Genomic DNA, 67,180 nt, shown 5'->3' on the forward strand with positions numbered 1-67,180 from the left:
TTGAGACACAGGCTGCAGTAAACTACCCTGAAGCTTGAGAACTATTCATTCTGCCACCCTGAGTACCTCCCCGTATTTTAACTTGGATAATAAAAAATCCTCAGAACCCTGGTTTCAGATCTCATGCAGCCAGAATGAAGCCATACAGACAGGGTTTGGTACAAAGATAAGAAAGGCAAGGGAAGGAGACTGAGGGCACTGTAGTCAATTAATCTGCAGTTGATAAGGAAAGGGCCCCGCGCTTCCAGAACCATTTCGTTAATTCTCCTTCAGGATTAGGACAAGTATGACTACCCACAACTGTGTTCCAATAACCTGCCTTAGCTGTAGCCAGAATCCAGAGTGTTCTCGAAAACCACTCACTCAGCAGCTCCCTTGGCTAGTCCAGACTGGCAATCTCGAGCCACTGCGGCGGCCCAGCGGTGCCAACAGCGCCCAAGCAGTTGCCTTCCTCTCTGCTGCTTAACTTAAGAATGAACAGTCCTGGGAAGAATGAGGATCTTACTCCGGAAGGACGGAAGGGCCGGAGTTTGACGTGTAGAGCATGAGACAAACCCCTCACTCTTCCTTCTTTCTCTCTCATCTCCGATTTCTGGGGTACGGGGAGGGGGCACCAGGTCAATAATGGAGACACGCTCGGACCTAGGCTCGTGGTCGCTGGGATACATTACTGAGGAGAGGGGGTGAGGACAACACGGGCTTCGGAGATGCAAAATGCTGACAGACAACAATGCACAGAAGTTAACAAGAGCAGGCGGGGGTCGGGGGCGATGTAAGGAAGTCGTCATCGTCGCCGCGCAGCCTCCCCCACCCCACAACAGACCTCTGAGGTCCCCTCCGAGACCCGGCCTCTACACTAAGGGCGACATTCCTCCCTGCTTGGAGAACCAGGCCGTGCCTCAGCTCTCCAGCCAGGCGGAAGCAGGAGGGGAGGGCCGACCTCCGGGAGCGCCCCTTCAGGGGGTCCATCCGGACTTATCTCAGATGGGGGGGGGGGGGTCGCGGAGGGCGGGGCGTCGCCTCAACACGGGCTGCATCACGGAAGGGACGGGTTTCCCGGGGCCACGGAGCTGAAGCTCGCCCCTTCCACTACCCTGCTACCCGGTTACCTCTTTGCTTCCTCGTCGTCGAGCAGCTCTGGCTCGGTCGCCGCCATTACCACATCGCACTCCGCGGCAGCCGCCATCTTACCGCCGGGACCAAAGAGGCGGGTGGGAGGCAGGCGGTGAAGAGCACTTCCGGCTGGAGCATCGAGCAGCTCGGCGGCGTTGCGCCCAGAGGGGCTCCCTCGGGCCCGTCTACCATCGAGAGGCTCTGCTTGGGGCCAGAGAGGCCTCCCGCCTCCGGAGGTCCACGGTGGTCTCCGTGCTGGGCCGGTGGCCCAGGGACGGTTCCTGTGCGTAGGAGGCGCCACTTTACCCGTGCGTCGGAAGTGAGGGCTACAAGAGGGTGATGCCTCTCTAGGCCTGAGCTCTTCTCAGTATTCTGAGAGCCTCGTTGCCATAGCAACTTCCAATCCTAGAGAGTCTCCAGTAAGGTTCAGGAGAGTCTGGGTTGGGTTGGGGACTCGGTGACCCAGGACTCTGGAGGGAAAGAGCCCCACTACTACCTTCCTGACCTTGGAGTGTGTTCACAGCTTCCTACCGGGAAAGGCAAGAAGAGACACTTTGAGCCCAGTTCCCCTAGCTTTCATCGGCCCTTGGAAGCCCTGCCCAACCAAGCCAGGGGAACGCAGGGCGTCTTCACCCCGCGCCTTTCATCCCCACTGGATCTCCAAGCAACAACTGGTTCATCACCCTAATGACGCTGACCCTTTAATGAGGCTGCTTTCATGTCAGCTGCCTGGGAGTGCCATCTCAGCATTAAGCCTAGGAAGGGTGGCACGGCGCCCCAGACCCTGCCCTGGAGTTTATAAGGCAGCTCTCAGGGTGAGGTCCCTGCTCCATAGTGTCCCCAGTACTCATCCTTTATGGAAACACCCTGCTCAGCACGCTTGTTTTGCCGAATGCAGTCTGGACTGGGAACTCGAACCAATAGTATTCGTGGGTTTGAATAAAACCGGGGTTTTCTGAGGTTAAATTAAATTGGAGGAGTTTGAGGTTAAAACTTTTTAATTGAGAACTAAAGAAGGGGACAAGTGAATTTGGAAAGGATCTACTCCTTTCCTCCAGTAAAATAGTGTCATCCTCAGTAGGCTTCTTGAAAGGCCTCTGCCTATGGCAGTGCTAAGGGAGCAGAAACCACACCCACCACTGGCTAGAGAAGGTTGGGAGAGGCTCAGTGGGTGGGAAGAGAAGTCATTCAGCCAGCCAATCATTCACTAGTCTCTCCAAATGGCCTACTTGGGGAGTGTGCTAGATTGGGCGGATACTCACAGACCACCTGCCCTGCCTGCCAATGGGTCACAATCTATGGTCTAATGCAGGAAGCCAACCTGTCTGTGGACCATCTTCCCACTGTGTGTTCTTTGCATCTAAGCCAATTCATTTGCTCCCATAGCTTTCATTTGAGCTGTAGATGACCCTCAACTTTGTCGGTATTTCCAACCTAGACCTCTCACTTGTGAGTTCTAGATCAATATATCCAATTATCTACTGGATGTCTTGTATGTTTCACAAATCCTGGAGACATTTATATTTAAGTCAAATTTGTCATTCTCTCATTCCTCAAAAACAACAACAAATGCTTTACTTATTTCTCTTTTCCTGAATTCCTTATCTTGTCAAGTGGGTTCACCAATTGGCCACCGAATTAGAAAGATAGGAGACATCATGAACGCCCCCTTTCTCACTCCTGACTCCCAATTTATCACCAAATCTTGTTGATTTTCCTACCAAATGTCTTCCAAATCTATCTGTCTCCATTCCATACCAAATCAGGCTCTCCTCATTTTTATTTTTAAAACTTGGAATACTACCATAGTCTCCTAACTGGCCCCTTGTCTCATCTCCATTCTTTACTCTTCTGCCAATGACCTTCCTAAAAGCAAAAATGATCATGTCACTTCACTGGCATAAAACCTATCAATGGCTTTCCACTGCTGTTAGGATACAGTTTGAACTCTTTGACCTAACACACAAGGTCTTCGATTATTTGCCTCCTTTCCACCAACAACATTGAACCAAAACACTTGTAGTTCCAGAAAAATGCCATGACTTTTGCCATGTTTCCTCCACTCTTTCCTCCCAGACCCTTAAAATCTCAAAACAGGCATAACCTCCTCCAGGAAGTTTTCTGTGATGCCCACTGTCCCTGAAGTCCAATGTTTTTTGCTATGCTCCCATAGCACCTCCAAAATAGTTTTTACCATGCTGCCCTGTAGATATCTAGCTCCTCTAGACGGTGACGTTCTCATGAGCAGCAGCTACCTTGTCTAATTACATTTTTTCTCAGCATGTGGTTTTATACCTGGCACAGAGTAGCTGCTCAGAAGACATCTGACTAATAAACGATTGAATAAATGAAGCGTTACTGCACTATGGTAGCCTTTAGAGAAAGAACATTTGGGCATTAGAGACACCAGCCCCCTGTGTCCAAGTTGCCTAGAACCTTGTGCTCGCGTGTGCGGCCAGCCCTGGTGCCGGCTTTCTCCCCGTCATTCTCCCCTCCTGCCTCTGGGGGCGCTGTGTGCCCGGCTCCTGCAAGCTGCAGCCGGAATTGGTCCTGAAGGACGGAAGCTGGGGGGCGGGGCCAGACGGAGCCTGGAACGACCCGGGAGGAAAAGCGGAGTGCTTGTGGCTGTGCTGCCCCTCCCCTAGTCCCGGCGCGCCTGGAGGGGCCCAGCCGGGGTGCTGCGAGGGCTCCGGGAGGTACGGAGGTGGCAGGCCAGGGTCGGTCACCGCATCCGGGCCGCTTTAGGTGGCGGGTCTCTGCCTCCGATTCCCTCTAGGGGCCCCCTCGGGGGTAAATCGGTGGCGGAAGCCCCTCTAGCAGTCTCACTTGGGGTATCCTTTCATTGTGGGGCCCACTATTTGGGCCCCGAGCGGGGAGGGGGTCTGTATCGGGAGTTTACTCGAGAGGTCTCTGTTTAAGACACCTCTTGGGAGTGCCCTCTGTATCTGCTCTCTGAGGCAATCCTTGTCTGGGGTTTCTTCTGGGAAGCTTGTGTTTGGAATGCCTTCGACGAGATCTCTGTCCGGGAGGTTTCTGTGTCTGAGCCTCATTTTGGCTTATGAGTTCAAGGGCATCACAGATTTTCTCCTTTTCCCCTTAGATTCTTTCACTCTTTCTTGTGTGATGTTCTTCATCTTAGCCATGGACTTGACTGGGAATTAGAGGGAATTAATTGTCCAGATAAATCATACAGGAAAGCAAAATCCCATTCTTATTAGCTCGCTCTACAGACGAAGAGCGGCTTAAGACCAATCCACACAATATAGCATTCTTGTTTATTTCTCCATGGAGGCATGGCTCAAGACAGGAAGCTGAGTGGAGCTCCCTCCAGCTACTGGTCTTCCACATCCTGTGCACAGAAAGGAACCCGGCCAGTGGTTCCTTTAAACCAAAGACTCTCTTCCCCCTTTATGGCAACAATTACTGAAAACCTGCTCTGAGCCAGTTACTGATCAGGTGCTTGGAATGACAAAGATGAGTAAAGTACAGCCCACTGTCCAGTAGCGGACAGAGACACATCACTCCAATACACCCTGACCACAGTAGGGGACAGACAGTGCTGAATCCCTGAAGTTCTGAGGTTCAGAACCTGGCTCTCAGTTATAGGAGATCTGCCCTCTGTTTTCATCCCACCTCACCCAGTGTGCTTCTGTTCTTCAAGGCAGAAGGCTAAGCATGGGGAAGAGCTGCAAGGTGGTCGTGTGTGGTCAAGCATCTGTGGGCAAAACTTCAATCCTGGAGCAGCTTCTATATGGGAACCATGTAGTAGGTGAGTGTTGTTGGGGGTAGGGACATGGTGGAAGAATAAGTAGGATGTGATCATAACATGAAAAGGCTAAAAGCTGCTGCTGCTGGTTATTGTACCCCCAAAGAGTGAAATCTACTTAACGACCTTAACCCCAGCATATTGAAATCTGGAAAGAGGAAACCCAATATTTGAGATAGCAAGGAAAAGCTCTCAGGTCACGCTTTTGCTTAGTATGGCGTTAGCATGAGATCCATGCTGTTCCCCAAGTCATCCAGTCTTGCCTGTCAGTCCCTGGCCCTCTGTCCCCAGCCCCACATTCCTTTCTTTCCCTGGCTGATTGGCCTGTTAGGATATACTCAGTCACCCACGTTTCCCATCTTCCTTCTTTCTACAAACAAGTTTTTTCCTCATTTTGCCCCAGGTTCTGAGATGATTGAGACACAGGAAGACATCTACGTGGGCTCCATTGAGACCGACCGGGGGGTGCGGGAGCAGGTGCGTTTCTACGACACCCGGGGGCTCCGGGATGGGGCCGAGCTACCCCGGCACTGCTTCTCCTGCACTGACGGCTATGTCCTGGTCTACAGCACGGATAGCCGAGAGTCCTTTCAGCGTGTAGAGCTGCTCAAGAAGGAGATCGACAAATCCAAGGACAAGAAGGAGGTGTGTGTGGGGATCCCTTCTCCACCTTTCCAGCCTCATTCCAGCTTCTGGGGCTCTGAAAGACATATCCACGGGTGGGGTTAGGAGAAAGAGTGGGCCCTGGGCTGGCTCTGGGGAGCCTGGCATGGCTATTTTTCATTCCTATCCCAGGAGGTAGGGTAGGAGCTAGAGGGGGGATAGAGGCCACTGGAGGGTGTCTTCACCCCTACAGGTGGCTGTATGTTGAGGCAGCTCAACCAAAGAGGCTTTCCTTTAGTTTTAGAGGTTTCTGACCTAACTTTGGGAGCCCCCACTGATCTTTCTTTATGATGGTTCTTTGCTCTTATCCTTCTGTTCCCAAATCCCCCTTTAAGCTGCAGGTGTTTGGGGAATGTTCCCTCACCAGTTGTTTAGCCAGAAACAGACTGATTGCTCGTAATGAGCAGGCACGGGTGACACAGGGCTCATAAGAGAACTCCTGGAGGGAGGGCCAGATGGAGAGTAGAACTTAAACAGAGGAAGGAGAATAAAAAGCAACCATCTCCCTCTCCCCAGTCATTGTTTCCTATATAAGAAGAGGCAAAACGTTAGCTATTGAGACTTTTTCTTCTGTTAGGACTTCTAGGTCATTGCCAACCCTCACACCCAACTCTGAGGCCCATGGTACATCCTCAGGCCTCTACTCTGTCCCTCTTCCCCAGGTCACCATCGTGGTCCTTGGCAACAAGTGTGACCTACAGGAGCAGCGGCGTGTAGACCCAGACGTGGCTCAGCACTGGGCCAAGTCCGAGAAGGTGAAGCTGTGGGAGGTATCTGTGGCTGACCGCCGCTCTCTGCTGGAGCCCTTCGTCTACCTGGCCAGCAAGATGACCCAGCCCCAGAGCAAGTCTGCTTTCCCCCTCAGCCGCAAGAACAAGGGCAGCGGCTCCTTGGATGGCTGAAGACCTGTCATCCTTCCTCCACTTTCCCAGCCTCCTTCCAGCTTCTGGGGCTCTGGGAGATATATCCAGGGGTGGGGTTAGACAAGCTGTCCTTCCCAGGCCAGGCAGCTGGGCTGTCCCAGGCTCAGGTTGCTTTTGCTCCCTCCCAGCCTTGGGAAGTGGAGATAATCTAGGTTAGTGCCCCCCAAAGCCTCCCTCCCCACCAGCTCTCATCATACCTGCCCTCCATGACCTGGGGCAGTTGTGGTCAATGTCCCCTTCCACCTGCCCTGGACGGGAAGCTGAGCTGCCATGCACAAGTGCCCAGTCTAGGCTCTGGTTCCTGTCACAGGGGTCCCCCACCTGTGAGCTTTCTGCCAGTGACAGACAGACAGACAGACACACACACACACACACACACACACACACTCATACTCATGGCACCAGACTGGACTCCAGAGGAAGGGCGTCCAGGTATTATGTACGTGCGTGTAGACGTGTGCACAAGTGCATGTGTGTGCATGCTGGTGTCCAACTCTGACCCCCTCACCTTTCTCCTGTCCTCTCCTTGGCTGGAAGAAGCCAGCCTCCTGGGAAGTGTAATTTTCTGCTTTAACTCCCCCCCCCCCACCCCCCAATTGTTTTGCTTCTTCTTCCTGCTCAGGGAGCACATGGCCCTTATTGGCTGAGGTGGAAAGGAAGGATGGCTGGGCTTCACCAGCTGGCTTTGGGACCCTGCAAGTCCTTTCCTCTCTCTGGGTTTCAGTTTTCTCATCTGTAAGGTGACGGGAGTTGCTTAGATGATCTTCTGGATCCTCTCCAGCCCTCTGATTTTATAATACCTGTGGCTTGGGGCTGGCTCTTACTGTACCCTTTGCTTCTCCCTCTTCAAGGTGCTATGCCCACTGGCCCTGGAGGCTGAGACACTGCTCTCCCCCAACCACCAGGGGGCAGGCGTGCACTGCCTCTAGCTGCCAGAGCGGCCGCCCGCCCAGTGCCCGATCAGCCCACCTCACACCCGGTGGGGCCTGGCCTTCACCCCTTCCTGTGGTTGTTTTCAGCTGATAGCTGGACTCCTATTTATAAATTACCTGTGTTTATATGCCTGCTGCCATGGTGAAGGCTGGACAAGGTGCTCCTCTAGCCCTTCCTTACCTCAGATGCCTGAATAGAACAAGGCAAACCAGTAGCAGCTTCTCAGGAGCTGACAGATCTGTCGGGGCTCAGAAGGGTGGTTACACTTTCAACATGCTATCAAGTGAGCTTGTAACCCACGACTTCCTGTGTCCACTTCATGCTTCTAATGTGCACACCCAGCAGAGATGAGACACCAGAGCCAGAGCCAGGTGACCTCTAGTCCACACCCCTTCTCCCCGGGATGGGAGAGGTGAATAGGGCAGGGCTGGGTGAGTGGAATTAGGGCATCTACAGGCTCGGGCTTGAATTCATTTATTGATGCATTGGACACAATAAAACCACAACTGTTATCAAAAGGTTCCCCTCCCCTCCCCCCTTCTTGTCCTCCCATTGGAAATATCTAAAAAAGGAAAAGATACAGGTGGATACTGGCAAAGTCCCATATTGTGGGGTGACAGAGCAGTGCTGGGGGGTGGGATGGAGGTTGTGACATTAACTTTGACAGCATGAAAATGGGTCTTGAGTGTGTCAGCCTGGATCCCAACACTCAGCTTCACAGTGAGGGGGCAGGATTCTGCTTGGGAGGAGGGGAAGCTGGATTTAGTGCTGGGGACCGGTTTGGGGTGAGGAGCCTGAGGGGAGAACTCTTTTGGGAGCCCTGGGGGAGGGGGGGTTGGTGTTAGCTGGGTCCATAGTCTAGAGAGATCCAATGCCCACCACCACCCTCCACCCCCAGCTGGGGTTCAGGAGAAATCAATGAAAGGCTGAGGAGAGAGCTTGTGTGGGATTGATGACCTCTGTTAAAACTGGGCCCAGCCAGAAAATCACCCTCCCCTACCCCTCTCCCAGCCCTGTCTGATCACAGCAGAGGAACCCCAAAATCTCTCAGCCCCAGCCCCACCCTGGCTTTGCTCCCTGCCCCCCCTTTCTCCTCCACAGTCTTCTTCCACTCCCCCAGGGTCACCTTGTCCAGATAGCCTTGAACCCTGTTCAGCTTGAGACCCCATCTGCCACCTCCAGTGATTCTCCAGAGAGTCCAGTGAATGGAGAGGGCCTCTTCTCTAGACTTCTTGCCAGGCTCAAAGTTAAGATTCCTAGGACCTCTGACCATGGGGTTCTAGGTCTCAGGTGGGGGAAATGAGAGCACCATGGGGCTGGGGCTAGGATTTTGCATAGATCTTGGGGATTTCTCAGTTTGCTCCCTGTAAATCAGGCTGGGCAATGCAGGGGAGCCCATTGCCAGCCTGAGGAGGCTGGGGAGAGGAGAGTTGGAAGGTCCTGGGCCAGGAGGGTTGTAGTTGAATCCGTAGTCCAGACTGGGCAAAGGGCAGCTGCCCTTAAAACTAGCCCAGCTCTTCCTAGATTGGGCAGGAAGCTTTGGCTGTAAATGGCAGTCTCCTAGGGGATGGAGGAAACTGAGGCATCTCGGGAAGAGGAGGCAAGGACAGCGACTGCTGGGTGCCAAGCACCGGCCTCCCCAGGAAGCCTAGTAGGGGGCAAAAACGATGGGCCCTGTGGCAGGGCGGACGGCTCCTGCTGGGGTGCGAAACAGAGCCGGGCCCAGGATGGGAGCTGGGAAGAGGGTGGTGGCTGCTGTGGGGGCAGGCCTGAGGGCCAAGGGCCCTGGCAGCGCACAGATGGCTGCGGCAGCGGCGGGGATCGGGCTGGGCAGGAAGCGGGCTGCAAGTGTCTTGGTGAGTTGCTTCTGCAAGGCTAGCTTCGACTGCAGAGGAGAGAGAGAATGGACACAGTCTGACCCAGGAAAATCCCAGCCTTCCCGGGGCCCCATCCTTGGGCGTTCTGTTGCAGGAAAGACGTGCCTTTTAGGGTTCCAAACCTAAACCCTTCCCACCCCCAAAACATCATTCCAAAGGGCTTTCTCCAGCACCTGTCTTCCTGCCCAGAGGAAGGAGGCTATGGGGGGTGGGGGCAGAGATGGTCTCTAGGAGATGCACGCCCACTCCTCGCTCTTGACCCAGAGATTACTATCCTCGGCCCACCTCCCCGGAAATTCCACTGGGCAGATCCCAAGATGGTCCAAAACCCCAGCCCGACTCTCTGCCCAGGCAGCCTTAAAGGGGGGGTGGCTTCCTTCCTGCCCCACCCCACCAGTCCCCCCCAGCTTGCCCTTCTGGCCCATCCTCTCCCCTCTTGACCCAGGGCCCAGCCCTGTCGCCGGGAGACAGATACCTTGAGGATACTCACAGCCAGCGCTGCATGTTTCTGCAGCTTGCTGTGCTGGCTGGAGGGCTTGGGGGGCTTCCCAGCCAGGCGGTCTTTGTGCCTCCTGCTGCTCAGGTGCTAATGGACAGACAGACAAACTGGCAACAGGATAAGGAAGCCCAAGGACCCCTAGATGACTATCATCCTCCACTAGCTAACCCTTCCTCACCCATGAGTCACACGTCGGATGCACACCTACTGGGTATCACCGTGGGAAGGGGAGGTGAGACCCAGCCTTGGCCCCTCCAGGAGCCCACTGCCCCTCCAGCCTCCCTCTTCTTCCTCCCTGGCTCCCTCCTGTCACCTGGGACCGGTCCCACCCCTCAGCCCTGCTCTGGTTTCTCCCACCTGCTTGAGTTGGGTCTCTGAATTGACCTGGAGCTGACACAGGGCACAGTGAAAGGGGGGGCTGGGCCCCTGTCGGCCGCCCTGGCCCCCTGCCACTCTCTTGGCCTTGTGTCCACCTCCCCGGGGCACAGGGCGGCCCCGGCCCCTTCGAGGAGCACCTCGCTGACCTTCCACCATCCACCGGTGCTTGGCTCCTGAGAGAGAAGGAACAACAGCCCCAGCCTGTCAGCACCCAAGAAGGGCTCCAGGGCAGGGGAGATGCCTCTGAACCAGGTCAGGCTGGCTGCCCCCTTAAGCCGCCTGCACACGCTCTCCCCTCCAGCCGCCCGAGCGTTCTCTTCCCCACCTCCGCCGCCGGGGCCTCCCAGCTTCTCTTGTCCCCCCTACCCCCAGCCTCCCCAGAACGCCTCCCTGCAGGGGAGCCTTGTGGCTTCCCTTTGCTCCCATCTCAGTGCTTTCCTTCTGGGTCTAAGATAGATGGAGGAGGAGCTTCCTGCCTTCTCCCACCGACCCTTCAGTTCCTGCTACCACAGACTTCTCTTCCCAATTCTCCCGCCTCAAGCATTAGTGGGAGGACCCCAAATGACCACCCAATCACAGCTGAACACAACACCTCTGTCATGAAGCCCTTGGGCAAAGCGCCCAGAAACTCCAGCCTGCCTGCAGCTGTGGAGGGGGTCTCCCTGCCCCACTCCTCCCTGGACTGGGGGGGGGGGGGCGGTGAGGGTGGTGGGGGAGGGAGAGGGGCACGGCACTGACCTGTGTTGTGAGCCTGAAGCTGGGAGGCGGAGTTCACTGTCACCTTGCACGTGGGGCAATAGAGGCGTCCCTTCTCGCTCCTGCCCTCCCCGTTCACACCGTTCACACCGTTTCCCACAGCAGCCACTGCAGGCTCAGGCCCTGGTGCCTCTCTCCCAGGCTCTGGAGAGCAGGGTGGGCAGGAGGAAGAAGAGGAAGAGGAGGCAGCATCCAAGAGATCTGAGTGAGCCGGCTCCCTCGGCGTGGGGTCCAGAGTCAGCGGTGGCTGGAGTTGGGGGCCAGGGGGTGGGGCTGCAGGAACGGCTGGGGAGATGGAACGCATCGGGTTAGAATCATCTGGAGGCCATGATTTTAAGCAGTGACATATTGGGGGTGGCATGGCAGAGTGGAAGCATCCCTGGTGTCGGGATGACCAGCAGTGGGTTCCAGACTCCACTCTCCCACCAACTCACTGGGCAGATTTGGGCCTCTTTAGGCCTCAGCTTCCCCATCTGAAAATGTAGAGTTGGACAGAGTGGTCTCAGATAGCCCTCACAGCCCCGATACTTTACAGTTCTTTGCTAACTGTTAAATAAGCAGAAGTTGCCGATAAGATGTGCTGTTATATTCATAGAGCACTATTCGTAATAGCATAAAACTGGAAACTGTCCAAAAATCCATCAACAGGAGAATAGATTTAAACAAAAAAAGAGAGGGGAACCTGGCTGGCTCAGTCAGTAGAGCAGGCGACTATTGATCTCGGGGTTGTGAGTTCAAGTCCCATGCTGGGTATGGAGATTACTTTAAAAACAAAAATATATAGTTTTAAAATTTCTTTAGGGACGCCTGGGTGGCTCAGTCGGTTAAGCGTCCGACTTCAGCTCAGGTCATGATCTCACGGTCCAGGAGTTCAAGCCCCGCGTCGGGCTCTGTGCTGACCGCTCGGAGCCTGGAGCCTGTTTCGGATTCTGTGTCTCCCTCTCTCTCTGACCTTCCCCCATTCATGCTCTGTCTCTCTCTGTCTCAAAAATAAATAAATGTTAAAAAAAATTAAAAAAATAAAATAAAATTTCTTTAATGTTTATTTTTGAAAAAGAGAGAGAGAGAGAGAGAGAGAGAGAGCGCATGAGTGGGGGGAGGGGTAGAGAGAGAGGGAGACACAGAGTCCGAAGCAGGCTCCAGGCTCTGAGCTGTCAGCACAAAGCCCAATGCAGGGCTCGAACCCATGAACCTTGAGATCGTGACCTGAGCCGAAGTCAGACGCTTAACTGACTGAGCCAGCCAGGCTCCCCTCAAAACAAAAAAAAATAAAAAAAAAAAAAAAAAAAAAAAAGACAGCGTTGTACGGTCATTAAATGGAGCACTACACAGCAATAAAAAGGACAAACCACAGCTGTATGCAACAACACGGAAGAGGCCAGGCACAAAAGTTCCATGCGATAGGATTCACCAAAACCAGGTGCAACGGATCGATGGCAAGAAAAGTCAGGATCACCTGGGGGAGGGTGGTTGAATTCAAGTGGTTGAATAGCATCACCCCAAAATTGACATCTGCATGAAACCCCAGAATGTGATCTTTGGAACCAGGGTCTGTGCAGATGTTAAGTAGTTAAGATGAGATCACAGTGGACTGGGGTGTGCCCCAATCCAATGACTGGTGTCCTTGTAAAGAAGACCACATGGAGACACAGAGACACAGGGAGAACGTGATGTGAAGACACAGGCAGAGACTGGAGGGATGCATCTACAAGCCAAGGAACGCCACGGCTTGGCAGCAAGTGCCAGAAGCTAGAAGACAGGCATGGGACAGACTCTCCATCTGAGCCCCCATGAAGGAATCAACTCCATCAACACTTGGATTTCAAACTTCTGACTTGAGCCACTGAGTTTGCAGTCATTGATTATGGTAGCCTAGGAAGCTACTACAACAAGGTGGTAACCCGGAGGGGACCAAGGAGGGTTTCTGGGTGCTTGTTTCTTGATCTTGGTATATTCAGACTGGGAAAATTCCTCGAGCTCAACACTTGTGATGTGTGCCTTTTTCTGTATGTATGGAATACCCCAACACACGCAAAAATAATAACAATATGCAGAGGCGCCTGGGTGGCTCAGTCAGTTAAGTGTTCGACTTTGGCTCAGGCCATGATCTCACAGTTCGTGACTTCGAGCCCCACATCGGGCTCTGTGCTGACAGCTCAGAGCCTGAAGCCTGCTTCAGGTTCTGTGTCTCCTTCTCTTTCTGCCCCTCCCCCACTCAACTCTGTGTGTGTGTGTGTGTGTGTGTGTGTGTGTGTGTGCGCGCGCGCGTGCGCTCACGCGCACGTGTGTCTCAAAAAAATGAATAAACGTTTAAAAAGTAATAATAATATGCAGAAATCTCCCAACCCCTCGCCAGAAACCAGATTTGATTGGGGAGAGGGGAGAAGAGTTCAGGACTGACCTTTGCTGTGCGGCTCTCCAGGGGATCCACTGGCTGGAGTCAGGGTGGGGGACACCAGCACCCCATCCCGGGCCAGGGTTTGTGGCCTCTGCTTGCTCTTGGCGGCTTCGACAGCCTTGAGTTTTCTGGCATGTTTGTGGCCTTTGTAATGTGCTTCAGCTTGGTTCTGGGGAGGGGAGGACTTGGGGTCACCATTTTTTGCTGAGTCCACATGCCCCATCCATGAGCTGGTGAGGGGCAGGGGGCAGGTCAGAGGGGACAGGGCTCTGGCCAGACAAGAGGTGAATCCTTGTCATCACAGCATTTGTGTGGCCTTGAGGTTTACAGAACTCATTCTCATACATGAGCCTCCAGGCAAGCAGCCTCTGGCTTCAAATTCTGTCTCAGCCACTTGATGAGCTGTGCATCCCTGGGCAAATCGCCTCACTTCTCTGAGCCTCATTTTGCTGACTTGTAAACTTTGTGATGACAATACTGACCTTGAAGGGTTGTGAGAATTAAAAAGAGAACATGAATGACAGGGGCCTAGTACATACGGCACGTGCTCAACGATGTTAGTTACCAGGTTCATAAATGCACAAATGGAAAAAATAGAGCAGTCCTCATGCTTCGGGTATGTGCACCCCAGAACATTCATCTCTTTGTTCAGTTTTTCAGCAAATAGTTGTTGAGCATTCGTTCTTTGCCAGGCTCTGTGCCAGGAGCCCAGCATAGAGAAGACATGGTCCTTCCCTCAGAGCGAGGTCTTTCTGTCCATCAATTTATAAGGTTCATATAACCTGAAAGCCTGGAGGAAACCCCTGAATCTGGCCTGTTCGTGTCCTGACCCCTTCACCTAGGGGTCCCTGCTTGTTGCTCCCAAGTATAGGAAAGACAGGCCCCCATGGCCCCTCCCTAGACCCTTTCACCAGAGCAGATCTCTCCAAGCCCCACAGTTGTCCAGATAGAAGGTAAATCTTCCCTGGGAGGCCAGAATGAGGCTTCTCTACTATCTAGGGGAGGCTGTGGTGGAAAGTATGTGGGCCTTGGGGTCAGCCAGGCCTGGGCTCAAATCTCAGCTCTGCTACTCACCAGCTGTGTGACCTCGGACAAGTCACTTAACGTCTCTGAGGCTCATTTTCCTCATCTGAAAAGTGGGGATGATAACAGGGCCTCTATCCATCTAACAAGGTGTCATGAGAACTAATTAAGATGATGGGCATGAAAACGTTCAACACGTTAACTGTCAGATGCTTTAAGAACTCAGCTCCAGACTAGGAGCTGATGGTGTCCCTTGGGACCCAGAGCAGGAAAGGTCAGTCTTCTCTCTTGCAGAAGGATCCAGGACACAGGAGAGAAGCGGGAGGGAAATGGAGTCCCAGGACCACTAGAGAGGGAGGGAAGAGGCCGAGGAATTTGGGGAGAGGAGAGGGTGGGATGGGTAAAGGACCAGGAGTGCCTTTTCTGCACCCAGGGACAGAAAATATGGACCCCAGTCCTTTTGCCGGCCTTATTCCTCCAGGAAAGACCCCGGAAGCCACTGTCCAGCCCCCTCCCTGCCCAGCCTCCTCCCCAATCTGTTTCCACTACTCCCTCTCACCGCTGAGTTGAACCTCAGGTGACAGATGTTACAGGAAATGAAGAGCTTCTTCTTCAGAGGGGAGGGGACCCCAAACGTGTGGCTGATGACAGCTTTCTGGATTGGGTCCATCTGTGAAGGGGGTGGGAGGGCACAATAACTCTGGGGTCGGATTGGTGGGGGGAGGGGGCAGTGCAAAATGCCAAAAACTAGAGACTATTGGGGAGGGCAGGAATCAGGCCGTAGGAAGAACTTTCCCATCCTTGTGGATAGGAGACACACAAACAATCTCTTCCCCGGGTTTCTGCTTGGAGGCAGTGGGATGGCCAGGGTGGCCTCCATGATCGGGAGAAACAGAACCATGTCCTGGTGATCACCTTGGCATCTCTTGCAGCCCCTCTGGTCTCTGGTTTGTTGTTGTTGTTGTTTTCCTCATTCACAAGAATCACAACTATTGGGACAGAGTTAGAGGCAGGGAGAAGCAGGGAAGGGACAAAGGGTCTTCTGTTGGAAATCCTGTCCCACAACCCAGCTTTGCGCTGGGCCCATGGGCTGGGACAGAGAAGGCTGATCTCATCAGCTCTGCCACTGTCACAGGGCCTGAGAAGGGGAGTGAGAGCAGGGCTGGGTCAGGTGGGGGGCCGGGAAAGGACAGGCGGCAGCACATGGAGGCCAGAAGTTTCCCCGAGCAGCAGGATCATTTCTTTGGAACATTAATTTATGTGGTTTCTTTTTCCCTTTTCCTTATTTTAACTATTTTTTTTTCTCTTCTATCAAACCAAGCCTTCCTGTTCCCTTTTCTCAGGGCCTGGCTTGTTGGACCAACAGCAGAAGTGGTCTCAGCTTGCTTATCAAGAGGAACTTTCTCAACCTTCCTAAGAGAAGAGAACAGAGGCTTTGAGAAAAAAGCATGCCTTCAGAAACTTTCCTGGGAACAGAAAGAGGTTCTAACCCTCACCTAACAGCACCGAGGGCTGGGGGCAGGCAGAGGACAGGAGAATGGCCAGCAGGGCCCCCAGCGAGAAGGGCGACAGAAGCTTTACCCACTCCCAAGGGACTGTGTGCATGAACAGTGAGTGTGTCAGCAAGTGACAGAGGGGACTGAAGAACAGGGGACCCTCCCCAAAGGACTCAGGCTCCTTCAGATCTCTGTGTGACCTTGGAGGTTGGAAAGGGGCTCCAAAGGGTGACTGAGACTGAATTTCCCGCCATCTTGTCAGGTAGGGTGGGCTCCTTGATGATTACATTTGATTTTCCAGAATTAAAGAAAGCAGGGAGTTACTCCTTATCACTCATGGAGTGAAGTAAAATTCATGCTCCCTACACTTTCATTCACACACATGCACACATGGAAATACACAGACTGGCATACACACACATAGCACATAAGCCTACAGGCAGTTACAAATCACAGAGCCATGCAGAAAGATACACACTCACATGCATACGAATGGCACACTTGCATAGACACACAATTACCCAAACCACACAAACACACACACACTCAGAGGTCACACATATCAAACACATACAGAGTTGACACAAAGACACAAAAATATCTCTCAGATACACAGGCATACACGTTAATTACATACAAGGACCCAGGCACAAAGAGATGTTTACAAACACACACACACACACACACACACACACACATTCACAACCACAAGGAACACACAAAGACCCACAGACACATAAACTAAAATAGAAGGGCATACCCCAAATGCACACAGACGTACACAGATCACCCATAGATGTCCCTATACAAAAATTCAAGTAAAACCTACAGACGACAGGCCCAGCAGGTGTTACTGGAACCATCCTCATTCCCTGGCCTAAGGAAAAGCTGGGCCGGGGGTCCCCGTTTGGGGGGCACCTAGTCACTCTTGGGGATGTCGTTTCTACTTATACCCAGCTTCTGAGAGCCAGCCCCTCTGAGCCCACCTTCCCTGCCCACCCCAAGCTTGGCCGCATGCCCCCACCCGCCAGCCGAGCCCGTACCGTGCTGAAGTTGGGGGTGAGACTGAGCGGGGTGGCGCCATTGAAGTGGAAGGCGAGCAAGTGCTTGAAGTCCAGCGGGGGCTGCAGAGGCCTGGCAGGCAGGGGCAGGGAGGCCAGCAGGGGGCTGGGGGCGCTGGAGGCCGGGCCTGCTGCAGGAGGAAGAAGGGCAGGGTCTGAAATGGGGAGCCATGGGGCTCACATCTACCTCCACAGCCAGAAAAAGAGGCTGATGGGCTTCTCGGGTGTGGAGCTGGGGCAGAAACTCCTGTCTCCCTCTTCACAAAGTAGCACTGGCTAACCCCAGGGCAATTACCGCCCATTTCTGTGCCTCTCCTCTCCACAACCGGGGGAGCAGAAGCCCACAGTTTGTGGTTCCCAGTCCAGGAGGATGCCCCTCCCATCCCCTATAGAGGTAGCAGAAGTACCCCAATGAATCCCAGGCCAGAGGAGTCCTGATACACACACAGCACCATGGAGACTGCGAGATGCACTGGGTTTCCAGTTTATTGCAAGTTAAACCCAAACCCCTCTCACTAATGCCCACACAGTCACAGCAAGGCTGACAGAGGGGATGGGAAACCCATTGGAATCTGAAGGGATGTGTCCTCCTCCCCCCCCCCCCCCCCCCCCCCCCCCAGCTCTGGTGAGGCCCCAACTCCTTCTCCCAGGAGGCAAAAAGCCCTCCAGCTCCTGGGTGTGGCCCGAGGCTGGTCCTCAGAGTTGGCCCTTCCAGCCCTGTGGTTTTACAGTCTTTGGTCTTAAAGGTCTGAGGCGAGGGCGGGGGAAGGCTCAGAACTTTGGGGAGCAACCAGACTTTGAGGAAGAAAAACATTAGAAATAAATGCAGTCCGTTGAAACTTTTCTGGACTCTGTCATTGCAAAGCCGGAAGAAGTCCTTTTCGATTTTTTGTGTGTTAACGATATGCAAGATAGGATAGATTTATTTTACATTTGTAGATGTGTATATCTATATACACAGCCACATACAGGCAGCCTACCGGTGGGTGGGGGAGGTAGGGCACCACCCCCACCTCCCTTGAACTGGTAGCTTGTGCACAGAGAGGGTGCTATGCTGTGTCGACACCAAGGAAGTCATCTGCCGTCTAGTCCTATCTGAAGAGAAGAGATGCTGCCAGGCGGGGAGCTAACAGCCAAGGACCCATTCCTCTTTCCCTCAATCCCTCAGACCCAGTCTTCCTTTCTCCCTCCAACCAAGACTCCTCAGCTTTTCTATGGCCCAAACCTGGGCTGGGTCCAGAGGGAAAATGGTGAGCTACTCCTCCCCAAACTCTGGCAAGGGCAGGAGTGATACTGAGGGTGTCCCCAAACCCAGCATCTCCGTGGGCTTGCCCAGGACCCCCTCCACACAGCCCTTCCTCCACAGCCCACGGGGCTGGGTTAGTACTCAGCATGGAGCGGAGGAAGCACGGGGCAGGTGGTTGGAAGGCCACAGTTAGGGGGTCAGCTTGGGTGCAGCCCCGTCACCTAGAGTCTGTCTTGGCCCCTAGAGTGCTCAGGGCCCCAGGCTGTCTGGGCGGAGGGAAGGGGGCCGCCCTCACGTGAGCTGTGACCCCAGGAGCCCCTCCGCCCACCCACTCTCCAAGAACTCCACGGCCAGTGCAAAGTCAAACTCGTGCAGCGGGGGCCCATCCACTGCGATCTTCACCGCCGGGCCGCCCCGGCCTTCCCCTGCCCCGCTCTGCCCCCACCACCGCAGCTCCCGGCTGCGGCCCACCTTGTCCAGGAGGCCGGCGCCCGCGGGCAGCGCCAAGGCCAGGGCGGCAAGGGCGGCGAAGTCCGGGAAGAGCTCGTGCAGCTCGGAGCGCGCGCAGGCCAGCCTGGCGCACAAGGCCCGCGGGCCCAGCCGCCCGAGGCTGCACACCACGCGCTTGAAGAGCGCGAAGTCGCCCAGCGCCCTCTGGCGCACCACGGCGGGGGCGAAGGCGCGCAGCAGCACCCGCAGTGCCCCCTCGCCGTGCGCGCCCAGCTCCTCGGGTGCCTGCGGGTAGCCGCGCGAGTCGAAGATCGCCGCGAAGGCGGCCACGGCGTCCAGCGAGGGCCCGGGGTAGGAGTCCCGCAGCCCCCGCCGCATGGAGTCTAGGAAGGCCCCCCGCAGCCGCTGCAAGCCCCGCACCGCAGCCTCGGAGTAGCCGACCAGCTCCACGCCGCGGTAGGTGCAGCGCCCACCGCCCAAGTCAGAGCTGGAGGACGCCAGTTCCTGCAGGAAGCCCTGGAGGCGCGCCCCACCCGAGCTGCGCAGGGCTTGGAGGGAGGCCGCGGCTGCCATCACCAGGGGTTGCAACAAGGCCAAGTCTGGCTCTTCAGGCTGCAGGACAAGGGTGAGCTTCTGCATGGATGGCAGAGTGTCCAGCAGCAGGTGGGTGAAGGCCACGAAGGTGAACTGGCGCAGGGCGAGGGCCAGTGCCCTGGCTGTAGGGGAGGCTGGAGCAGAGGCCTCCAGTGTGGGTACCAGGCAAGGCCAAGCCTCAGCCACTGCTTCCACGATAGGCAGCAAGGAGGCCCAGGGCACTGGCCGCGGTCCTGCCAAGTCAATAGCTGCAAGGTCCAGTGCTGCCCGCAGCTCAGGGACCATGTGAGAACTGGGGCCACCGTGGAGGCGGAATAGGGCATCCAGCACACTTTCATATTCGCTTAGGTAGGCAGGGGGCTCGGGATCTGTCCGGCCAGGGAGGCAGTGTAGTTCGGTGAGCAGCGGGCAGGCAGCCCGGAGTTGTGGGCCCACACGCCCAAGGCGGTCACTGGGGAGGCTCGAGCTGAGCCAGGCCAGCTTGGGTGCAGACACGCCGAAGGCCTGCAGGATGTCCAGGAGTTGGCCAGCGGTGGCCTCACCCTCCTGTAGCTCCACACTGCCCAGGAAGGTGGTAGCAGGCTGGCCATCACAGGGGGACACCGAAGTGGCAAACAAGGCCAGACTGTGGGACTCGGGCCAGTCCCTGGTCTCGTCCAACACCAGCCCCACATATGGGGATGCCTTCAGGCGCTGGCAGGCCTCTGTGTGCAAGACACTGGCAATGGCCACCTGGGACAGCCAGGGAGAGAAAGGAAGGGACAGAGTTAGGCTCCTCCTGCAAGGGGGAGGCAGCAGTACTGGGGAAAGAAAGGGCACAGACCTTGGGGGCAGACAGACCAATCCTAGCTTTGCATCTTACTGGCTGTGTGATCTTGGGCAAGTTATTTCACCTCTCTGAGCCTCAGTTTCCTCAGTTCTGAAATCAGGCCACTGCCTGCCTCTAAGCTCTTAAAAGGTTGCTATCAATTGGGGCACCTGGGTGGCTCAGTCAGTTAGGCGTCCGACTTTGGCTCAGGCCATGATCTCCTGGTTTGCCAGTTTGAACCCCGCATCAGGTTCTGTGCTGATAGCTCAGAGCCTGGAGCCTACTCCAGATTCTGTGTCTCCCACTCTCTCCGCCCCTCCCCTGCTCATGCTCTCTCTCTCCCTCAAAAATGAATAATTAAAAAAAAAGGGTTGTCGGCAATTACAAATGTTGCTGTGCTTGTAAGTGTAAAAATGCTTTAGGAACCATAAAGATTCCATAGCATTTTATGTGTGCTTTTATGGCATTGCCCTAGCCCACCTTATTCCTGGGAGTCTCCCTCCACTCTGCTGCTCAGGGATTAACTGATAGAGATGTTCCCTCCCAGTTACATAGAACCCCAACTGTGTGCTCCGTTTGTCTGTCTGTCATCGATCACTCTGTAGGATGAGATCGAACTCTCCCACCCTCACCCCAGCCCCTAGGACTCACACAACTGGTACCTAGGACAGAGCTGCAGCTTGCATGCCCCCTGGGGCCACATGGGCGGTACTGGGCTTGAAGTGGGCCAGGGATACACCAAAGGGAATGGAGAAGCCCCGGGTCTGCTCTTCATGCCCTGAGAGCATAGGGACCTAGCTTTTCAGAAGTCACAAATCCACATTTTTACGTGTAATCTCTCACTTTTTCTTTTTTTTTTTTTTAACTTGGAAATTAACTTAGGTTTTCCAAAAGCACTGTGAAAATCAACAAAATGTATCTGTTGGGGCCGATCGAGGCTCCAGGCTTGCAACCTCTGGCCTAGACAGTGAGGGAAAACCTCTGTGCCCCTGAGGACAGAGCCTGGTCTGGCCTCTTCCAAGCTGTGCCCCCAGCAGCTGGCCCAGGGCCTGGCACATGATACGCCTCAGTGAAAGGTTCTGCTGGGTGAAGGTATGAATGAAGCGTTCTGGCTGTTGCCAGGGGGCCTGGCATGCTGGCGCTGTGCCCAGACAGCTCCATGTCCTCCCTCCTCGAGCCCTCCCCCACACCTCTGGCTGCCACCCACCTGCATGTCCCTCACCCTCCTGGGGCTGTAGTAATCGCCATGCTCCGTGCCCAGCAGCGCCTGGCACAGGTTGAACCTCTGCAGCTCAAGCAGGGCAGAGCAGCGGTCATCGGGCACGTCCTCCTTGGCCATGCAGTACACCGTGGTCAGCACCGCCACTTTGGCCGGGTCCACCTCCACCTTGACGCCCGTGGAGGTGGGGGTGGTGGCCAGGTCTGGGTAGGCCCCTCCTCCCTCAGCTTGGCCCTCAAAAGTGGGCTGGCCCCGGTTGACAGCCAGAGCCTGGCGGTGGGCCCCCGAGGTCACGTGGCGCAGCAGGGCGTGGCGCTGGAAGTTGTCGGTGCCCACGGTGAAGGCGTTCTCGGCTTTGCCGTGCTTGTTCCGCACCAGGGCCTGGCGGCACTCGAGACAAAACATCAGCTTCCGCTCGTAGTCGAAGTCCAGCCAGGGGAACTCCTCTTTCCAGTGCTCATTAAAGTAACGCTTGCATTTTTTGTTGGAGTTGGAGGCCTCTCCGGCTGGTTTCTTCCCCGGGGGTACCATTCCTGCTCAAGGGGCAGGGCACCCCCGACCCCACCCAAATGCTCTGGTCCCCCAGGCTCCCCCCACACACGGCAGCACCTCCCTTGACAATGGAAATTGTGGGGGGAGGAGGGGAGCAGCGCGCCAGGCTAATGGGGACCATCCATCTACCTTAGCTGGGAATGGTTATTCCCGCTCTGCCGGTGGGAGACTGGAGATGAAAGAGACAAGGGAGAGGCGTTAGGGGGTCCGCGGTGGGTTCATGCTGCCCACAGAGCACTCCCCAGCTGACGGGTGGACTGCACCTAGTGGGGAAGGGCTATTGGGAATGGGTGGGGTCATGCAAAGGGCCATAGAATGTTATCCAAAGTGGGGGAGGTTTGGGGGTCCCCAGCCCACTCTGAGTGTCTCCCTCCATCCAGGACAAGGCACTAACTTTGACTGCTGGAACATGTCAGAACTCAGCTCTGAAAAGATTGGCATCATCTATGCAACCACATTTTATAGGTGAGGGCACTGAGTCCAGGTGACAGCGGTTCTCAGGGCCCATGAATAATTCGTGACTGAGCCAGGACTCAAACTCAGACCTTGACTCCTCTCACTCAAGAGGATGGCCAGTCTCTCCGGTCCACCATCGCTTATTTCATCAGAATGAAGTTAGCACAAAGCTGAGCTCCCGGAGTCACAGCACCAAGGAATGTCCTTTGTTTTCACTGGACCTCCCTTCCCTGAACGTTCACATGGGCGCACTCACACTTACACACACTCCCTGATAGTGGGGTTCTGGGAAGGGAAGCCCAGAAGTGGGGGCCAGACCCCAGACCAAAGGAGCTAGCTGCTTGCCTGTACCTCGCTCATGCTTCCACCGCCCCAGGCACGATGACAGGTGAGCCGTTTAGGACCAGAAGGCCATGTCCAGCCAGCAGCCAAAACCAGCCAACTTCCTAACTGTCCTTCGACCCTGTCCCCACCTCTCCATGCCTACTAATAACAACAGCAGTAACTACCATTTGTCAGATGTGAACTTCATCGGGCCTTGTGCTAAGGACTTTACAGTGACTCCATGAGAAAGCCAAGATTCCTCTTTCAAGTACTCTGAGGGTGGTATCATCCTCATTTTGAAGAGGAGGAAACCGAGGCTGGGGACTTCAGGTGATTTGCCCAGGGTTCCACGAGCAGTAAGTTAGAGTAAGGCTGAGGCAGAGTTAGAATCTAAGCCCTCCTTATAAAAACAGGGAGGGGGACAAAACAGAAGAGACTCATAAATATGGAGAACAAACTGAGGGTTACTGGAGGGGTGGTGGGAGGGGGGATGGGCTAAATGGGTCAGGGGCACTAAGGAGTCTACTCCTGAAATCACTGTTGCACTAGATGCTAATTTGGATGTACATTTTAAAAAATAAAAAATTAAATTAAAAAATATAATAAAGTAACTCTAAAAGCAAACAAACAAACAAAAAGAATCTAAGTCCTCCTGACCCCAAAGGCCATGCTGAGACTCTGGTGTCATCTGCCTCCACCTCTGCAGGCATGCCCCCAGATTCGTCCCTTGCCCAGCAGCCAGAGGGCGAGCTCAGACACAGATCCCTCTCTCGCTTCCACCTCTTCAGTGGCGTCCTAAATGGTTGCCTGAGTCTACACACCTCACCATGAGCCAGCGGGGCCCTCCCCAGCCTCCCTCCGCTCCCGTCTGCTAGGCCAGCAGCTCCAAAGGCTTACCATTCCCCCCACACACCCAGCTGTTACTTTGCTCCTGCCTCCATCCTCTGTGCCTGGAGTTTCCTATCCCTCCCCATTCCCTGGCTAATCTCCATTCATTCCTGGAGAGCAGTTCTGCATCCCCTCTGCCACCCTGCCCTCCCCTGCCCCCAGCCGGGGCTGGTGCCTATCCTGTAGCTTCCCATAATTCTCTGCGCATGGGTCTTGGTGATACAATATGGTAAACTCAGGGACTCTCTGTGTATCTCTGCACTTGGTTCCCAGAAGGCTAAGATCACATTTGTTCCGTTTGGGATTCCTAAGTCCCTGGGCATGCACGGCTGGGCATCCAGATGCCTTTCAGCACAAGTTTGTTGTTTAAAAGACTAAAAGGATTTACTTGGGCCCTATGAAAGAACCTCATGTGTCTGAGGCTATGGGTTAGATGATTCTGGGCTCCAAGAAAGCGGTGACTGTCTTGTCCTCCAGATACACCCAGCACCCTGCAATGGAACCTAGCATTTAATGGGTAAGTACAAGGGCAGATGAGCAGAATCCCAGGGGTAGCCTGTTCAGTGCAAGGGAAGGTGCTCTCTGTTGCTACGTGTGGTGAAATTCATCAGTTCTCTCCCCCTAGACTGCTCACCCTACCCTCCTTGAAACATGCTTTTCTCTTGGCTCCCAAGACTCTATGTCCCCTGGGTTTCCTTTCCCCCATCGGCACTCCTCCACTTCTGATGACACTTCCTCCTCCTCTTCCTAACCTAAAACCATCCAAAAAGTTCAGAACCACCCTTGCCAGTCACCCTGAAATAAACAAGCCTAGCCTGAGCCATTCCTCTGGGCGCCATACCTCTCCATCAAACCAGGATCCACGTTCCTGGATCGTCTAGATGGAATTGTCGATCTGTCCCTACAAATATGCTCCTCTCCCAGTCAGCCCAGCTCAGGAAATACCTGCTCTCCTACCCGGGTGCTGTGGCCAGAAACCTGCCCCTCCAGCCCCTGCTCTTTTCCACATCCTGGACCCAGTCTATCCACAGGTGCTGTCACTTCCACCTCCACAATCAGCTTCTCACTTGTCTCTTCTCTCCGATGCCACCAGCCTCATCCAGGGCACCTGCATCTCCTGCCTGGACTACAGCAGTCACTTCCTGACGGCACTCTGGGTTTCCACCCACTCTTAACCCTCTCTGAGCCACCTGGACCTATAGCAGCTGGAGGGGGCTTTTTAAAACATACTGCCTAAAACCCCTCTATGACCTCTTGCTCTCTGAGGCCAATGCCAGGATCCTTTTCGAGGTCTGCCAAATGTCCAGGCATTGCTGACCTCTCTGGTGGCCACTTGTGCCTCTCTTCCCTTCCAGCTACATCCCTCAGTTCCTCCAGAGTGCCAGGTTCCCATCCCCAGGGCCTTTGCGCATGCTGTACCTTCTTCCAGAATGTTTCTATCCTCCCTTCTCAATACTTTGCCTGTTTCACTTCCTCTCTGGTCTTAGTTTAGTTGTCGCCTCTTCCCAGGAGACTTCTCTATCCCTTCCCAGGAGGTCCCCTTCTTTTCTGTTGCTGTTTCCTGTTTGTTTCCTCTATTGTACTCCCCACAGTTTACAAATCTGCTCATTTTCTCTGCATTTCTGTTGCTTGGCATCCTCCCCCCACCCCCACCCTCTGTCTCCCTCTCTCTCAAGAAAGCAGGCTTCCTGAGGGCAGGAAACGTAACCAACTTGTTCACATCTGGACCCCAGAGAAGGGAGCACTGCCTGGCACCCAGCAGGTGCTCCACAAAATTTCGGGAGTGAATGAGTAAGGAAGCACCAGCTTTCGGGCAGAGAGAACAATGGAGTGAAGCCTTGGGTACCTCTTGGGTGGCTAAAACAGCTGCCTTTGACCTCTCTTCCTCCTAAGATCCCATGATTCTGTGTGACCCTATCCAGCCTACCACCCAAGGGATCTTAGAATGGGGAAGAGGTGCAAGTCCAAGGTGGTACCCTTCCAAAGTTTGTCAAGTCCCTTCCATATACCTAGAAACCGGCTATCCTGTCCCATTCTGCAGAGGGATAAAGTTACTAGGGGACCTGGGATGTTTTTGATAAAGGAACAAAAGATTGGTAGGGAGGAAGCATGGGAAGATGGATTCCGAAACTGCTCTGTCAGATATGGGAGCAATAGTCACATGTGGCTGTTCATCAGAATTAGATAAACATTTTAGAATTCAATTCCTCACTCTCACTAGCCACATTTCAAGTTCTCAATAGCCACACGTGGCTACTGGCTATCGTATTAAATGGCCCAGACAGAGAACATTTACTTCATCCCAGAAAGTTCTACTGGACAGTGCTGCTCCAGAGCAACCCAGCCAAAGCATTGGCATTCCCCTCCCTACCTCAACCTGAAGGAACCAGGCTGGATGGGGTGGAGTGTAAATCAAATGTGACTATATGACCAAAGCTGACCAGGGGTGTGCACCTGTCAGACCCAGGTCCCTCACACCTCTCTCTCCACGCCCTGGCCACCTGGACGTGAGCTGGCACAACTTGTGGGGCCCCTGGGGTGACTGTGTGTTGTTCTGCAGTCCCCATTCCACCCTGACAGGTCAGCCTCAAACACGGTGCTCACCTGGCCCCAGGATGGCAGTCCCCAGCCTCCTCCCTAGTCCCCTCTGGGCCCCTTCCCTTCGGGAGCCCCTAGGAAGGTCCACGCTCAAGGCGGAGGACAGGCGAGGTAGGGGCTCTCTGCTCGCCCTGGGCCGGACACGGAGGGCTGGGGAACTTCCTCTGGGGGGCGCGTGGTGGGGGAGTTCCCCCCCCCCCCCCCCCGCCTCTCCCCCCTTCCCTCTCCTGCTGCCCCGCCCGCAGGGCCCCCACCGGTCTCCCGCCCCCTGCCGCGAAGCTCCTAGAGGGGGCGCCCCGCCCGGCCCGGCCACCGTGCCCGCCGCACACACTCACGGAGACTCGGGAGCCACCATCTTGCGCGGTGGACGCTCTGGCCGCGGTCTCCTTGGGCTCCACTGAGCGACAGCAGCCACTAGCGGTAACCGGGGCGAAGAGGCGCCAGCAGCCGGCGAGGGCCCGGGTGGCGGGCCGGGTGGCGGCGCCCCGGGGCTCACCTGCCCCGGCTGTCGCCCAGCGCGCGCTCGACCTCCTCCGCTGCGGGCGCTGCAGCCGGAGCGACGGAGGCGAGACCTCAGGAAAGGTGTCCCGCCAGCGGGAGGGACAGAGTCATTCATTCATCACGTGCACCGGTCGGTTCTTAGAGGAGCTCACAGGCGAGAGCCAAACAGGGCGCTAGGGAGGCACCAGCAAAATGCTTTGGGATCACACAGGAGCGCGTGGAAAGCCGTAGGTCTGCGGGGGAGAGTCTATCAGGTTTCACTGCAGGAAAAGTGAAGTTTCACCAGGACAGGGGCATCCCAGGCAGTGGGTGGGCCTGGCCCAAGCTGAAAGTGCAGGGCAGGTTCACGAAGTCAGGGCAGAGTGGAGGTATGGAGGGGAGGGGGCGGTGCCTGCGGCTGGAAGGCTCTGCAGTGAATACTGGGGATTTTGACCTTCAGGCCTCGTGGGGAACCTCCGGAGGTGTTGGAGCTGGGAGCTCAATCTTTAATCTAATGAGTTATTTGTAATGGGGATGCCAGAAGGGGAGGGCTGGTGGAGAGAGGAGGGGCCTCTTCCTAGAATTCTCGGATGCACAGAAGCCCCTCACCCTTATGTGGGTTCCCAGGGGAGGGGAGGAGAAGGTGGAGGGATGTGGAATTGTGGCAGACCACCCCTCCCAGACCTGCAGTCCAGAGGCCTGCACTGGAGTTCCAGAGACATTGAACTCTGAGGCCTTGGGCTGTACACTTAGTCTATGAGCCTGTTTCCTCATCTGTGAAGTGGGAATTATGGCTGGGTGAGGAGGAAAGGGCAGGACAGGAATGGGTCTGAGGAACAAAGGAACTAGGTGTGGAGGCGATTTGAAGAAGGGGTGCCAGGGCACTTGGTGATTTAGTCTCTCCCTCCAGTCAACACAGTCACCCAGAAATGCCTTCCAGCCCCTCCTCCCAACTGGGTACACTTTTCTCCCACACAAGGCCTAGGGCACACGTTGATTTGAGGTCAGGACCTCTCCGGTGGCGTCTGGGTACTCCCCCAGCACCCTTCCCACATCGCTCCTCTGTGCCACCCACCGTCTGCTGCTGACATTCACAGTGAACCCTGGCCCCCAGGGCCGCTGGGATGATGCATGAGTCATGTCACATGCACACACACGTGACCGCCTGGCTGTGGGTACGCTCAAATGAAGGGAGACACTGCAGACCCCAAGCCTGCCCCAGGATAGCACCACACAGCCTGGTACCCACGATAGGGTCAGATATGTGTGTGCGAGGGGGAGGGGAGGTCGTCTGTGATGGTCTTTTGCAGCAGAACACCCTCGCTAAGCCCCTCTCCTCCCAACCCTAGCCAGAGGTCCATGGCTGGGACCCACGGCTCATTGGATGGCTGCCTCAAGAGGGTGGGTTATTGCTCTGGTCAAATACAAACAAACTGAGTGGCAGAGAAGAGGCCACCCCTAGGGGTCCCCCTGAGGCCGAGGCAGAGGCACAGAGCAGGTGTCTTATGAAATAACATCATTCTGGCTGCCACCCAAGGGAGAAGGTCTGGGCAAACCACATCCTGCTGTTTTGCCATCACTTGGAAAGATACACAGAAGAGCACAGGGACTCACACCCTGAGATCCGTGGGCGCCCACAGAGATGGCAATAGGCACAAACACCACGCACACACTTACACACATCTCCTCGTGATGAGTCCATCTTGGCACACTGAGGTGTGCCCGTACAGAGGTGGCACCACGCAGAGATGGCCAGATACCCATGCTGGCTGGGGGCAAAGGCGGACCCAGAGGCCACGCACAAGCATGCACGTACACAGACAGGCAAGATCAACAAAGACACACTCAGACCACATATACCCAGAGAGACAGACATACGAGGACACCCAGACTCCTACTAAGGGATATGCACATACTACAAAACCACAGGCAGGCAGCGGCAGGTATCATTACAAAGAGATACGTATATACGAAGATCCATATACAGACACATTTACCCAGAGGTAGGTGCCTGGCGCACACCCTCCCTTACAAAATTAAATGCATCAGACATGGACACAAGCTCATGTAGCCAAACTCAGATTCTCTCTCTCTCGCCTCACCACAATTCATAGGGGCAGATGAGAGGGTCCTCCCTGAGGCGGTACACACACACACACACACACACACACACACACACACACCCTCAAATAGTGAAGCTACCCTTCCTATCATAGATGAAACCAAAAACTCTGTGAAGAAAATGGGAGGGAGAGAGAGTCAAAGGCAGGGAAGGGGGGGAGGGGAGGGAGGGTTGATCCAACATCTCCTGCCTGCCCACTCCCCTGTAGGCTTAGGATTCCCACCCCAGCCACATTCTCTAGAGCCCCCAGCCACTTCCGGGTCACCCAGCACCTGGGATGGGACGTGTTGATGTTCCAGACTTTCCCTTCTCCCCAGGCTGGAGGAAGACCCCAAGACCAGTCACAAGAGCTCTGCCCCAGCCCCACAGCCTCCAGCCCTTGCCCCCGTGGAAGGGGTTCCCCAAAATACCCCTTAAAACATACTGGCTGCCTCCCTCAGTGTGCCAGACAACCCCTGTGTGGAGAGGTGAGCTAGGAGACCATAGATAAAGGTGGGGGGCAGCACAGTGACCCCAGCATGGTGGCTGGACCTCATTTAGGAGCCACTCAGATTTCTGCCTGTCTCTCTGTCCACTTCTCTCTCTCTGCTGAATTAATAACTCTCTTTTCAACACCCCTCCCCACCCCCAGCACACACACAACCCTCCTTGGAGGCCCCTGGCAGCCCCTTGGAGGCAGCAGAAGGTATGATTTGATACAAGAAACCTCTGGCACAGGCTCCCTGAACATGCATCTGCCCCAAAGTGTCGCTCACCTCCCTCCTGCAGGGTGCACCTCCAGTTTCCGAGCTGGCCCTGCCCACCACCCCCACCCCTGCCCTTGTTCCCAGCCAGAATGCCCCCCACCCTCGGTCCAGCCCTGGACCTGGGAAAAGGTACCAAGAGTCAACCGGCTCCCAGAATCTTTCGACAGTCAACTTTTGGGGGCCAGCAGTAGCAGGAAGAGGATAGGGCAGATAGAGGAGAGACCCACCCTTGTCTGAGGCCCTCCCCACGCTCCGGCATCCTCAGCACTCACCCAAGAGCATTTTCTGCCTTCGGAGGCACCGCAGAGCGCGCCGTCTGAGGAGCAAATGAAACCAGCCAGAGAGTGACAGAGGGAAGGGGTGGGGATGTGCGGGACAGGAGGGGAGGGCGGAGGGAGGGACTCCTGTTGCCTTTGGAAAGCAGTGGGTGCAGGGCCCTTTCTCCCTTTGCCTGGAAGGAGCTGCCTGTTCCCTAGTTTCTCCCATCCTGACCAGGGTGGAAAGCACAGGACACTTCCTGCCCCCACGGTGGGATATGGGGCAAATGTGGGGACAAGGGACAGAGTTGACCCTGCCCATACAGCCCAGGAGATTCTGCCAGCCACTTCTCAGCCTGCCAGAAAGTTCTTGCTGGACTTTGAAGACTTGCCTCAGGGCTTGCTGCTACAGGAGCCCCCATTCTCCTGTCCAGCCTCACTCATCCTCTCCCCACCGTCCCCTTACATTCTCCTCCTTTTGCTGAAGGGGAAACTGAGGCCCGATCTCATCCCAGAGCATTGGCCATGGAGGTGGGGGAAGGGAGCGCAGGCGCCTTGCCCCTCTTAGTCCAGTACCTGGACCATTGGACCTGCTCCCTGGGCAATGCCAGGTGGGGTGGGGCATGGTCATCTGATCAGCTAGAACTTCTGACACCCCTCCCCTGCCCATACCCTTCCCTACCCCTCAGTCTCTGTCTCTGCATTTGCTCCCTCCTCCCCCTCCTCTTCCTGACTGAGGGCCAGCTCTCTACTCACCTGAGCACCTGGTGGCTGGGAGGGGGCGGAATGGGGGAGAGAAGGCAGCCAACCCCACAGCTGGATCCAGTCTGGCATTCCAAGCCCAGTCCCAGCACTAGCCCCCCACCCCCTCAGCGTCCTGTCTCCGCCAGACAATAACCTGTAATCTCTGGAGCAGCCAGTACAGCCGGCAAAGGGTCTGGGGAGGGGTTGGCGGCAGCAGCTCCCGAAAACAGGTTTGTTAGGAAGAGGCTCTAGGGGGAAGGAGTTGCTTGTTTGGGGAGCGGAAGGAAACTCAAGCCCAGAGCTAATTAACCCACCCAGACACAGACAGAATCTTTGTCTTCTTGAGGGCAGGGATCTGAGCTAAGCCCCCTAATTCTCCAACCAGACAACCTTGCATTTCCTGGTGGTCCCTGGGGGGGGGGGGGGGGAGGAAGTGTCCGATGGTCAGGTTCACACCTGGGGGAGGGGGATGTGATGGCTGTCCAGGGACAGCAAGGGGCACTTCTATCACCTGCCATTTAAGAAGAACAGCAGCAGGAGGTAGTGGTTAGACTGCAAGAAGAACTTCCCAGTGGCCTTGGGGGAGCACAGTTTCTCTGAAACATGTACCCAAAGGCCTCGGGATGGGTTGGGGGCACTGAGGAGGAATCGGCAGCCCAGGGAGATACTGAAGCGATGGGGGCACAGGCTGGAGGGCTTCCGGGGCTTCCTGATGGGACTGAAATTAATCCATCTGCGGGGAATGGGGGGTGCGGAGCTCATCAAGCCAGCGACTCAGGCGTGACCTGAGTTCAAGGTCTTTGATCTCTGAGACTCCGAATGCAGCAAGATGCTTGTGCAAAGAATCGGAGAAGAGATGGAAGGTCTGATTAGAGCAGGAGCTGGGGGAGGTCTCAGGGTGCAGGGCAGGGGACAGCCTCCGCCTGCCACTCTGATCCCTCCCTGCCCCCAAAGACACGCGTCTATGCCCTGAAATCCATTATAGTCTGAGTTCATCTCTTGTTCTCCTGTCCCCCTTAGTGTCTACCCTGCACTCCCCACTCAAGGCCCCCCTGGCCTGTCTGGAACTTAAGTGATTTCTGAAATCCCCTTCTCTCTGCTCTGGTGTCATATTGCAGTCCTCACGGTGGACCTGGGGGTGGGCCCTGAATTGTATGGCTGGGTCAGTCCTGCCAAGAGAAGGGAGGGATGGATTGGCCTTGGGAGGCTCCCCTCCCTTCCCCAGCTGGGCGAGGCCAAGGAGGAGTTGGCTGGCATCTCCCCATTTTTCAGTGGAGGATACCAAGGCACAGGGCAGAGGAGAGGCCACGGGTTTTAAGCACCGTGGAGTCATCTGGGAGCCAGTCCACCTTCTCTGGACATCCCTTCTCCTCATTCCTAAAATATTAAGGCCCAATATCTTTTGTTTTTACTTGTTTCTAATTTTTTAAAAATGTTTGTTTATTTTTGAGACAGAGACAAGAGCGTGAACAGGGGAGGGGCAGAGAGAGAGGGAGACACAGAATCTGAAACAGGCTCCAGGCTCTGAACTGTCAGCACAGAGCCCGACACGGGGCTCAAACCCACGAACTGAGATCATGACCTGAGCTGAAGTCGGACGCTTAACCGACTGAGCCACCCAGGTGCCCCTAGGCCCAATATCTTTTAATAAGTGCTGCTCTCCTCAGCAGCAAAGTGGGTGGGGTGGGTGGGTCAGACAGGCTAGGATCTGAACCCAGCTGGGTATGTTGCTTAAACACCCTAAGCTCCAATATCCAATGTAGAGTGAGGACTGGGGCACCTGGGTGGCTCAGTTGGTTGAGCGTCTGACCCTCGGTTTTGGCTCAGGTCATGATCCCAGGGTTGTAGGATCGAGCCCCGTGTCAGGCTCTGTGCTGAGCGTGGAGCCTGCTTAAGATTCTCTCTTCCTCTGCCCATCCCCTACTCGTGCTCTCTCTCAAATAAACAAACAGATAAATAAAGTGAGGGCTGAATGCCATCATCTACTCCTGGCTTGGCTGGGTGAGAAGGGAATGCCTTGCTGCACGTGGCAGTGCTTTCCAAACAGCTCAGGTCCTAAGTAGATGCTTACGTGTTCCCTGTGCCAGTCCAACATCCACACTAGAGGTTGGAGCTAAGAGGATTGAGCCGGCAACCCTTTCCGTGGATGTTCAGGAACCACCTAACATTGTTTAGAGGCGTGCGTGCGTGTGTGTGTGTGTGTGTGTGTGTGTGTGTGCGCGCGCGCGCGCGCGTGTGTGTGTGAGATGGTCAGTAGGGTCACTGAGTTCAGCCTTATTGGGGTGGAGGTGCCTGGTGCCCACACTCCCCACCCTGTGGGAGGCAGCACAAGGAGCTGGGGAGAGATGGCTCAAGACACATTCCTGAAGAATGAAAGGGCGCACTGTGTGGGAGACAGATGGGGCGGAGCATGGGCAGGGGAAGTTGCAGAGGTATCTGGAGAGGGGAATTGGGGGAGTGTGGGGTACCTGCCACTTCCTCATCCTGTGCCCTGTCCCAAGAGTTCTTGGCTCACCTAGGTGTGGCAGAGTCAGGAGGCCTCTGACCCAAGCATGGGGAAGGAGGCTCAGAGAGGGAAGAGTCCCTGCCTCCCCTTTGCAAGGATGGCCTCGGGCACATGAGCAGGAGAGGGTCCCTGCCTCGCTGCCTGTGACGGCCTGTCGCTGTGCAGGCCGCCAGCCCCACAGACCCCTAATCAAAGTGACAGCTCCAGGAGGCCTCCCAGAGCGGCTGTCCCACCCCCACACCTTCAGCATCCTGCCAGGGAAGCGTGGTCCTCCTGGCTGCCGCAGGTCTGAGACCTCACGTGTCTAGGAACAAAGCAGTGTGTTAAAGGCTCCTTATACTTTGCCTGGAGCCTCTTGAAAGTTGAGGTGTGACTCTGTTTTTCCGGAGCTGCACCCAAAGGGCTCTCTGCTCTGGCCCAGTCCCCGCCAAGGGCTGGGAAAGGCCTTCCGCGTGCCTGAGGTCTTCTTACCCCCACCCCTCACTGCAGGGCAGTTGCTGGCATCCTTTTACGGGGGCCTGCCTCTCCCACCCCAGCCCTCAGAGAGACGAGGAGACAGGAGAGATCCACAGGAGTGGGTGGGTGTTGGGGGGTCACGGCCTGGAGTAGACTCAGAAACAATGAGGCCAATGGAGAGCAGGTTCTTGGCTGGAGCCCCTAAATTCCAGGGTTCCTGGAAATCCCAGGACCCTTCATCCCTGCCCGAGGCACGGCCATCCCTGTCGCATGCTCCCACAGTGCTGCTCACTCCCTCAACAAGACGGTTAGAAAGGTCTGGCCCCATGGCTGTCTCCCCCTCTAGACTGTGTGTGTGCCTGACCGTGTATGTTATCAACACATATGCAATCATAAAGATGCAAAGGGTTGGCAGGCACCAAGCACGTCTCTGTGCAGAGTCCCGGCATGGGCCAGCAGAGACAGATGACTGGAGGGACAGTGACTCACTTCTCCAAGCACCATATACCCACCTCTGTGAAGACTGTTATTATCTTGGACAAACTTGTCTGCGTGTGTATTCAGACAACTCTTTTTTGACAGGTAGGTATGCCACCTTTGAAAAATATGAATTCCCAGACACACACTGTATGTCCTCAATTACATGCAGAATCTAAAAAAGCGAGTCTTTAGACTGAATCCAGGTGGCTCAGTCAGTTAAGCATCTGAATCTTGATCTCGGGTCGGGTCATGATCTCACAGTTCGTGGGTTCGAGCCCTGCATCGGGCTCCATGCTGATAGCATGAAGCCTGCTTGGGATTCTTGCGCTCGCTCTCTCTCTCTCTCTCTGCCCTTCCCCTGTGCACCCTCTCTCTCTCAAAATAAATAAATTACTTTAAAAAATTAAAAAGCCAGTCTCATAGAATAGAAATTACAATGGTGGTTTCGAGGGGCTGGTGGGTCAGAAAAATGGGGAGATGTTGGGCAAAGGGTACAAATTCCCAGCTTTCAGATAAGATCTGGGGATCTAATGCACTGCATGGTGACTATAATTAAAAACACTGCACTAGATACTTAAGTTGAGAGAAGATATTAAATATTATCAACACAGAGACTCCTGGGTGGCTCGGCTGGTTAAATGTCCAACTTCGGCTCAGGTCATGATCTCACAGTTCATGAGTTCGAGCCCCATATCGGACTCTGTGCTATCAGTGTGGAGCCCACTTTGTATCCTCTGTCTCCCTCTCTCTCTGCCCCTCCTCTGCTCACACACTCTCTCTCGCAAAAATAAACATTAAAAAAGGTTATCAACACATGCACAATCATAAAGATGCGAGGGGATGGAGGTATTAACCTTATCGTGTATATGTGTAATTGTTTTATAATATATATATATGCATGAAGTCATCACATTGTACGCCTTAAGCTTACATATGTTCCGTGTCAATAATGTTTCAGTACAGCTGGATAAGAAGTACAACTATGAATCCTCTGAATAGCAGGTTGCACATAGGTTTCCATAAAGACCTAATGAATCAGTGAGTGGCTTTTGAACTCAGACGTATATAGACACACACACACTCTGGAAACATCCATACAGTCAGATACACTCTTACTCAGAGTCACAGCGTTGGCGTCCAGCCCCTAGTGCTCAGGTGGACAGCAGTTACCAGCCATCAGACCATTCCCTGCCTTTGCTTTACGCAGTGACCTCCGCCTGCAATGTCCCTTCTTCCCATGCGCCTATTCCAGAGTTCAGCACATCCCCCTTCCTTCAGGAGGCCTTTCCTGGTGTCCCCAGGTATAACTACCCTCTCTCTTTTGTACCCACATGTGGCACCCACAACACTCAGCTGCTCTTTTTGTGTCTGTCTCAGACCAAAAGACGGACTCAATCCTGGCGCAGGATGGTGAGGGGGTAGGACCAGGATTTGTCTCTAGTCCCCAGCACAGTGCAGGGAACACAATGGGTGACCCATGACTATTCACCAAAAGAACGGGCGGCCTTGGGGCACCTGGGTGACTCTTGATTTCCGCTTAGGTCATGATCTCACGGTCATGAGATCGAGTCCCGTGTCAGGCTCCACAATGAGTGTGGAGTCTGCTTAAAATTCTCCCTCACTCTCCCTCTGCCCCTCTCCCCAGCTTGTGCTCTTTCTCTCTCTCTAAAATTAAAAGGAATAAATAAAAATATAAGAACAGGCAGACTTGTTATAGCCCTCTGGCAAAGCTGCCTACCTGGGCTGCAAAGTAGGTTTCTGGTGCTGCCCCCAGGAACCAGGCTGAAGTTCTGGCCCTTCCGACCTCCCACACTGGGCCTGGTTCTGAACCTTTTCTCCCTGTCAGCCAGCAGCCTGCCTCTCCTTGCTTCCCCCACGGCCCCTATGTGCCTGTCAGCTGGAATCACCCTCACGAATGCATTCACCCATTTCCCCCAGAAATCTGTCTTGTAGCCAGCGGCCCCTTCAGTGCTTAGAGCCAAACCTCTGCAAAGTCACCCCAGCCAGGGAGAGGCAGAAATCCCGGCCAGGAGTCCAGCGGCCAAAGGAAGAGAGGCTTCCCCTGCCTGTCCCTCAGCTGGAGTGTTCCACAGCTCGCTGAACCCGGCCTTCAGGATCCCAGGACACCCCGCAGGTGAGACCCTTGTCAGATAGCCTATCCCTGCCAGAGGGCTCCAGATTGGAGAAATGCTGCTTAGGGGTCCTGCCCCAGAAGTCTCCCCAGGGAGAGCTCCCAGATCCCAAAAAGACCTCAAGAGAAGTCTTCAGCCCTAAAGACCCTCAAGATCCTGAAAGACCCCAAAGAGGGTTGTCCAGATGCAAAATAAAACTCTACGGTATCAGGGGGACTTCAGACCCTGAGACCCCCTTGAGGGGATCCCAGACCCAAGACCCCACAGAGAGAAGCCACAGACCCAGTGCTGCTCATGGAGCCCAGACCAAGCCTGTGGGAGCGGCGCCCTCGACACTGACCTGGCCCGGCAGGGGTCTTTCCCAAGCTGAGCTGCCGAAGCCGCCTCTGGTGGGCGCGCCCCCCGCAGTGCACCTGGGCCTGGGCTGCTGAGTTCAGCTGGATGTTGCAGACATCACAGAGCGTGTAGGATGGCCGTTTTCTTTCCCGCTTGGGCTTAGGCAGTTCTGGGGGCCGAGGGGGGCACTCAGTAGCTCCAGATGTGGGCGGCTCCTTCTCACCCGGGGGAGATGGGCTCAGTGGCCGCTTCATACCTGAGCAGATAGAGAGGGAGACAAGTGAACCAAGGCTGGGTGTTGTGAATACAGAGAAGGAGCAAGAGGGGTTCAAGACTCAGGAGATACCTGAGTCCCGTGTCCCAGATGAAACTCCCCAGCTTTGGGGCACCCCCAACCCAAGGGTGGCAAAAGGGAGCGTAACGGGGTCCATTTCAACCAAAGCAGGGTTAAAATACAGGAGTATTGGGGCTCCTGGGCGGCTCAGTTGGTTAAGCGTCCAACTTTGGCTCAGGTCACGATCTCACGGTTTGTGAGTTTGAGCCCCGCGTGGGGCTCTGTGCTGACAGCTTGGAGCCTGGAGCCTGCTACGGATCCTGTCTCCCTCTCTCTCTGTCTCTCTGCCCCTCCCCCACTCATACCGTGTGTGTGTGTGTGTGTGTGTGTGTGTGTGTGTGTGTGTGTCAAAAAATAAACATTAAAAATTTTTTTAAAAAATACAGGACTGTCTGGAAGAGTGTCACAAATGTCTACACACCAAGAGGCTGACAGCTGGGGACTCGGCCGCTGGGCAAAGCTCAGAGAGGAAGACCTGGAGACCAGACTGGGCGGGCACCGAGGGGCAGGCGGCAGTGAGGTTAGGGGAGTCACGTTCGTGGAAGCCAGGGCCCTATTCTGGGCCCCACAGCAGGCGCTGACAGTCCTGATGCAGGCAGGCATGTGGCGCTTTTGCTGCGGCCGCTAGCCAGAGGGGTGACTGCAGAAACCCTACCTCCCTGTGTCCAGTGCCCGGCCGGGTGACATTCACAAACGTTGACAGTGTGTGAAGCCATCCCCACCCCGGCCCCACGTGGCTCCAGATGTCCCTTGCTGTGTTGGCGACCCAGGGCTGTGGCAACAGTTGATATTTTCAGTAGCGACCTGGGCCCTACTGCCTGCGTCTGCTGAACACAGCTTCTCCTCCCTCCCTCCCTCCCCCCTCTCTTGCAGACACATACCCTACCCCTCCATGCCCCTCATCTGTCACCCACAGTCTTCCCTTTCCAGCTCACTTCTCTGAAATTTTCTTGCCTGACTCCTCAGCCTCTCACTGGCTCTATTCTGGGGTGGTCGACCCCCTTTCTCACACCGAGCTGTGTTAATTTTCACTTCCTTCCTGGATCAGTGTGCGTGCTCTCCGCCTGTGCTGCATCCTGGGGGCTTCCTGAGGACAGGGCCTGAGCCTTCGTCGTGGGGCCAGAGAATCCCTGAGGTCAGGGACCTGTGACTTCCTCGCCGCCCTCGGAAGGAACCAACACTGATGACCCCGTGACTTTGGACCTCTAGCTTCCAGGACCGTGAGGCCATGCATTGCTGTTGTTTGGGCCACCTGGTGTGTGGTACTTTGTTGCAGTAGCCCTAGAAAACGAATCCAGGGAAGGTCTGACTCTTGGGCTTTGGTAGGTGCCTTGTGGTTTCAAGGCAGCCGTCCCAGAAGCCTGGTGGGGTGGCTGGGGTGCAGTACCGGTGACAGGCTCCAGGCGGCGCAGCGAACATCTAGCTGGAAGCTAAGAGGTGGAACTCTATACCCCTCCCGCAGGGAGGACCCCACTCCTCCACACTTTTGGGGGGAACCAGGCTGCCTCCCCACCCTGAACCACACCAAACCTCCTGTGCACTGTCTGGGGTCCGGGGCACAGTTCTGCTCACAGAGGGCACACTGGAAGGTTACTCCCCTCACCCTGTGACTGACCCCCCTTTTATGCAGCACTGAGCCCCCACCTACATTCGGCTCTCTCTCACCTCTAGGTGGAGGTCATCAGGGTTATGTGGCTGCCTGCCCAAGTCTCTTCCCCCACCTCCCAGCAGGAGGAAGGAGCAGGAAGAGAGTACAAGATGCAAGTGTTTTGCAGGTGTGTGTGTGGGGGGGGCGGGGGTCCAACCTGCCAAGGGGGGGAAGAGGCTTCAGGGGAATGAGATTTTCCTGGCCACGCCTAGGAGCACGGCCTACCCACCAGCGAGGAGACAGGGGGTTTTTGAAATCTCGGAGCAATTTATGACAGGCGGGCCGAGGACACGGGCCACGAGAGCAGACAAATATCTGCCATGGGGCTGATTAAACCCCTGTGATATACAGCCTCTGGGCTCACAGGGCCTGCCTGGATTCCGGGGCTAATTGTGTTCCCCCGGCCAGGCTGCTGGCCTGCTGCGGCCTGCCCTGCTTGACCCAGCCTTCCCAGCTGTCCCTTCAGGAGCCACCCTGCTCCAGCCAAGCTCTGACTCCCAGCCAGAAAATGTGGAGGGGTGGGCATTTTTTAGGGCATGTACACATCGGTCTAACCCCAGGCCAGCACCCCCTGCCCTGGCCCCTATAAAGAAGCAGCACGACTCACCCTAGCTGGACCTACACTTGGACAGGACCTGGTTCACACGTTCTCTTTAACAGAAGAGGAAAACTGAGTCCCATGGTAGGGGAGTGGACTTTTTTTAAAGTACATGAAAAGACAGGGGCATCCGGGTGTCTCAGTCATCCGACTTTGGCTCAGGTCATGATCTCACAGCTTGTGGGTTCAAGCCCCACATTGGGCTTTGTGCTGACAGCTCAGAGCCTGGAGCCTGCTTCAGATTCTGTGTGTCTCTCTCTTTCTTTCTCTGCCCCTCCCCCACTTGCACGCGCGCGCGTGCTCTCTCTCTCTCTCTCTCAAAAATAAGTAAACATTTTAAAAATAATAATTAAAAAATAAAGTACATGAAAAGACAGCGAAGAGCTGTTTCTAGAAGCTTCCTTGCCTCCCCCTTTACCCAGCTACCCAGGCCACCTCTTTATAATTACAGCCCTGTTTATTGAGAGCTTACTATGTGCCAGGTGCTTTACACATAGGATCTCTTTTAAGCTTCACAACAACCCCATGAGTTGGGCACTATTATTAACCTATTATCCCACTTTATGGATTCGAGAACAGGCATTCAGAAGTTTCACAGCCACACCAGAACCTACACTTGTCTGACCCTGGAGCCCAAGTCCTCAGCCACTGCCCTATCCCACCTGTCCTTAAGGCCTGCCAAGCCCTCTTTTGAACTTCTGGGTGGGGCAGGGGGTGGTTACGGGGTGGTTACAAATTCTGGGAAGGACTCCTGGGGACACCTGGGGGTGCCCAGCCCCTAACAGGCTGGAGGGCCAGACAGGGAGGTGCCACACCCTGGCAGGAAGGGGCCAGAGCCAGAGAGGCTGGGAGAGGGGGATGTGAAGAAAGGAGGAGAACTGAACCTGAACAGAGTTCTGAAAAAGACCAAGTGAAAGCAGAGAAAAAGTGCATGCATGTACTCAGGTGTCTGTCTGTCTGATTTGCACAGGAAGGGGGTAAATCTCCCTGCTCCCACCTCCCCTGAGAAATAGTTAAGGGCTAATGCGGGGGGGTGGGGTGGGGGTGCTGGACGGTGGAGGGGGCCACCCTCTTAAAGGCAGGCTCACACCAGAGCTGGAGAGCTGATGGGGCCAGGGTTGCTGTCTGTCTGTCTGTGTGTCTGTCCATCCATACGGAGCTGGAGGGGGTGGGGAGTGGAGGGAACAGTCAGGCAGGACCCCAGGGCTCCTTCTCCACCACTCTCTTGCTGAGTGATGAATGGACTTGGGACTTGGCTTTCAGTGGGGCCCTCAGGCACTGCAGTGAGGCAGAGCTCTTGGCCTGCCCACCCACAGAGGGCTGGATGGAAAGGGACCTTGGAAGCTATAAGGTACAGAGAAGGGAGTTGTTTCAGATGTAGCCTGGGGAAGGGGGTCCTCAGGAAAGAGCTGCTTTTGCCAGAGGGTTAACGGGAGAGGAAGGTTCTAGGCCTGTCCCCAGCCTTTGGCAGGGCATGAAGGGCTCCCTCACTAAACCCTTAATGAGCCCAATTACACTCTGGTATTTTCCCCCCGGGTCTGCCAACATCTGCCCTCCCACCTTTCCCAGCCAGGTCCCAGGCCCTGCCTCTGAGCGGGAGCCTGGCTGGCTGGCCAAGCTCAGGCTAGTCCCCGTCCCTCTGGGCTTCAGTTTTCTGTCTTTGGAGAGGGAGGATTGGGCTGGGCTAATCTCTTAGGTCCTTTGCAGGCAGTGTCGCCACTGAAGCACCTAGCAGCTGTCTCTGAAGCAGGGGGTAAAGAGAAGGCCGGGTTGTATCTGTTTCTGTCACCAGAGAAAGGCAGGTGGGTACGGGGAAAGAACTGCCCGCGGTGAGTGCCCACTGCCCTCTGGGCCACTGTACGAACACCCTCTCCGTTAACCCTCACAACAACCCCGTGAGGCTTTACAAATGGGGAAGCTGAGGCTCAGAGTCAAAGAGAGAGGCAGGTGAGTAGGACGAGTTCTCTCCCATTTACAATGCGGGAGCAGGGGGTGTACCCTAACAGCCCCCATCCCAGTCGCTCACAGGATCACCAGCAGGGGTTGGGGAACCTGCCCCACCCACCGACCCAGCTGCAGAGAGAAGTGTCTAGAAGAAGAGAGGTCTTGTCTGTTCTTGGCCTAGAAGAGTGTGAGCCTTCCTGGGCCCAGCTGCCCCCCTCAATACCCCACCTCCTCTCTCCCAAGGCTGACACCTGTCTAGGGTGAGCAAGGGGGAATAAGCCACTTCAGTGCACGGCCACCACAGGGTGGCAACCACCCCAGCCATCCTGTGGACTCAGAGAGCTGGTGTCACCCCAGGGTCACACCCCAGAGGAGCCAGAGGCCCACACCTAGAAGAGTAGGGTGGCCTGAGAGGCGCAGGAGGCCCTGGGATTGGGCAACAGCTGTTCCAGATGTCAGGGGCCAGGTGGGGGGTTTCCATGAGGCAAACCAAAGTGTCCATGTCTGTCTTCCCATTCAAAGTGGTGACAGAGGAAGCCCATCACCTTCTCCTGGGGGTGCCGGGTGCTGGGGATTTCAAGAGTGAACTAAGAGGTGCTGAAAGTCAACACTCAGCCCCAAGGAAAGGAGAGAGAGGGCACGAGAGGAGAGGGAGAGCCATGGTCCAGAGATGAGGTCACCGTCTCCCACCACTTCCCCTCCCCCAGTCTGCCCGGTCCTCACCCCCTATTGGCCGGGTGTCCCAGGGGGGCCTCCTGCCATCCTGACACCCCCAAAGGCAGGGGCTGCCTGTTCTGGGCAGCGATACTCCCTCAAAAGACCCTCAAGCCACCCTCAGGAAGGAAGTTCTTCTTGCTATCTAACGTGCATCTCTCTTTGCAGGGGCCACAGTGGCCACACAGCAGCTGCTTCTAAGATTGTGATGGTGGGGGTGGTAAGGAAGGGAATATTAGCCTCAGCACCCCTTTTCCTAGCCTCCACTGCCGGGCAAGGCCTGGGAAACCTGACTTGTTGTGCAGATCCCCTATGCCCCCTCCCCCCTCTCTTAGCACCAGGGTCCAGGATCTTGGTGCACTGGCCTCCTTGTCCACAGCCTGTTCTCCCCGTCCAGGCCGAGCGGTAGCTCCCCCAAACCTCGTTCCCTGCCGGTGATGGCCCCACCATCAGCACTCCCAAACTAGGGCTGGGGGGTTTGTCCTGGGAGCCAGAGGGAGCTGGAGGGAGGATGGCTGGGAGTCCCCAGACTGTTTGAGAGTTGTGGGTGGGAGGCCAGCCAGGAGGGCCCAACCTATGCCCATTGCTGAAAATGAGGCATTGGGCTTGAGAGGGGAAGGGAGGACAGAAAGGCCTCCAATGACTGGGGATCATGAGAGTGGAGAGGGGTGGTGAGTGTGCTCTCTGCACCCCTCAGAAGATAGCAGGAGACCTCCCCTCCCCTACTCCCTCCATTCTATTCTATCCCAGGGGCTGATAAGGGTGGGGTGATTTTGGGGTTCTCTCTAAACTCCTTAGGAAAAGGGGAATGATTTTGTCCAGCTCCCTGTCTCCAGACAATGGTCCTCTCCTTAGGGTGGGAGTCTCACCCTCTCTGCTCTGTGGCTCCCAGCCTCCCTCCCCCTAGGGGAAACTGGAAGTCCTTCTTGCCATCACTCTTGCCCCCCTCCCAGCGTCCGTGTTTGGCTAAGCTGCCGTTTTTTGCCTGCCCCCCCCCCCGCCCCGCTGCACCCACCCCCGCCAAGGTGGGGCAGGGTCCTTGCCGCTGCCCGCAGCCCTACACCCCCACCTCGGCGCGCGCGGGCCCCCTCAGGCGCTCAGCCCCAGCGGCGCTCGGTCCGGGATGGGGACGGAGCCAGGAGTGCGGGCCCCTGCCCAGCGCCGGCGCCTACCTGAAGGGCGCTGCGGACCCGAGCGGGGCTGCATCTAGCGGCCCACGGCCACCCGCCACCCAGGGCGATCCGGATTCCCGGCTCCTGGAGGTGCGTGGCGGAGGAGTCCCGGCCTGCGAGTCCCGGGGCAGCCGCCGGTCTCCCGAGCCCGCCCCCCGCCGGCCCGTGCGGAGCAGGTGCCAGGAGCCGCGCCGCTCCGAGCGGAGCGCAGGAGAGACCCCGGAAAGGAGTTGCGCGGCGGCTCTTCCCGGGAAGAAAGGCGAGGGGGGACCAAGCGATGCTCCCTGCAAAAGGGCTGGGCCCTTTGGTGAGTATCCTCCCTACTACCCCTGGCCTGCTAGGCACAGAATGCCCCTCAGCGTCTGAGGGGTCCTAGAGCTCCAGGAAGGGAACCCCAAAGTGGCCACGTCCCACTGCTCTGCTGTGATCTCCCCACCCCCTGCAAATTGCCCCTCTTTTGGGGGACAGCTCAGAGAGAAGGAGGAAGCTGACATTCAGGGAGCACCCACTGGATGCCAGGAGGGATCGCATTCAATCCTCATAACCACTCTGCCTGAATTGGTTTGATCCCCATTTTACAGACCAGGAAACCGAAAAGATTGGGATGTTAACTGGCCCAAAGTCACACAGGAAGTGAGCACCAAGTGGGAGACTCCAGACTGCTCCTAGGATCCCCCTCTGGGGGTCTGGGGCAGGGGGAGGAAATTTCACCCGTGTGTGTGTGTGTGTGTGTGTGTGTGTGTGTGTGTGTACACACACACACACACACACACACACCTGGGGGTCTTTTCTGATTTCTCCCAGGGAGTCAGTGCATGGTGTCTGGCCCAGAGTGGGGGCACAGTGCAGGAGCGTGAAGCCAAGCAGGGGAGGGCAGGGGCTGGAGGCAGGACTTCTGGAGAGTGCTGTTAATGGGGAGGCAGTAACAGGGTCAGAAAATTAGTCTCAGAGGAAGGAGACAGAAATGGTTCTTGTATCCAAAGAAGAGGTGTCAATGCTGCTCACCCTTGGTTGGGGTAGGGCAGGCCTCCTGTGGACCAGGCCTGGAGAGAGGAGGTCCCACCATGAGGAGCCCTGGCCATAACCCGCCCACTGGGGCAGGGCACCTGGCAGCCACTCAGTTTCCCAGAACTGCTTGCTGGGCCTCACACCCACCAACTCACTCCTGTCTTGAGGCCTTTGCTCCTGCTGCTCCCTCGGCCTGGACTCTCCCCTGACCTCCGCAGAGTTGTTTCCTTGTCGCTCAGGCCTCAGCCCCAATGCCGCCTCCCCAGGCCCTGTTGCCCTAGCGCCATTATTCTTTGCTCCAACCCCTGCTTTATTTCCCTCTTGGCACATCTCCCAAGATGTCATTCTTTTGCTTGGACACTTACCTGTCTCCTCTGTGAGGACACAGTCTTTATTTCCCAGGTGCCTGAGGCACCAGCACAAAGTTGGATGCTTAGCAAACAGACGCCGGGTAGACAGTTATGCATGAGTTCATGTCCACTCTACAAGCAAATCCGCAGTGCGTTGCACACTTCAGCTGGGTGAAGTGGATGCTGTGTGAATTATATCTTAATAAAGCGGCTATTATAAAAAAAAAAAAAGCCCATCCGGCAGCACACCCGCCCTCTCACTTGATCCAGTCACACCTCTGTCCGTCCCAGTCCACATCCTGTGTCTGTCCACGGAGAATCACAGTTGCTCAGATTTGGAAGGGGTCTGAGAGGTCATCCTGTCCCTTTTGTAACTTGCCAGAGTTACCCTCCGGCCTCTGCTCACACATGCCAATGGCAGGGAGCTCACTGCCTCACAAGACGGCCTATTCCATTGTTGGAGGGTTCTCAGTGACAGAAGTATGGAGGCCTGGAAGCTGTTTCCCTGTAACGCTCACGCTCATGCACAGGCCCTAGATCTGCTCCTCGGTGGTGCCGAAGGAATGCACACCACCTTCCACAGCCAGCTCAACATGGCTGGCAGCTTCATCCTAAGGGGTCTCTTCTCCAACTATTCTTCCCCTGACATGGCCACCTCCTCCAGGAAGCCCCTCCTATGTTCTTCCTGGACACCTTGTATTGGTCCCTAACACGGTGTTTATCACACTGTATTGACATGTCTTCCCCAAATCCTGCCCCAGCCACCCCTCTGCACCAAGTGGGGTAGTTCCAGGCTTTTATTTATTTTCTTCCACCCAATACCTTGCATGGTGACCAACTGAGCTGAACTAAGCAACTTAATAAACATTTGTTTCCAGGGGCTTTATTATCCTAGTCACATCCCTCTAAGCTAATTTAGGCTTTCGATGTCCTCTTTTAGGACAGAAAAAGAGAGAATCACTCCCCTGATCCTCAACCCTGTTTTCTCCTAATGCTGCCCAGTCCTTAACTTTTCTGCACTCTCGAGTCAGCTCTATACAGAACTGAGGGTCCACGAACTCCCCCCCCAGGGCTATTTCACATGATATGCTGGCAAGTTCAGCCACCCCATCTCGTCGCCAAGAGAGTGATTTCTTGAACTGGGAGCACCAGGCCTTATGCTTAGGCTTACTGGCGCTCCGTTTCTGCCCAGCCTGTTGAAATCATTCAGCAGGAACACAGGTGCCAGCTTAGTGCCACCGCAAAGACGTGGCTTCACCTAGACACCTGGGAATAACATGCCCCTAAACTCCAACCCCACACACAGACAAAAACATTGCCATTAGTTGAGGCCCTTCTGTATTCTGTATTCTTCCCACACCTTTATCCCTCCCCTAGCCCTGAGGAGTGTTCCTCTTCTCCCTTTGAAGATAAGGACAGGGAGGCTCTGAGAGGTTAGTTCACCTCTCAAGGTCACACAGCTAGAAAGGGGTAGAGTTGGAACCCATCTGGTTGACTCCAAGGTCTAGGCTCTCTTTGCTCCATGTCGTGGTGGCTCTAAAGGCCTTATCTCAATATGCTGGTGACTTTTCCTGTAACCTCACCTGTGGGGTGAGGAGGAAGGAAGCATGGAAAGCATTTTCATGAGGGCTGGAGGGGCCAGGCCGTGCTCCCTTGCCCACTTACCACTCGTCCAAGGAGGGATTCAGGCCCTGGGTATTGCCTTCCCCTGGCCAGAAAATGACCCTTAGTCTAAATAAAGCTGCTTAGTCTCTAGTTGGGCCACTCAATTCTCAGGGCAGCCCAGTCTCATCCTGTTATCTCCTCTCCCTCTGTCTTGTCTGTGAAGAATGTCCAGCCCTAGAGCAATGCTTAGCCCACCAAAGGCAACCAATACTTATTGCTGGACTTGAGGAAAGAACCGCCCCTCACTGTGAGCACCAGAAACGGAGTGGGTTCCTTACTCTGGCTGTGTGGGCTTGGGCAAGTTACTTTCCCTCTCTGAGCTTCGGTTTCCTTATCTGTAAAACAGGGCCATTAATACATAACAACACACAGGGTGATGTGAGATCATCCCTGCAGAGTGCCTGATGTAATTACGTGTCCAATTAATGATATGAGTATCATTAATGAGGTGTTATGGTCCCCGCTTGAGAGACAGGGCAGTGGGCTCAGAGGGGGAAGGGACTTACGTAACCCATGGTACCAGCTTGGAAGCAGCCTATATAGGACAGGAGCCTGGTTGTGCCTGCCTTAAAGGCTGAGTCTTTTTCCCAGCCCCACGGGGCCTTCCCTGAGTGCTCAATAAATTTAATCTCTACCAGTAAATTATGAGATGGCTATGCTAATCATTCCTACTAGTGAATAATACCCAGAGCTCCAGCTAAAGCAAAGCCCGTAGCAAAAGGGCTCAGGCTTCTATTCTCATCATGGCCCCAACTAGGTTGGGGTGTGCAGAGTAATTCTGGGCCCCCGGGTTCCAGGAGGGTGAGAGAAGCCTTACCCTCAGGTGGGCCTGTCTCCTCCACCACAGGTCCTTTCTATGCCCACCAAAAGGACAGAATCACTAATGGCTTGAACAAGTTCGCCATGATCCCTCCCCCAACGGGGCCAGCCTTTTGCCTCCTAAAATAGCCCAGAGCCACCATGTGCCCAGGGCGGCTCCCCACTGGTTGCAAATCCCCCTGAAATTAAATCCCCATCCTGCCCCAAGCAGGATGGCACCACCTCCAGCCCTGCTGAGCTCCAGGGCTGGCCAGGCTCCCCCCAGTGGAAACCGGGACGGTTGTCCTTCACGGTGACCGAGACATAAATCCCCAAATAATGAGACAGGCGCTGGGAACACAGAACCAGACACGGTGTTAATTGGTTTACTTCTGGGCAGGCGTGATGTAGAGGCAGTAGCAACAGGCCTCGGTTTCCCAGCCAGTAAAATGGAGTGGGGGGCTGTGTTGACTTCCGGCGTCCCTGGCCGGGGTTTTCTCTGCCCTCTGACGGGTCTCCCACCCAGATTCTCCAGCAGCCCTTCTTACTTTCCTAGAACACTAACTTCGCACATGTAAAAGGGAGGAAGTGGGGTCCACTTTTCCCGGTCTTGAGGTAGGGAGACCCAAATTATCCTTACCGTGATCTAGAACCACCTTCTTTCCACTAAAACCAAGCCGAAAGGCTCAGTCCACCTCGGCACGCATCAGGGTGGGGGTGGGGAGGCGGGAGGGCCCAGTGTAGCCTTCCTGCTCATGGGATGAGGCCGGTGATGGATTCTTGGACGAGCATGAGGGCCTCAGTTTGCAGTGATCAGGATGAGATTATCACATTAAACTTTAAAAGTCTTTGCTCAAAAAGAAGCAGCAGCTGACACCCTTGACTCCCCCAACTGCCACCATCATCCTCTCTTGGATCATGGCTGCAGATGCTGGCCACTTGGTGGCTCCACTGCACTGGGCTAGAGGCAGGGGGATGGACAGAATGACCTCTCCAGGCCTGGGCTGTTCCTGAGTCGTGGAGAGATGGCAGGGGGAGGAGCCAGGGGAAAGGGATGAGCCTTGTCTGTGGGAGTCGTTTGCAGGGCCTCAGGGGAGCCCAAGAGACTTGGGATCAGCACTTATTACAACTTTGCCACTTACTATCCTGTGACTGGGGACACGCCCCTTTGCTCCACACCTCAGTATCCTCATCTGTGAAATGGGGACAGCAGTAACAGTAACTACTACTAACTCCCCCGACCCGAGGCTGACAGCTGAGAAGATTAAATAAGATAACATATGGACAATTCCCTGCAAGGTGGAAAGAGCCATTGCACTGTGAAGGATGGCATTGTTAGTTACCGCGGGAGGGACGGTGACAAGGCTGCAGAAAGAACTTCCTCATGGCTGTGCATTGGAAACCAGTGGGGCAAGAAGAGAGGGGAGACAAATGGGCCTGGGGGGAACCCCCAAAATGTCACCCACGATGCCCCCTCCCACCCAGGGTGCCCATCCCCGTGTCCAGACCGACCCCCTCCCCTCCTGCCCATCACCTTCCCTCGCAAGGCTGGCAGCCCATCCCCAGTCTTTCCCAGTCCAAAGCTGTATCCAGCTTGTGTTTGTTGCCAACGCAACGGAAATTATTTCAACCTCCTCACCCAGCTTGGCAAAGCTGCCTGGGTTGTATAGGAGAGGCTGGAGCTGGAGGAGAGGAAGCTGGGAACTGGGGTGCCCACAGCAGGGTGGCCCCCTCCCCAGAATATTAACTTCGATAGCAGCAATCAAGAAGGCAGTCAGCCTACTGGGGGGACTTCCCCATGCTGCCCCATGGGAGGGAAGGGAAAGGCTGAAGGCCCCGGGGTCTCACCGGGACCTTGGCTACCTTCCCTCTTACTTAAAGAGCTGCATTCAGAGCAGGCCGGGAAAGGCCCTGACTACCAGCCAGGATCAACCCTGCAGAAATTAAGATCTTTGGATTTTCCCGACCCACCCTTCATTTCCTGATGCTCTTATTTAGTTAGTTTGTTCAGCAGAATCCTCCCACCCCAGCCCACCCCACCAGACCTTGGGGCCCTTCCCCTTCCTCAGTATAAGAAGCCGAATCCAGAAGGATGGAGGCAGGGAGAAGCTGAAAATGGCCCTGAGATTCCGGGGTCACCCTGAGCATGAGGGAGGGAGAGCCTCCAAGCCCACTGTGGCTGAGGGAGATGGTGGGGTGGCCACGGTCCACCTTGCCGGCCAGGGAGAAGTCCCGACCACATCAAGGAGTCCTCCTCTCAAACTGGCTGGTTGGTGGGTGGAACCACATGGCCGTTGCAGGCCATGAAGGAGGCCTTTCAAAACCAGCTGAGAGGTTCCAAGAATGCTCCTGGGATGGACTTTGTCAACATGCCCCATGCCCCCCTCCAGATCCTCTGTCTGGCTTCCTATAGCAGGGCTGCTCAGTGACCTTAGCCGGGGAGGGGGAGGGGGCATCGTGGGACCCGGGACAGAGACCAGGCTCTGGAGTCGTCAGACTTCGGGCAAGTGGCTTCACCTCTCTGATCTGTAAAATGGGCCCAACGGTATCTACCTCGTGCGATTGTTGGGACAGTTAAGAGATAATGTAAGGAGAACGCCTCCCTTTGTGCCCAGCACAGAGTTGGGGCTCAATGAACTCACTAAGGAAACATTTGTCAGACACCTACTATATGCCAGGCCCTCCCTCCATTCCTCACCCAGGGGACCCAGCACGGAACAACAGTCCTGAGGAGCCCTCATGGAGCTTGCCAGCCAGGGACAATGGTCACAGCCACTAAGTAGCTAACCACACAGGTCAGGGAGGATGAGTGGCCAGGAATAAGCCTCTCTCAGGAGGGGACAGCTCAGCCTAGACCTGGCTGACTTGAGGGACAGGCCTGCCTGAGGGTCCGCGACTGTAGCTGCTCACTGGAATCACCTGGGCAGCTTTGAAAACTTCGGATGGCTGGGCCCCTCCCCAGGGATTCTGACCGGATGGGGCTGGGGTGGCGCTGAGGCAACAGGATTTGATTTAATTTCTGCCCAGGTGATCCTGATGTACAGCCACAAGTGAGATCCCCTTGCCCTGCACTTTCCCCAAGTGCCTGTCCATGTGAGTATCACCTGGGGAGCTTGTCCGGCATTGCGGGCTGGGCCACAACCTTAGGGGTTCAGATTTAGGGGCCGGGCTAAGGCCCAGCATCTGCCTTTCTAACAAGCACCCAGGTAATTGTGAAGAGCAGACAGGTCTAGCGAGGTGTCTAGGAGAGTAAGTCTCAGGTCAGAGCTTGGCACGGAGCGCCCCCCACCACGGACCCCAGCCACGCCCACACAGGACCACCTGCCACATTGGTTCCCACTGCCCCATCTCTGCCCTCAACCTGAGAAGTGCCTCCTTTCTCAAACAGGCAAGTCCCGGGCATGTTCCTAGGCTTATCATGAAGCCTGAAGGTCCCCACCGCTATGGGCGTGGGGTCTGTTTCCCTACTACCCTCGCTCGGCCCCTGGGCCCAAGCCCCTGTGCCATTCTGTCCATGCTTCATGCCCGGCCAGACCCTGGGCTCTCAGGGGTAGGGCTGGCTTCTCCAACCACATGGCGCTGAGCCTGGCATCCCACAGGGTATGCCTCGTCTTAGCTGAAGGAGTACCAAATCTACCCCAGCCTCTGCTGGGCGCACTTGCCCCCACAACTGAGCCACAGGTGGGAAAGTTGTGACCCGCCCTGAGAGATTCGTGCTCTGCTCCTTCTCCTGGGTCTCTGATCCCGGATTCCTCTTGTGGAGTCTGACTTCTCTCTCTCCTATTTCACCCTTAGCCCTGCCCTATGGGCCAGGCCCTGAGATGGGAGACATGGCCCAGTTGTGCTCCCCAAGGCTAAGGTGTGCCAGAATATACCCCTATCCCTGCTGAAGAATCAGGGTCACCCTACTCCAGGCGCCTGGCATGATGCCCACCCCTTCCTTTTGGGAAGCAACATAGTGTAGCCATAATGCCTGGGTTAAATCCCACCTCTGCCACTTCCTGTGTGACCTCGGTCTGTGCCTTGGTTTCCCCATCTGCAAAATAAGAATAAATAGTACCTCTCCTAGAGGGTCATTATGGGATTAAATGAGCCAATGGTCATAAAGTGTTCAGCAAACAGGCACATGGTAACCACTGTGTGTGTTTGTTAAATAATGTTTAAAAATACATGATTCTCTGAAGGCCATGCTTTCGTCCGTCAGCAAAGTGGGTCCTGACAATGCACCAGGTCTGGAAGGCAGGGATTAAGATCCCATTTTACAGGCGAGGAGACTGAAGCTCAGGAGAGAAAGGGACGGTATCAGATGACACCCAAGCCTCGGGACCGTGGCACTTCAAGTCTGGTCTCTCCCGGCACCCCTGGGCCCACCTCCCTCACTCCTCAGGCGCCTGCCCTGGCCCAGGTGGGCTCTGTGCCCTGCACTGACAGAGGCCCCTTTGTACCCCTGCCCAGGGCCACACCCTGAGCTCAGAGCAACAGCCAGACAAGCGCTCTGTGTGTTGGTCTGTTTCGCCGCCAGGTCTGCGGTCACCCTGGCCGCTCCAGCCACGTGCTCTGGCTGGGCGGATCTGAGGGTCATCCCCCACCCCTTCCAGCCCCCCATCTCAACCGCGGCAGGGCATCCCTGACCCTCCCTGGGCTGCATTCAGCCAGGAGGCAGACTGGGAGGCAGCCCCAAGGAAAACACCCCCATTCTTGGTCTCCACCCTGTGCAAATTCCAAGTCACCAGACTCTAAGGTGTCTGGAGCCCCAGAGGAAGGGACAGGCAGGAGCTGAGGGGGTGGGGCATGACATGGAGGTTACTCTGGTTACCCTTTCTATCTCCCTAAATCTTTCTTCAATCTGCTTGCTTCTCTTTACCACCTGGACTGGCATGACAACCTCCTCACTGGCCTCCCTGCCTCCACTTCTCCATCTCTCACCTTCCCAGTTTGTTCCCCACGTCCCAGAAGGAGCCTTGCAAAAAGGCAAATCCGATCACATCCCTCTCCTGCCCCAAATCTCCAAAGGCTTCTCCCTCACCTTAGAGAATTCCTATCGTAGCCTGGAAGATCTGGCCTCCGCCCACCTCCCCCAAACCCTTTTCCTCTTCCAACCTACCTTTCCACTGGCTTCCTCCCACAGATTAATGGAGATATAAATACAAGTCTCTGCCTAAGAATATTACCGGTAGAGCTAACACCGATAATGGCTAGAATCAGATACAAAAACACTCTTTATTGGCTAAAAGGGACAGAAGAATCCAGTCTTGACCACAAATCTTGTTTAAAATTTCAACCTTCCCAAATCGGATGAGTTTACCCAGTCACACAATGGCTGAGACTAAAGTCAGGAGCCTTTGACTGATGCCACATCGACTGATGGATCAAATCTCGGCAGCAAAATTTATACAGCATTGATGCCAATGAAAATAATTCCAGTAAAATTAAAATGGAACGGAAAAAAATGGAAATGTGTTTAACTGTACCATAGAGGAAAAATTGAAAAATCTGATCAAGAAATTAAATCGGATGAAGAGTTCAAACTGGAAACCACTTGCTAAAAACGTCTTCAGTGCTGGTATGTTTGGGTTTACAATGTTTGCATTCAAAACATCCTGGGGTCAAAATGTCCAGGTCAAAAGATCCTGTGCCCCTCCGATGTTTTCTTACCACTCCCTACACCGCTCATGAGAACTCCAGCCACACTGGGCTCTTTCTCTCCCCAGAGCACAGCAAGGTCCTCCTTCAGAGCAGAGCATATTCTCAAAACCCATTCTTTCTGCCTGGAACACTCTTTTCCTCCCAGCTCCTACCTCCCCTACTTGTGGCTGATGCTGAAATAACAGCTCCTGGAGATGCCTTCCCTCACTGCCCTCCTTAAGTCAGATTTCCTTCCTGCCTCCTGGCACTCACTCTTCGCCCTGTCTTATCCCCCCACCTTGAATTCCCAGGGCAACTTCGCCCTGTCCTATTCCCCCTTGGAATCCCCAGGGCAAGCCTAGCAAGTCTAACACATAGTAGGTGCTCAGTAAATATTTGTTGAATGAATGGATAAAACAGTATCACTAGGGTGAGGGGCAGGGGAATGGGTTGGAGCTTCCAAGGGCCCCGGGAAGGGAAAAGGGCAGGGCAGAGACATATCCTTCCATTCTACCTTTATCCCCACCCCCCAACCCCTCCCCCCCCACCCCCCCACCCCCACCCGGCCCTCTTACTCCTGACACCAAATTCCAGAGGAGCCTGTTAGCAGGAGAGAGAAGAAAACAATACCAGACCTGCTTCATTCATGCTCCTTGTTCAGCTTCCCAAGGCCCAGGTCCCTGTGCCAGCTGGCCAGCTGCCCCCCTCCCTAACCCCGCTCCCACTTTTGGCTGTGGGCCGGGCTATTTGGGGAAACTTCCTGATGTCCCCTCTGGCCTTTCCACCTCCACCCCTCATCCTGAAGCCCCGGAATAGCTGTCCCAGCCTCAACCTAGGAACAGTCGCGTTCCCAATTAGCACCCAGATGGTTGAAACCATGTCTAAAAGCTTCTCCTGTCCCTCTCCCCTCAGGAAGCTGCTAACTAGGGCAGCCGATCTCAGAACGAGGTCACAAGAATGCTACCTGCCCTTATAATCCCCTCCCAACCGGAGAGGAGACACGGGTGGAGACCAGGAGTCTCCATTGCAGGCCAGTGAAGACAGAGGAGATGTGGGGGAGGCTCAAATGCAGGGAGAAGTGGGTTCTTTTTGCCCAACGGGCAGCTCTGGTGCAGGCTGGGGAGTGAGGAGTCCTGGGTTCGAGTCCAGACTCCACCTCAGTGGGGATTTCGTTACCTCTCCAGGCGCTCAGAGGGCAGGATGATGCAGTTCTATGTATGGGTTGGTACCACAATCCAGGAATGGACCTCAGCATCCCAGGGAGGTCATTCTGGGACAGGTCTTGGGAGGCCCTGAGCCCATTAGAGCATCATTTCTCTGCTGAAGACTCACGCTAGCTCTGGCTCAAGCCTCAGCTGTGAGAGCGGCTAGGCGGGGGGGGGGGGGGGGGGGGGCAGCCCCCCCCCCCCCCTCTGAAGACCACACCCCATGTGCTCCTCTTTGGGAATCCCCCGGAGAACCCAAGGGATCCAGTTCCCAATACCCTCCCCTCAGTGAGGGATAGGGGTGGTGAGGGGTGTGGCTCACACCTCCCCAACTTCCCCGTCCAGTGAGAGGGGGGTAGCCAGCCTCGGATGGAGGAATCACAGACCGACACCAGGGGGATAGAAAAGTCTGGGGCCTGAGGATAGAGAAGAGGCGAGTGGGACCTGGGGGAGGGCAGTCTGGCCTCTTGCCTCGGCATCTGAACTGGGGAGAAGTATCTGTGGATTCGGCCCTCACTCCACCCAAGGAAACCTTAGTCAAATAAACAAACAGCCAACACAGCCGCTCCTGTGCGAGAGGCCAGGGCAGTGGCGAGGAGAGGCCCACTGAGGTGGGGATGCCCGAGGAGAGAGCAGGGAGGCTGTTTGGGCAGGCCCCTCGCCCTGGGGCAGTCAGCGGAAACCTCTGGAACAGGGTGGGGAGTAGCCGGTGGTTTGGAGCAGGAAGCGGGGGGCCTGGGGTGGGTGCGTGGGGCTTGGCTGCTTCGAGGGAAAGAAAAGCATCAAGTCCAGCCTCACTCTGGTCAGCGCCTCTGCGGAGCGGGGACTCCAAAGCCCCAACACCCTTCCTTCGGCTCCGGGTCAATCAGATCAACCGGACAGACAAGGGGTTCTCCTCTTTGTCACTCTGAAGCCCCAGCCCTGTTCCCAGTCCGTGACCCTGGGCCTGGTGGCTGAAGAAGGAGTCTGGAGCCAAAGCCCCCCAAGTTCTGAAGTTCTTGACAGAAGACGTGGGGGAGGTAGGCTGATGTCCGTCCTCTCCCGAACCTGATCCTACTCTCCCCGCTCCTCGCCTGGCAGAGGAGCAACCCAGAAGCCATAGCAGCACACACACCCCCACCCCCACTCCCCCGCCATGCTTTGTCACCTTCTTCTACACACTCAGAGACACTTGGCTGTTCTGTCCCTCTGGGACGCCTCGTGAGAGGAAGACAGAGATCTCAGAGGCACAAACCCGACTCAGAGGCAGAGATGAACCTGAAAGACGTCTCACAATTAGAGACACAGAAATGAGAGACTGAGGGTGAGGAAGTGTGTGTGTGTGTGACAGAGATAAAAGGGCAGAGACACGCAGAGAAAAAGAGACTTAGAAAGAGAGAGACAGAGGTGCTCATACAGAGAAAAAGAGAGAGAAAGACACACAGAAAAAGAGATGGACCAGAGACAGGGAGGGGAGATGGAAATGACAGGCACAGGGGCTGGGGAAGAAGGACTGAGCAGAGAGCACGCGGGGGACACAGGGACAGACGCACTTACACGCTGGGAGGCAGAAAGAGGCTCACAGAGCTACACAAAGACAGACAGACTGAGACTCAGGGCCTGGGGACCCCCCTGACAGATTTGGGGGACCAGAGGTGCCAAATGTCGGGTCCAGTGGGTCTGTGGGGAGTCCCAGGAGGGCACTGCTGCCGTCTTCTGTCCCCGGCACTGAAGCGCTGCAGGCATCTGGCCCCCAGCCACCCTCGAGTAAGCCAACCCTTGGCTACTGGAGCTGGCAGGTCACCCAAGGTGAATGAAAAGTCACCGACCGATAGGGGAGGGTGACACCGTGGCTGTGGCGAAGGCACGCGGGTGGCCCAGGCGCACACGTCAGGGCGGGTCTGTGGGGACCCAACCCCGAGATTGCACTCGGAGCCATGTTGAGCGTGCAACCGTGAGCCGGTGCAAACGGGCACGTGTGCCTGGCCGAGCGAGGGCATCTGAGTGTGAGCCTTCGACCAGTGCCAATGAGGCCAAAGCGGCAGGTCTGACCCTCAAACAGCCCGATCACAACGGATGAGCGTCAGAGACGGCCACACAAAGGCCGCGTGTCTCTCTCCCGCGAACAGACGGTGTGTTCAGGTGCCACGGGGCACTCAGCTGTAGTCGAGACCAGTGTGCCATTCGTTCCCGCCGGGGATGACTCCCACTGCCTGGCCAGCTGGCCTCCACGCTCTTCTCCATCCAAAGCCCAAGACCTAAACTTACAGGAGGACCCTCGTTACAGACCCACGGCTCCTTCTTGGCTTCGGGCGCGTCTCCCTCTGAGCAGGGCAGCGGGAAGGGTGGTGGGGTCCAGCTCTGACCTCCCCCTGGCCCCCACTGTCACATCCATCCCCCATCCCGCTGCAGCGACGACGCTGACCTCCTGGGGCCCAGCAGGGGCCCATGCCCTGCCCCCACTCAGGAGAAAAGCAACCGTGCCCCTCTCATCCATTCCCTCTTAAGCATCACAGGACATTTGAAAGACACTGTCCCACTTTTGGGGTGGAGAATGAGGTCAGCAGGCCCAAGCGGGGACTGCTTGTTAATGACAGCTGACAGTCTTCATGTCACCTTGAAACTCCTTCCTGGTCCAGGTGGGCGTGTCCTCTGCCCAGTTTCACAGGGCGTGCGGCTTTACTGGGGGGCAGCGCGAGCAGGGAGGCAGGGAGGAAATTCACTAAATACCAGTTTCGGTCACGGATGCTGCCGGGCCCACCCTGAACGTTTGCAGGGCCTGGGGCAAGCCAACAAACTGAATTGAAATATGTTCTAACCTCCCATCTTGACAAGTACACTCCATAACAACCTGGAAGACCAGGTTCCAACTTAGATTTCTCTGACTCCCGGGACTTTTGCAGGAGAATGACGCTATGGAGGGAGAGCTCCTTTCTGCACCACAAGAGACCCAGATGTGTGCGTGTGGACACCGAGCCTCACATCCTGGCTCCATCCTTACACCTTGCAAACAGCTGCCCCTTAGCCATCTGCAGTCGCCCCTCAGGCCGAGGGGTGCACACGCTAGTGACACGACCTACATTGAGAACAGGCCTGGGGTGGAGGCTTGCAGGGGCTGGGAGCAAGCTGGGTGACCATCTGGGCAGGGACTTCCGGAGTCACAGGTACGGGGAATGTGATCTTGAAGGGAATGCACAGGTTCATCCCCTTGGCCTTCCTGACTCCTCACCCCACAGGGAGAGGAATGGCCAGAGGAGGATGAGAGCGGAGCCTTTAAAGCACCCAGTGAGGGCAAGGACACTCCCTCCCCTGCCCAGGTTTAAGGGTGCTTACTAGATCCAGCCTTCCCAGCAGCTTCCAGAGCACGGGCCAGGGACTGAAGCTGCCTTTGGAGGGCAGCTTGGACAATCCCCAAACAGGACTCTCAGTCACTTGTATTATTTATCTTCCTGGAAAAATTTAGTGAGGCTTGATCCCAACTTGTGGATTTCTGGAGGTGGGGAGGGCAGGGAGGTGATGACAAATGGGGCATTTTTTTTTTTTCAGTTGGTTCTCTAAGCCAGTCTGTTCCCTTGAGGCTTAGCCCCAAGTGGGCTCCTGCTGCCACTGGTCCCTGACTTGTTGGGGTCCCTCTCTTCACTCTGGACGCAAAAAAACCACGGCGACTGAAAGAGAAGGAGGAGAGGGTCCCTGGGCAGCCCAGACGAGGCCAACGCAGATCCAGGAGCCAGCAGGGGGCAGGGGCTGGAGGGGTGGTGGTGGTGAAGGGCACTGCTCTCTCTGGCCAAGTTTAAAAAAAACCTTCCAACCCCCACCCCCACCCCCTGCAGATCGGCTTTGCTGTCCTACACGGGAGGGGACACTTACACTTGTTGAGCTCTTACCAGGCGCCAGGCAGTATGCAAAGCGCTCTACATGCGTATTCGCACTTAATCCTTACAGCCACCCTATGAGGTGGGTTCTATTATTATCCCCATTTTACAGGTGGGGAAGCAAACTCAAAGAGGTTAAGTAACTTGCCCAAGGTCACACAGTAGGTACAGGTGATAGAACTCAAGTCTAACTGACCGCAATGACCCCACTCTTTCCACTACAGCACATTGCCTTCCAGAAGAGGCAGGCACAGAAGCAGAAGGGATGAAGGTCAGCTATGAGAAAGAACTTCCCAACAATGACAGTTTGTGTGGTGGGAGGAGACAATGGAATGGGGAAACTAGACATACAAAAGAAGCCCTCCCACCTAAGTTGGATCTCCGTCCGTGAGCTTGTGATGATCTCTAGAAGGTCTTGGGGTCCTGGCTGGATCCAGAGGGCAGCATCCTGACCTCTCTTTTTTCTACAATCTGGGATCCTCTGCTGTACCCCAGCCCAGCACCAAGGCCCGGAGTCTGACCTTCCCTTGTGGCTCAGAGCTCTGAGCATGACATCTGAGCTGTCAGTCCAGGATCTCCTCTTCCAGGAAGACTTCCTTGAGTACTAGGAGGCAGGACCCCTTTCCTACAACCCAAATCCCAACGCGGAAGGTACAAATGCACCCCGCGTCTGCAGTAAGGCTCCCTTCTGTGATCATCTTCTCCGACTGGCTCTGGGACATGAACACAGAAAAGATCTACTCAGTCCCCCGGCTCTCTAGGTTCCCCAGACCTTCTGGATGATCCCCTGCTCCCTCAGCCCTGTTACCCACGTGTATCTATACCCAGGTGTAACAAATGATGAGGACGCGCCCTGGGTTTACGGGAAAACCCAGGTCCCAGCTCAGCTATGTGCTCTTATCTCATTTACCCACAGAACAGAAGCTGTTTGCTTCACCCTATCCCTCCCGAAGGGTGGGAATAGGATGCTACACTTGGATGAGGCACGGGGCACCCGGAGTCAGCGAAAGGGTCCTCACCCGGAGCCCTGCAGTCACCATCCCCAACCCGCTCTCCTTCAGAAAGCTGCGTGCCTAATGCTCTGTCTCTTCTCATCCTTCAGAGCCCACGCCGGCATCAGGGATAGCCAGCCAGGAGCCTCTAAACTTCGCCAGAGTTTTTAGTCCCACTAGCTAGATGCCGAGCGTCGGGGCGCGCAGAACCAAAAAGGTTGTCCTCACCGTCTCGTGGGGCCCCCCAGTTTTGAGACGAGGGCACAGGACAGGTGGAGGGGGCTACCTTGTTCTCCCGCGCTGCCCTCGAGGTCCTCAGCGTGGACCAGCCCGCGTCGCTGACTTACCTGCAGGGCAGAGACGGAGCCCGCCGCGGCCACCTGCTCTCGCTGCGCTCGGGAGCGCCGCGGCTCCCGGCTGGCCGGGGGAGGGGGCGGGGCCCGGCTCGGGGGGGCGGGGCCGGGGAGAGGGAGCCGCGGCGGAGCCCCTCCCGGAGCCGCGGTCGGGTACGGTGGGCGGGTTTATTCAGGGGGACCGAAAGCGAGGAGAGCTTCTGGGCCACTAGGGAGGGTCTGGAGCTGGGCTTATCGAAGGCTGAGAAGGTAGGATCCCCCCGCTTCGGGCAGCCTAGCCCACATGGCCTGGAGGGAGTGACCACGTGAAGACCCTTCACCAGAAGAAGAAAGCCTAGGAACCCCTCCTTGCCTGAGTTCCCCCTTTCATCCTAGCTCAAGAAAGCTCTCCCAGCCTGGCAAGGTGGGTGAGAGGACACCTCCTCTGAAGTCAGGGTCCCCCATCCAGGGGTCAGCTGTGTAGGGGTTCAGGCCACTGAGGGGACCATTAGGTGCCCAGGTCATCTTTATCCTCAATCCATCACTCCTTGCAACACCATCCCCTGCCCCCAACACCAGCTCAGGCCCCTCAGCTGTCACTGTTTAGCCCTGGAATGACAGGCGTCCAGACTCCGTGCGTCCAGCCGCATTCAAGGCCATTGAGCTTAGCACCCCTGGGCCCCTGCCACCCCCCCCCCCCTCTGCCCCCAGTCGCTAATTTTATTGACCTGAAAAAGGCACGTTGCTGGCAGGGGAAGATAACAACTGAAGGCGAAGTGGGGACCGGATAGGCAGAGGACGGGCCCCAGGAGGTGGAGATGTGACAGCAGGGAGAAGGGTGACTCCTGGAACCAATGCTGAGGGATGCCTCCTGGAGAAGATGAGGAGGAAGAGAGGCCCCGGGGAAAGGGGTTCCCTCTGGGGCAATGGAGGCCAAAAAAGACTGGAACTGGACTTTCAGCCTCAATCAGACAAGAGACAGATCCAAAAGGAGGTGCTGGGGAAAAGAAAGTGCCTTATTTCCATCTACCCTTAGGCAGGACCCAGGATGTAGCAGGAAGGAAGATTAGACGGCAGGAAGGACTGCCATCCTGCTTTCAAATCTCTGCTCTAGCCCCCTCCCTTCCTCTTGAAGGTGACTCCTGCCTGCTGGGCCTCTTACTACAGAAATAGCCCTTTCCCTGAAGAATCAACCTAGATCTTGCCTTTCTTTTTCTTTCGTGTTAAAATGAGAACAGAAAATGTAGGCCTTTACGAGTTCCCCCGCTCCAGTGCCTACCTGAGCACCACCCCTCCAATCCTGGATTCTCAGCCTCTCCCCAGCCCAGGGAGGTGACCCCAGGGCTTAGGAGAAGATGGAGGGGTGCTGCTGGGGTTGGAGACTCTCAGGAGTTGGAGGGGGCAGGGGGACCATTCTGGATGGCTCTCAACTGGAGGCTTGGGGTGCTGTCTCCAAATAAGGTTACCTGAGAGCCATAAAGAGGGGTGGTTAAAACACCACCACCACCACCACCACCACCACCACCACCACCACCAACTTTTAACCTTAAAAATATCAGATCGGTGCAGGGGGAAGGGGAGGAGGGAGGAGGGAGGGAATACATGGGAACAAGGAAACTTTTGAGGGTGATGGCTATGTTTGCTGTCTTGATTGTGGAAGACAGATTAAGATTTATCAAATTAGGGGTACCTGGGTGGCTCAGTCGGTTAAGTATCCGACTTCAGCTCAGGTCATGATCTCACAGCTCATGAGTTCGAGCCCCGTGTCGGGTTCTGTGCTGACAGCTCAGAGCCTGGAGCCTGCTTCGGATTCTGTGTCTCCCTCTCTCTCAGCCCCTAACTCACTCGCATTCTGTCTCTGTCTCTCTCAAAAATAAACAAACATTACAAAAAATTTTTTAATAAAAATTTATCAAATTATACACTGTAATTACGGAGTTTATTTTATGTCATTTATACCTCAACAAATCTATTTTTAAAATACCATAACTTTTCTACACCAATTTTCAGAGTCCAGAGTGCTCACCATTACACCATGGAACCGCCACTACACCAATTTTCTACTTCTTTATTTTCAATTTATGAGGAGCCTCCAAAAATAGAAGTGGCCTTGGCAGGGAAGGAATGTCAGGGGGTCAAGGGAAGTTGTGGTGATTGCTAGTTTAGTGGGGCTAGCCTCCTGCCTCAGTTTCCCTCCCAATGCCCCCCAACCCTCACGTCCATCTAGTGCACTGGAGTATCTGTGAGTGTGCAGGGAGACTGAGGCTGAGCTGTGGCTCTCCAGTTGCTTCCTTGGCGTGGGAGTCTCAGCCAGCCTGGGTGCCCGGGTTCGTCTGTGGCTGGTCAGCAAAACACCCCGAGCTGGTGACTCAGACAAGAGGGGCCTGGGCCCGGGCTTCGCCCCGTGGAAGACGGCAGCTGCCACGGATTCTCCCGCCCCCTGCAGCCTGAGCCAGGCACTGCAGGGACAGGAGGCTCAATCCAGGGAGAAGTCAGACAGGTTCTGGGTACAGTGTTGCAGGTAGTCAAAGTCAGGCACGAGGAAGGGCACGCGGGACCACTTCTTGGCCTGGACTCTCCCTCGGGGTGTCTCTAGAAGCATGCTGCGAACTTTGAGCGCTGGCAGCTTCACTGACTTGTAGATCATCTGCAGACCCCAGGCCTGAGGGTGGGACAGAGATGGCTGGTTTGGGCCACCCTCCTCAGACTGGGCTTTTCTCCTCAAGTTGGGGGAGGAGAGAATCATGCATCCATGAATGCAGGGCCTGGGTCTCCCACCTCAGAGCCGTCTCCCCAGTCACACTGTGGTTAGACCTCTCTCCTCAGATGAGGGACTCCTGGGGCAGAGCTGCTTCCCCCATCCCCGTGACGATGTCCTGATGGCAGAGGCTGGGCCTCCTCTCTCAGACTGGGGACTTCTGAAGACTGGAGTTCAGGGCCATGGCCCCAATACTTACCTCCCCACAGTTCCTGCAGTGAATGGCACCCCCAGGCTTCCAGTCCTTGAAGGTTCTGTCGATGACCACAGGCCCCCGGGAGACAGTGTAGTAGATCCTGGAGGGGAATGGGAGGGACCACAGTGCTCAGGACGCCCCCCACTTAGCCCCCGATCTTGTGCCCTCCTGCTTGCTGGGCCTCCACCTGGACCTTGGGCTTTTCTGACTGCCAAGAGGCAAAGAGACTTCCCAGGGCCAGAAGACCCGACCTTCAATAAGCCCTGTCTGTGCTGCCTCGTTGCATGCCCTCCAACCAAGTTCAGGCCTCAGGACTACCCACCGGGATGATCCCAACTACCCCCCAACAGATCTCCCTGCCCCACCCTTCCATCCCATTCCATCCGCACTCCCAACCCACGCCATCCTTCCGCCAACTGCCAGGGTGATCTTCTAAAAATGTAAATCTGACCTTGACATTCCCTTGCTCAAAATTCACCCGAGACTCCTCACTGCCTCCCAGACAAAGGCTAGACTTCCAGGCCTGACCTTCAATGCTCTCCACAGGCTAGTCTGTCTTCTTCAGTCTCATCCTTCATGGCCTTTCCCACTCAAACCAACCAGAATCAGTCCCATCACATCATCCCTGCCTGTACGCATTCCCCCCTTCCAGCCCAATCCAGCCTGCAAGTCCTGGTTGAAGTGCTACCTCCTTAAATGAGAGAGCCTGCATGGAGATCTTTGGCACAGTGGCCTGGCACACGGCGGGTCCCTAATCAACCCTTAATGAATGGATGGACGAATGGAGGGGGGCGGAAGGTTCCCCTCTAGGGGATGGAGGATGGCAGAATGGCTCAGGGACAACCAGCCCTTCTGCCTTCAGAGTAGGTAGGACGGCGGGGGTTCGGGGGGAGGAGTTTGTGGCCCCTCAGCATTTGGTGTCCTCAATTCCAGCTCTTGCTCAACCACATAGTGGCTGTGGGAGCCTGGACAAGTCATTTAGCCTCTCTGAGCCTCTGTCACCTCACCTGCAAAACGGGGTGGCGATAAAACCCGTCCGCAGATTCGGCACTTGTCAAAACGCTGTTTAAGCTCGCAAACCCTCAGAGCTCTGTCTGGATGGGAGGGGTTCCCGGTCCCCCATCCCGCCTGTGCCCTCCCTCCCATCCCACCGGCCCCTCCTGCTGGTCTCACGAGAAGTTGGGGTTCACGTTGACGTGATGGGCGCCCTCCACCTTCCGCAGGTCACTCCCGTGGCCCACGGCCACCATGCAGTTGATGCAGAGAAGCTGCACCTGCTCGGCCAGGAACTGCTGCCGCTGATTCTCCCGCTGGGCTGCCTGGGCGGCCCGCTTGACCAGGGCTGCCCGCTGCAGATCCCGGATCTGGAGCCAGAAGGGGACACGACATAGGTGGGGCCCCTAGAGGCCTGCCCCCCGGAATGTGCTCAGGGAACAAAGGGCTCCTGGAGGCCTCAGATCGTTAGTACCCAGAAGAAACTTTCCTCAACCTTCCCTGGGGCTTTTAGAAGCAGCTCTGTGGAGGAAAAGAGTATGGAACGGGGGCATGGTGGGGGCATGGTGGGGGCATGGTGGGGGCATGGTGGGAGCAGAGCGAGTGTTGTCACTGAGTCTCTGCCTCCTCTTTGGAGGATTTTGTGCAAAGCTGCTTCTTTGGATCGAACACGGGGCATCACTAATAATTACGCTGGATAACAGGTGTAAACGGGGGCCATCCCGGGCAAGGCTGGACGATGGTGACCCTGCCTCAGGGGAACAGATTGAAGTCCTGGTTCTGGGCTTATTTTGTACATGTGTCTTTGTCCCTCCCTCCCCCTGCCTGGTGCCAGAAGAGTTGTAAGACAGCTCTCACAGATGCACAAAGTATTTGGTGATGAGGAATTAAAAGCTCAGACGAGGCCTGTTCTCAAGGCGTTTGGAGAAGAACCATTGCCTTCCCTGGCAGCCCCACCCTTGGCCTTTACACTTCACGTCCATTTAAGCCTTCCCAGGTGGGCCAAGTTAGCCCCCAGAGGAAGAGGGAGCAGGGGTGTGTGTGTGTGTGTGTGCGCGGAGACCTTCCAGGCAGAGCATCCTCAGCCCCCCTCTGTCCGCAGGGCATGCAGGCTGCCCACAGACCTTGGCCTGGTACTCGGCCTCATCCATCTTCTGCACGGCAGCCACGGCCCGCTCCATCAAAGTCTCCAGCGCCTCGTTGGTCAGCTCCCGCCGCAGCTCCCGACTGCCTTGGGTCGCCACAAACGAGTACACACTCTGACCAGCCCGGGCACGGCCCCTCGCCTGAGGAAGGAGATAGGGAGGAGCCTGAGCGGGCCTGGGGTCCCACAAGGATCTCTGAGGGCTGTTGGCATCACGGGGTTCACACACCTGGACCATGGAGATCTCGTTGGTCAGGAGCCCATAGCGCACCACCACATTGCACTGGGGGATGTCTAGCCCCTCTTCCGCCACGCTTGTAGCCACCAGGAGGTTCAGGATGCCAGCCCGGAACTTCCGGATCACTTCTTGCTGGTCTCTCTGGGGTGGAGGAAGAGAAAGAGCATGGTAGGCCAGGTGGGTTCAGGCCTGCCCTCCTGCCAGCCCAGCCTCACCTGGTTCCAGTTTAATCACAATCCTGGTCCCTTTCCCTAGGGAGCCTGAGACTCCACTGCTACCCCCAGTGCCTTGCCCATCTTCCCAGGTGACCACCTAACCCCTGTCTCCCCTAAGGATCCCCACCCCTTTACTCTAGAGCTCTCAGGACTTATTCTTCTCTAGCAAGGGACCCCAGAGCTCTGATCCTCTGTCCTGAAAACACCCTTACCTCTTTCCCTACAGATCCGCAAGCTTCTGTCTCTCTGCCCCCAGGGACCCCCAGATGGGGGAAACCTTCAGTACTGGGGATCTCAGTGTCCACCTCTCTCCCCCAGTTCTCTGCCCTCTGCCTGGGGAGAATCAGTCCCCCATATCTCTGTGAAGACTCCGTCCCCACCCTTTCTCCCCTAGGAACTCCTTCAGCCCCGGCTCCTTTCCCCAAAGCCCACACCTGGGTCATATGGGTGTTCTGGCTGCTGTTCCCAGCCCCAATCAGCAGGTCAGCCCTGATGTCCAGTATCTGTAGGCCCGGCTGCTGCTGAAGCCAGAGCAGGAGAGAGTGAGCGCTCTGGCGGGTCTGGGTGAAGAGGATGCCCCGGCAGCCGTCGGAGCTTCCGAACTGCTCTTGCAGGATCTGTTCTAGCATCTCCAGTTTGGGGTTCTCCGGGCTACGTGTCGCCAGGTCGGCCAGCTCATTCTTGTAGTCTGCCAGAAAAGCCCAAAACAGAGGCACAGAACTCAGGCCTGGAAGTGGGCAGGGCAATGGGAGAGGGCGTGGTTCACAGGGATAGGGCTGCAGGTGGAGAGGGAGCCTGAGGATCTCGGCTCCTAATTCCCCCTGAACGGCACCAAAAGGACCCACCCAGCCAGCCAGGCTTCCACAGGGACCTACAGTATAGAATCCTTTGCAGACATACCTCACCCAGCACCCCTCTTTAACCCAGCTACCAGGATGACACTTGACCTTTCCATGTTGACCTCTGCCACCCAGGATTAACTAACTCAACCTCAGGTCTCTTCAGAAAGATCCTTGCCCCCCCCCCCCCCCCCGCTTCAGCCCCTCAGCCTTGCTGAGGTCTCTTGCATTAAACTTTACCCTCTGACCACCTCGCTTGCTCAGGTTAAAGGTACCACACACCCCAGACTTTCAAGGGACAGTCCCTGAACTCAATGGCTTTTAAAAAATCTTTGGCAGTATCATGAATTCGTTTTCATAGCTATGCAAACTTCCACAGATGAGGGCATACATCTTTTGCCCTATCCACGGCCTCGACTTTCGGTTAGAAAAATAGGGCCCCAGTACCCTCACTGGCACCCTCCCAACCTGTGTTGACTCCTGTGCCCCGACCAGTACAGTTCCCACGAGCCTCACCATTGAACTGTGCCAGCAGCCAGCGCTCGGCATGCAGGACCTGGGTCTTAGTGGCGCGCTCCCTGTCGTAGAACTCCCGCAGCGAGGCCAGTGCGTCCACAGCACGGACCGTGTCGTGGATGAGCAGCGCATCGTTGTAGCGCCGCAGGTGAAGCGCGTACACCCGGCGCTGCTGGAGCCCGGCCTCGGCCGCTGCAGGTGGGCAGAGGGCTCAGGGTTTGAGCGGCCACGCCCCTTCAGGCCTCCAGCGGCCTAGACTCCGCCCCCCGAGAGGCTAAGCCCCGCCCCAAAGGCTCCGCCCAGGCAGGTCCCCGCCTCCTTGCCTTCCGCGTCCACAGCCCCTCTCACCATCCTGGCTCAGCTCCACCACCTGCTGCTCGTAAGTCTGCGTCCCGAAGTCCCGGCTCAACTCCGGCATATCCAGGCGGTTGTGGATTCGCTCCATGAGCTTCTTCAGCATGTCCCCAAATGGGTCCTGGATGAGAAGAGGGAGTGAAGGGATTCCCATACACATGGGGGAGCAATGAGCACCCAACGGGAGCGCCGATCTCCACGTGAAACCTCACCGCTCCTGCTGCCCCTGACCCGTGGTGTTTGAGAAGGAGCTCCGGAGGGAGGCCTGCCGGGATGTGAATGAGTCCCGACTGGAGGCAGGGGTCAGGTTGCTGCCCCTGGTTCCTGTTCTGCCTCCACCCGCTACGTGCCCTTGACCTCTGGCCTGAGAACAGCAATCTCTAAGCCCTTGTGCAGCCCTGTCATAGCAGACGCCAGACAGTGTCTGCACCGTGGGAGAGCCTCAGCACAAAGTGCTCCAGGTTTAAAGTTTGCAAAGCACCGGACAGGGTGCTGGAGGGTTTTGACAGGTGCCCAGAGAGGCGTCGGAGTCAAACCAAACAGCAGGCTGTGGGCATGGGCTGCGACTTCCCCATTTCACAGAAGGGAGAAACAGAGGCTCGGATATAAACGCAAGTAACGGGAAGTCACAGAGCTAGGGGAGGTGGAATCAGGGCTCAACCCCAGGTGCCCTAACTTCATGTCAGCACCCCCCCCCCCACTCCCGTATCCCTCCTTCCACTCACCTGGCTGCGCCTGTGGCAGAGGTTGTACTGTTTGCAGGGCTGAGGACTGTGCTCCTGCAGCTGGGGGCGGTAGTTCTGGGGTGACATGATGCGCCACGTGTCCAGGTTGGCACAGAGCTGGGGCAAGAGATGGGGGTTCACCGGACTGGGGTAGAGTCCTATGAGGACAACGGGCAGAACTTTGGGACAGGACAGGTCCCAGCTACCACTGAGCAGGGCCATTGGAAGTGGGGATTCATTTACTCAACAAAATATTTATTGCTCGTCCTCTCTGGGCCCAGTGCTTTTGGAGGCAGTGGGGATCCAGAAGGTCTTATTTTGGTGTTGGGGAGACAGATCGACAAAGCAGGAAAGAATAACAGAATGAGAGGGCTTCAGGCCGCGTTAATGAGCTCTGAGGAGAATGAAACTCGATGATGTGATAGCGTGCAGTGGGGGAGGTCAGGGAAGAACTCTGAAGAGGTGACAACTAAGCTGTTCCCTGAAAGGCAAGAAGGAGCCAGACAGGCCAAGTGCAGGGGGAAGGGCATTCAGGGCAAAAGGAACGGTGACCACAAAGGTCCTGAGAAGGGGGACAAGCAGGACATGCTCCGGAGACCTGGAGAAGGCCTGTGGGGTAGGCCCCTGTGAGGGGAGTGTGCGGGGAAATGAGGCTGGGGAGGTAGGCAGGGCTGGGTCGGATGGAA

At 55.9% G+C, this 67,180-nt stretch overlaps 5 protein-coding genes across 6 annotated transcripts in view; 1 reads left to right on the plus strand and 4 right to left on the minus strand.

Annotated features, from left to right (window-relative positions):
- DNAJC7 (DnaJ heat shock protein family (Hsp40) member C7) overlaps positions 1–1,360 on the minus strand; it is a 29,185-nt gene extending 27,825 nt beyond the window's left edge. Inside the window, exon 1 of the mRNA XM_049636076.1 lies at positions 1,110–1,360. Within this exon, the coding sequence (XP_049492033.1) occupies positions 1,110–1,186 (77 nt within the window). The 5' untranslated portion in view covers positions 1,187–1,360. The remainder of the gene's footprint in view (positions 1–1,109) is intronic.
- Positions 1,361–3,642: 2,282 nt separating this feature from the next.
- NKIRAS2 (NFKB inhibitor interacting Ras like 2) lies at positions 3,643–8,154 on the plus strand. Of its 2 annotated transcripts, none has more exons than XM_049636089.1 (4): positions 3,643–3,809; positions 4,775–4,882; positions 5,283–5,524; positions 6,205–8,154. In XM_049636089.1, exons 2-4 carry the CDS (start codon positions 4,789–4,791, stop codon positions 6,442–6,444), a joined length of 576 nt encoding a protein of 191 aa, XP_049492046.1. In that variant the 5' UTR covers positions 3,643–3,809; positions 4,775–4,788; the 3' UTR covers positions 6,445–8,154. The 2 variants fall into 2 exon arrangements, with proteins under 2 accessions (XP_049492046.1, XP_049492047.1); XM_049636090.1 differs by having other exon boundaries at positions 4,779–4,882.
- Positions 8,155–9,044: 890 nt separating this feature from the next.
- On the minus strand, positions 9,045–36,534 carry ZNF385C (zinc finger protein 385C). Its single transcript, XM_049636097.1, has 8 exons — positions 36,285–36,534; positions 16,869–17,017; positions 14,889–14,999; positions 13,310–13,475; positions 10,891–11,193; positions 10,132–10,325; positions 9,751–9,861; positions 9,045–9,283 (listed from the first exon to the last, which is right to left on the minus strand). Exons 1-8 carry the CDS (start codon positions 36,532–36,534, stop codon positions 9,047–9,049), a joined length of 1,521 nt encoding a protein of 506 aa, XP_049492054.1. The 3' UTR covers positions 9,045–9,046.
- On the minus strand, positions 17,347–22,953 carry CE1H17orf113 (chromosome E1 C17orf113 homolog). The gene is made up of 2 exons (XM_049636094.1): positions 21,192–22,953; positions 17,347–19,908 (listed from the first exon to the last, which is right to left on the minus strand). Exons 1-2 carry the CDS (start codon positions 21,732–21,734, stop codon positions 18,424–18,426), a joined length of 2,028 nt encoding a protein of 675 aa, XP_049492051.1. The 5' UTR covers positions 21,735–22,953; the 3' UTR covers positions 17,347–18,423.
- A 24,029-nt stretch (positions 36,535–60,563) lies between the features above and the next one.
- DHX58 (DExH-box helicase 58) overlaps positions 60,564–67,180 on the minus strand; it is an 8,589-nt gene continuing 1,972 nt past the window's right edge. The window contains exons 5-13 of the mRNA XM_049636065.1: positions 66,495–66,611; positions 65,764–65,890; positions 65,416–65,607; positions 64,495–64,748; positions 63,837–63,986; positions 63,588–63,749; positions 62,644–62,834; positions 61,474–61,570; positions 60,564–61,178 (exon numbers count right to left, since the gene is read on the minus strand). Coding sequence (XP_049492022.1) covers positions 60,993–61,178; positions 61,474–61,570; positions 62,644–62,834; positions 63,588–63,749; positions 63,837–63,986; positions 64,495–64,748; positions 65,416–65,607; positions 65,764–65,890; positions 66,495–66,611 — 1,476 coding nt within the window. The 3' untranslated portion in view covers positions 60,564–60,992. The remainder of the gene's footprint in view (positions 61,179–61,473; positions 61,571–62,643; positions 62,835–63,587; positions 63,750–63,836; positions 63,987–64,494; positions 64,749–65,415; positions 65,608–65,763; positions 65,891–66,494; positions 66,612–67,180) is intronic.

Source organism: Panthera uncia, chromosome E1, assembly GCF_023721935.1.
Source record: "Panthera uncia isolate 11264 chromosome E1, Puncia_PCG_1.0, whole genome shotgun sequence".
Classification (NCBI taxonomy): Eukaryota; Metazoa; Chordata; class Mammalia; order Carnivora; family Felidae; genus Panthera; species Panthera uncia.

Excerpts from the sequence above, each read along its gene's own strand:
- NKIRAS2 (XM_049636089.1), top strand. The coding sequence starts at position 4,789 with ATGGGGAAGAGCTGCAAGGTGGTCGTGTGTGGTCAAGCATCTGTGGGC. Across the intron at positions 4,883-5,282 it reads ATATGGGAACCATGTAGTAG|GTTCTGAGATGATTGAGACA; the intron begins GTGAGTGTTGTT and ends ATTTTGCCCCAG. Across the intron at positions 5,525-6,204 it reads AATCCAAGGACAAGAAGGAG|GTCACCATCGTGGTCCTTGG; the intron begins GTGTGTGTGGGG and ends CCTCTTCCCCAG.
- CE1H17orf113 (XM_049636094.1), bottom strand. The coding sequence starts at position 21,734 with ATGGTACCCCCGGGGAAGAAACCAGCCGGAGAGGCCTCCAACTCCAAC. Across the intron at positions 19,909-21,191 it reads GGAGGGTGAGGGACATGCAG|GTGGCCATTGCCAGTGTCTT; the intron begins GTGGGTGGCAGC and ends TGGCTGTCCCAG.
- ZNF385C (XM_049636097.1), bottom strand. The coding sequence starts at position 36,534 with ATGAAGCGGCCACTGAGCCCATCTCCCCCGGGTGAGAAGGAGCCGCCC. Across the intron at positions 17,018-36,284 it reads AAAGACCCCTGCCGGGCCAG|CAGGCCCGGCCTCCAGCGCC; the intron begins GTCAGTGTCGAG and ends TTCCTCCTGCAG. Across the intron at positions 10,326-10,890 it reads GCTTCAGGCTCACAACACAG|GAGCCAAGCACCGGTGGATG; the intron begins GTCAGTGCCGTG and ends CTTCTCTCTCAG.